General features: G+C 46.7%; 1 protein-coding gene and 1 long non-coding RNA gene across 2 annotated transcripts; one reads left to right on the top strand and one right to left on the bottom strand.

The window, feature by feature from the left end:
- Window positions 1-23,010: 23,010 nt before the first annotated feature.
- Alars (alanine--tRNA ligase, cytoplasmic) lies at window positions 23,011-65,932 on the bottom strand. The gene is made up of 23 exons (XM_077686214.1): window positions 65,776-65,932; window positions 62,298-62,445; window positions 59,420-59,608; window positions 59,140-59,285; window positions 56,890-57,081; window positions 52,267-52,411; window positions 49,633-49,778; window positions 46,702-46,810; window positions 46,457-46,495; window positions 46,251-46,362; window positions 42,948-43,072; window positions 42,005-42,158; window positions 41,716-41,885; window positions 41,230-41,346; window positions 38,935-39,075; window positions 36,128-36,268; window positions 35,752-35,864; window positions 34,335-34,443; window positions 33,418-33,537; window positions 29,438-29,557; window positions 26,987-27,073; window positions 26,755-26,868; window positions 23,011-25,422 (listed from the first exon to the last, which is right to left on the bottom strand). Exons 2-23 carry the CDS (start codon window positions 62,433-62,435, stop codon window positions 25,246-25,248), a joined length of 2,904 nt encoding a protein of 967 aa, XP_077542340.1. The 5' UTR covers window positions 62,436-62,445; window positions 65,776-65,932; the 3' UTR covers window positions 23,011-25,245.
- A 279-nt stretch (window positions 65,933-66,211) lies between these two features.
- LOC144155022 (uncharacterized) lies at window positions 66,212-69,622 on the top strand. The gene is made up of 3 exons (XR_013319495.1): window positions 66,212-66,299; window positions 67,984-68,108; window positions 69,230-69,622. It is a non-coding gene; the product is annotated as an uncharacterized LOC144155022 (long non-coding RNA).
- Window positions 69,623-72,089: the final 2,467 nt, after the last annotated feature.

The following is a 72,089-nucleotide window of genomic DNA, read 5'->3' as shown; positions in this document are numbered from 1 at the left end:
TTCGTAGTGATGGACGTTCTTGGAAAGGAAGGTGTAGCTGTTTGCTGACGGGGAGTATAGCCGAGTCGGTGATGCGGAATGAAGGAAAAACAGCGATAACAGAACGCTGTATTACTTTCACGCTTGCTGTGTAGTACGAGGCTGGAGAGCCGTCTGCCGTGATGGCTCCGTCACTAAAAGGCTTTGTGCGGCTGAGCCTGAGGTCGCGAGTTCGGTCCCGACCGTAGTGACCTTTTTTTCAGCGGAGACGAAAAATGAAAACGCCTGTGTCGAGACTTCGCCGCACGCCAGGTGGTCAAAATTAACCCGGAGCCCTTCACTACGGCGCGCCTCAGAGCCCAGCTGCAGCTCCGGCGCGTTAAAATCGGACAATTTTGAAGCGAAGGAAATACAGGTTCACGTTAGCGGGATTTTTGCGGGTGCTAAAGGACCCCAGGTGGCCTAAATTAGTCTGTTTCCCTCCACTACGCCCTGCTGCGTAGGTCAGCTATGGGCTCACTAATGACACCTTGAAATTAAAGGAAAGCAGAACGTGTCCATAACTAACATAGAGCAGTGTAGGGGTATAAAAAATACGAAGCAGTGCGAGGAATTCAGAAAAGCGTAATGTTAAAATGAGACACCCTATCGGATCTAGAAGTAAAGCAACGAACTGTAGACCATTGGTATTTCAGAGGCCACAATAAAACAACGAAGGAAGCAGTAGAGAAAGATATGGGCTGGGTGTCTTTCGAAGTTGAAGAGCTCAAAGTGAAAAAATATGTCTTGAGAGGCGGTTAAGAACTACTGATCTACGTGAGTGGAGAGCTTAACTGTTTGAAGCGTGGACACGCAGGGCCGAAAAAAAAAACTAGAAGGTTAACGATAAAATATCTAAAGAGCAGTGATGAATCAGACAGCCAAGATAGCCACACAGGAGGGAAAACAGACAGGAACTAAATAATGGAGAGAGAAAAAAAAATCGAAATAGAAAACTTCGTTAGAGATGTACAGGGCAGACAAGAGTGGTATCACAAAAATCTCCGCGATGACTACTTGAGTAGAGCTTTGCTTTTTGAGATAAGAGCAGGTTGCCTGAGGGCGAAGAGCTTTGTGAGAAAGTATCACTGCAATGAAAAGGCATGTGTGGTCTGCAGAAAGGAAACAAACGATTTGACACATTTTGCTGTAATGCTATAGTAAATCCATCTTCCCGAGGCCCTAGGGTCTAGTAATACGAAGACATTCAACTCCAAAACTTTTGAGTTGGCTAAAAGAGGATTGGAAGCTGGTGAAGGAAAAGTAGGGAGGCGAATATAACGTAGAACAGCTACCACATGTTATGAACGAGATTCAAGTTAAACGTACCGCTAATAGCAGTGCTAAATTTATAAGGGCCATATGACAAAGGTAACTTAGCTTCTTCGGTGAGGTGACACATTTCATCACCCCAATACAACGGGAATACAAAAAATCAATAAATTTATTTTATTTATTTAAGTTTATTTATTATACCTCAAATACCCCAGTACGGGGTGTTACATCAGGGGTGAGCTGTGGTACAGATTTCTTTCGATGTGGGTTTTGAACAGAATGGGGCTTGAGTGGTGCACGACGTCGGGTGGAAGATCATTGCAATCCTCTGCAGTTAGAACAAAAAACGAGCGAAGGTGGGCAGTTGTGCGAGCATGCGCAGGATAAACGGTGTTGTGGTGGCTAGTTCGAGAAGAGATTCGATGAGTGGGCATGTTACTGGATGCGTCAGACAATGAATGAAAGAATTTGGGGAAAAGGGTTAGTCTAGCGGCCTTGCGTCGCAATTCCAGGTTCTGAAGTTGGGCTTGGTTTTCAGGTTAGTGACACTTCAGTGATGTGAATATCCAGAGTAAATAAACCTTGCTGCACCATTCTGAATAGATTCCAACATTTTAGATAGATTAGATTGGTGCGGGTCCCAGACGGCGCAAGCGTATTCGAGTTTCGGGCGTACTAATGTTAGGTTAGCTAAACGTTTAACAGGAGGAGGGGCAAGGCGTAAGTTTCGTCTGAGGTAGCCAAGAACTTTATTTGCTTCGTTACAGATATTTATTATGTGGGGTGTCCAATTAAGATCGGGTGTTATGTTTATACCTAAATACCTATAGGAATCCACGGGGGATAAATATAGAGCCGAAAATAAAGTATGTTGGTAATATTTCCTACTATGAAAAGAAACGATGGACGTTTTGTTAATGTTTAGAGTCATTAGCCAATTACTGCTCAATGTTTCAATTGTTAATAGATCATTTTGTAGAATGCAAGAGTCATGAGGGTCATTAATTGTGCGATAAATGACGCAGTCATCTGCGAATAAACGGATACTTGACGATATATTATTAGGCAGGTCGTTTATATAAATTAAGAACCGGGGGGGAGAGGGGGGGGGGGAGGGGGGGGGGGTGACCGAGGACTGTACCCTGGGGCACACCTGAGACTACTTGACAGCGGGATGATGATGCCTGGTTGGCATAAACGAACTGTTCACGGTTGGACAGAAAATTTTGGATCCAGTTTAAAACGGCAGGGTCAAGTTTTAAGCGCGAAAGTTTTAGAAAGAGACGTTTATGGGGTACCTTATCAAAAGCTTCTTCGAAGACTAGAAAGAGAGTGTTTACAGGAATATTTTGATCAAGATATGAGCTGATATAAAATAAAAAGCGCGAGTTGCGTGTCACTTGAGAGGCCTTTCTGAAACCCGTGCTGACTGGGGTGAAAAAAATTTACAGACGAAATAAATTTGATGGTTTGAGAGTAGATAATATGTTCCATAAGTTAACAGCATACGCATATTAGTGATATCAAGCAATAATAGGCGTCTCTTGGACATGTTTGCCCAATTTTAAAAACCATTGTCTATGGGGTGGCTATGAGGAGCACGTGGCTGTTGTTAACGGAAGAACTTCTCGCAGTCTTCGTGACATCGCTTGCAACAGCATAGGCTCCTGAGTTCATGAACGAAGGAAAAGGCAACGCGGTTAGTGGTGCGTTCTTGAAGCGACCTTTACGCGTGAGCGTATCACTTTAAAGGGACGGACAACCGACTTTCGTCGCGTATATGTTCTCTAGCTCATATGAAAGCCAGCGTTTTTTATAGCCCGGTAACCACCAGCAATTCATAGACAAATTGGCGGAAATAATTTTAATTTGGCAGCAGACTTTCTAAAATCGGAAGGGTGGTGGTTCGTAGTGTCGAAACTTGACACTACAATATGTGTCCCGGTCACGTGACCTAGCTACTGTGACTGCTGAAACGTTTTTCACTTTTGAAAACCCTTTAACACAAATATTTGTATAAGTATAAATTGCATATGTATTTTTAAACATTATTTTGAAAAATTTTAAGACACGCCGCCCGCCGCCGCTGAGATTCTCTCTGTGGCTAACTGGTCCCCCATGCCCAGAATCAACGGCAGCGTTCAGTAAACAGACCCAGTGGAGGAGCTTTGACGATCCTACGTTAGTCAGGGGCGTTTGTACTGCCAAAATATTCGATTTCAGTTTCCAAATACGCCAACGGCAGCTTAAAAAAAAAGGACGCACCCGGGGAGAATCGAACTTCCGACCTGCACAACGTGAAGCCAGATTCTACTTATCGTCCATCCCAACAGATGGCGCCTTCGTGCAAAATAGACTGGTGGATTTTAAAAACAGCACATAAAGGAATAAGAAAGCCTGTGATTCACAATTTTTTTTCGCTGGGGACAAGCTTTTAAATATCGCTTTTCATTTCGCATACAGCCAAAAGTATGTTGCCGCGCTACTGTATGTCATGGTTGCCAGCATTATTTTTGGGAGGACACATACGGCTAATAGATCTAAAAATTTCGATTTAAAAAGTTCTAGGGCGTTATCAACAAAACCGCTTCTCGCTAAGGCGCTTTAAGTTATGCCCTTTCATTTGGGATAGAGAATATATAATCGACGAAAATCGGTTGTCTGTCCCTTTAAATATCCGCCTCTCGAGTGTATGAGGCTCGCTTAGGTCAGCGGTTCTCACGATAGAAGCCAAGACAAAAATTCCCCGCATTTCCCCGAGGGGAAGAATGTGAAAGTGCGAATGCACGAGTTGAATTTGCGCGGTTCGGTAATGTTCGCGAAAGAGAGATCACACACACACACACAACTACAAAGAAAGAAAGATGCATTTATTCACAGACACATATTTGTGCTGTCGTTGTACTTGATTGCTAGAGCGGATCTCAGCTTTGAAATTTCGTGTCAGTACTCCTTTAAGCAGGTGCATTAGCCCTTCTTACGCCCGATTCTTGGCCAATCCCCCACGTGGGTATGTGCCATGTCAGCGGCCAGGCAGCGCGCGCCCATCTCCCCCCGTTGCCAAGGAAGACGAGGAGATTCCTGGCCAATCCCCCACGTGGGTATGTGCCATGTCAGCGGCCAGGCTGCGCGCGCCCATCTCCACGTGCGCGGACATCGCCGGTGGACGCAGGTTCAGGGTCGCTTAAGAAGTGCATTGCACTTAAAAGCGTCGCGAAACAACGTCGTTTTATAGGAGTGCCAAGCCTTTCAATCAAGGTTTTAGAGGGATAGAATGCCGCGTGGCCAAGAAAACGCTTTGCTAGGCAACACCCGGGATAGTCGGTGCATGGGTGACGCTGTCGGCGGGTGAGTTCGAAACGCGTCCTCTGCTACCGTGCACAACCAGGCGGCGATTTTCTGGATTTTCCTCTAAGTAGAAATGTTCACCCTGAGCGAGAGAATAAACCCGTTTGGAATTGTAAATCAGCACGGCCGGCATATCGACGTTTCGAGAGCCGGCAAGATGCTGTGCCAAGATGAACGGTGTGCGCTAACTGAAGCGTTACGAAGCGTGGTAGTGTCTGGACAGCCCGCACCATAGAGTTTCTTAGTAAGTATGCTAGAGAGGAAACTGCGCCTTGTAAGCCATGTCGTCGTGGCGGTTCATGGGAAGACCCCCTTTTTGGCTTGGGCTTGGCATGACAATTGGATTCTTGAGCGGTTTTCGGGATTTGCTTTCTTCACTATGCATTAACACGTTTACTAGCTACAAGAAAGCCTAAATCCTCCCTGTTCTCGGAAAAACAGCAGGCAGTGCGTGATCGCACCTGACGTTGCTCATGCCGCAGTCGAAGGACGCATGACTGAGCGGGTAAAAGCCAACTGATCTACAAAACGTAAGACCTTTCAGCTAAAGAAAATGTTATTCAGTCTTTAGTGTGCCTTCAAATACTGGTTTAAAACAGGCATTTTAAAAAATGCAAAGAATTGGAAATACAAATGTGAAGTGTGCTTCGTTCTCAAGGTACTGGAGGCGGCGTGCGGTGAAAAAAAATATATTGGTTACCCGAACCGTTTACCAGCCACCGAAGACGACGAAAAAGACGGCGCAAAGGACAAGCAGCATCATCGTCATCATCCCTCGCAGGGGAACGCGCAGTTGTTGAGCGACAGGCACCACTACGATCTCTGAAGGCGTAGCTTGCATTAAGGCCAGGACATGGCTGAGGCTTCGACTACAAGCTGCCCCTTTGCTTTCGTCAAGACTTCTGACGTTCCTGAGGGGCTCCTGGACATGGCGTCTAGCTGTGCTGGTCCCATTTCGAAAATCGTGGACGACGCTAGTAGCAAAGGCACCACAAGCTGCTACTCGGGTGTGCTGGGTGACGCCAACGGCGATGAAAGCAACTGTGGTGATGCGGACAACTGCGGTTCCGGGTCTGGATTCGCCGGCGCTGAGCAGCCGGTCACCACCGACCCAAGTCACGAACGCGTGAATTGTGCACCAGTGCCGTATGGCCAAGAAGACGCTGATTCTAACGCAGAACCAGAAGACGCGGCGGTCAAGGATCACGAAGACGCCGTAGATAAGGTGCTGCACTACCCAGAATTTGCCTACTATGCCTCCGAATCAGAAGACGATGAGCACGATGACGAAGACGACGAAGCTAACGCCTTCTACATCCAGGTGACGCTACCACTGAGGCCTCCGGGTCAGTAAGTGAAAAGCTACAGATAAACCCCCAATTAAGGGTTGTTCGGCCAGCGCCAACTGTTCGCTTCGAACCAACTTGCTGGAAGACGCCGTGGGTGTAGTCCTCATTCAAGACGGCGGCCAATGCTCTGGGGGTTCGCCAACGTAAACTGGTTTCTGCTGGACCGGCCATGCTGTGTCATTTCTCTGTGACCGCATCAGTTAAGGACGCTTTGTGAGAGTGGATTCTCTGATATTTTTACTATTAAACGTGTGTCGTGCAAAATGATGGTTGTGGTTTTTTTTTTTTTAAGGCGAAAGCCTTATTTGCCTCCCCAAAAGCAAAAAGCGACCGTCGTCGTCGACGGCCAACACGAATGGTACTAAAATGGACGCCGCTGTAAAAAGAAATTGAACACTTAAACATGCTCACGTTGTTTGATCGCGAAAGCTTAGCGATTGTCAAAAGCTTCTTTACTGCGACATCCTGTTTGAGCCGCTTTCGTCTTCTTCTTCATCTTTTTGACGCGCGTCAAAAAGATGAAGAAGAAGACGAAAGCGGCTCAAACATATCCCTAACAGTGCCGGCTATACTATCGTTCGGGGCATCCGAAACGGGGTTCTGACGCCGGGATGTATGTTCTGCCCTCCTGCGCTACATTGAAAATTCAAAACGATTCTCCTTATGATTGCGATTGGTCACCCTCGCTTTGATTTTTCAGGACTTTTTCTTCCTCAAAACTTTTTCCAACCGGTCTAAATTATCTTTCCTAAGCGTCTCGTGATTAGATAAGAATTCCATTCATTTTAACCATCCTATGTTGATTGGCCGATCCCCTGATTGGGTACGTGCCATACCTAAAGGCGCAGCAACAACAACAACAACAGGATGCAGCAGTATAGCCGCACTTCACGCTGCAGGTTCCCCGCAGTCAGAGCTCTCCTCCGCGTGCACCCGCACGTCGCAGGTGCCACCACGTGCACCTGTCATGGCGCACTCACCGGACTAGTTCTTCAACCGTGCAAGGCTAATTCACCCTTCAGTATACCCCACCCCTGATTGCCCCAGCCAATCTACCTCACATAATGTGGGCCTGCCCTCAAGGTAACTTCCCCTAATCCCCTCCGAAGAGCAGTGGGAGGAGGCGCTGCGGAGCCCGGGCCCAGGCGTACAAACCAACCTGGTGACCCAGGCTGCCGACGCCGCCCTTCGGCGCATGCCTGCGGCCACGGGTGTCCTCTGACCCAAGCAGATGCTTAATAACAAGGCTCAGTGGCTACAACTACACAACCATACAAAGAGTGTCTGATGGTTTGCATACTTGCCGGCCGTCAACGATCACGGCAGCTATTTAGGCGTTACTGAAAAAAACATCCCCCTCGCGAGGGGCACGATCAAATGCAGAGCATTTCCGCGGGGGGCGCGCCTGCAAGTCATATGGATTACGTATTGGTTGTTGTTGTAATTGTTGTCTTCCAGCGTAAAAGAGAGTGTTATAGCGCCGAAATCGCGCCACCACACGAACGCGTGATGTTGACGTCACGATCACGCCACAGATGTTAGCGACCGGAGCGCGCGCGAACGACATATCGCGAACCGACCGCGGCGAGAGTGCGCGATGCGAGCGCCCCCACCTGTTCTTGCGCGCGAACCGGCTGTTGCTCATCGCGAACCCAACGCGGCGAGAGAGGGTGTTGCGCACGTCCCCACCTGTTGTGCGCCCGAACCGAACGCGGCGAGAGAGGGTGTTGCGAGCGGAGAGAGGGCGAGGAGGACGCGAGGGAGAGGGCGCACCTGTGGCCGACGGTTGAATGAGTCAAGGACGTTCGTAACCTTCCAGTCTGTGTCGGCTTTGTGGCGCAGTGGGTAGAGCACCATGTGGGATCGAAACGCCCGCAGACTCGTGGGATCGAAACCTGGCGCCGGTAAGTATTACTTTTTAAATGCATGGCATTTTAGTAACTCACAATGTCACGCGGCGTTGGCGTGCCTTGTCGTAGTCCGCATGCGCGCCTTGTCGTAGTCCGCCGGCGCGCCTTGTCGTAGTCCGCAGCCAGGCCACTACACTATGAAAGAAATAACAGTTTCCGGCGCCCGGTTTCGAACCCATGACGCCGCGGGCGGAACGCAAGGTGCCCGGCGCACTACCGACCGAGCCACGAAACCGACTCAGATATCGATGGACCGAACGCGCCTTATATCCTTCACTCATTTATCGTTTGTTTCGAAAGCGCCACAAGTTGTCCCGCGCCTCCAAAAGATGGCGACACGGGTCCCGCGATCGAGAGATACGACTTGCCGGCGCACCCCCTCGGAAATGCTGTGCATTTGATCGTGCCCCTCGCGAGGGGGATGTCTTTTTTATATAGTGTAGGGGGAGCGATGCAGACTACGGACGTCAACGCGGGTGACATCGTGAGTTACTGAAATGCTCTGCATATAATATGCTGCCGCGAAATTTGTAGCCGACGAAAAAAAGAAACAAAACGTACTTCGACGAAGACAAGATACGACCACAGGGATACGACAGATACGCGCGCTTGTATGCGTCCTATTCACTACTGCGCACCCATCCGCCGTTCACTGACATCGCCCGGTTGAGCTGACCGCATACCAACGCAATAGAGGTACTCCGGCTAAGCACCCCCGTCTTTTGCCACACAAAAGGAAGGAACACAAAGCATGCTGTCAGCGGGCCCCAACTTTGCGTCCCTGTGGTTGCATGAAAAGAACGCAGCATGACAGCGACAAGCGGTGGCAACGCCGATACATGAGCCACCGGCGGCTTTCATGAAGTGAGGAGCCCGAACTTAACACCTGATTCTCTATGGAGTCCCTATCTTTAGGACAAACGTGATAGGGGTTTTGACGAATAGGTCTCATTCTCTCAGTGATGATGCGATGCTTCGTAAGCGCTATTTGTCGCACCTTGGTTGTCGATAAACTGGTGTAACAGCTCCAGTAGGCGGTGTTGCTTTGCGGCTGGTAGGCCAGGACACACGTCGAGGACGGAAGCTTGGCTGCGAGTTCTTGCTTCGGCTTGTAAAGCCAAACATTCTGCGCTGTCGGCGACGTCCTCAAAACGTGCTACGTCGGTGCCCTTGGAGATTTGCTTGCGTTCGTTGCCAAAGTTTTAAGCAGAACCTCGTTGCAACCATCACTTAGGTTGACTAGTCCTCGAGTGATGGAAATGCTATGGTTAAATAAGAGGACACTAGTTGGTTCCGCTATTCCTTCACCGCACCCCAAATCGCACTTCATGGAAACCAAAGCACATCATCGTGGAGGTATGATCGTCTCCATCCCTGATTCGTAACGTTAAGCATCGTTCACCTCCAACTCTTTGCGTGATGAAGCCTGTTAAGAATATTACCGAACGCTCTGGGATGGTTATGACGACGTGGTATACTCCCAAGAATTCCATGCCAAGGATAAGGTCTTTGCAACTATGTGGAAGGATGAAAGTGTGGCAACAAAGTCCGAATCCTGGCTGCGGATTCTTGATGTACACATGCAAATTGGCGTCACAAGGTCATAACTAGTGGAACGAATCTGTGGCCCAGTCCATGAATTTCTTACTTTTCTGAGCTTGTCGGCAAGTTGTTGGCTCATAATCGAAAAATCCGTGCCAGCGCCAACCAGAGCAGTCACTTCCCGTCGATTGAAACAGACAGCTCGGCGCTCACCACTTCCTTGGTACATTCTTCCGTTGTTCCCTGATGAAACGCCGGCAACATTAGAGGGTCTAGGGAGCTTCCGTCGTTGGCAACCTTGCCTCCAGAGGCTGCCGCTTCTAGTTTTCCCACCGAGAGCTTGGGGACCTTCCTCTTGAGGCGTCCTGTGAGCTACAGCGATTTAGCGAGGTGTTCATACGAGCAGGGGACGGCGATAGTGGCCGCATCCTTGCAGATTGATCTTGCCTCGTCGCTAAATAGGCGTCGATCTCAGGTGGTCTTTCCTCGGGACGAGGGCAGCGAGCGGCGGGTGCAAAATTAAAGCCGTTTCACTCAATGTGAAAGCTGTCGGAAGTGCAGAGCAGTGATTTGCCATAATGGGCTGCAGCGCCGTTATCCGCTCACTGCTGCCCCCCGATGCATTTCAAATTTACCGCCTTCGCAGTGCTCGGGCGCCCCCTGCCTGAAACTGCGCCAGCGGGAGTGTGTTCTTTTTGTGCTTGCTTTAATTTCGTATGCTGGAGCTGTTTTGCGTCATTTCGGACACGTAATTTTTTTCTTGCGCTGCTGGAGCCTTTCTGCGTCATTTCGAACGCGCCATTTTTTTCTTGCGTGGATGGAGCCTTTCTGCGGCATTTCGAATGCGCCATTCTTTTCTTGCGCGGCCGCAGCCTTTCTGTGGCATTTCGAACGCGCCATTTTTTTCTTGCGCGGCTGGAGCCTTTCTGCATCATTTCGAACGCGCCATTTCTTTCTTGCGAGGCCGCTTTTTTTCGTTTACTGTAGTAAAAACCAACCCAACCAGCGTTCCTAACTAAATGAACGCGGGGGCTGCCGGTTATATGCACAGATTTTGCCTGAAGTGTACTTGCAGTTTTCTTTGCTCTAAATAACGGGGAGATGTATGACAAGCGCCAGCGGTTCACGATGTTTGAACGGTTACGACTATTCAAACCGCGTGGTTTTCGAAGCCTCAGCATGACTCCCTGACCGCAGTACAGAAGGCTCTACTTGGGTCCGTTATCTCGCTGCGCGCCCTGATTCCGGCAGTCGCATTGACCATTAGCGAGCTCAGTCCATCAAGTGCTCTACACTTAAAAGACGTGCTCGAACGCCAGGCGGTGCTCTGCCGAATCAGCGTTCTCCATCGCGCGCCGGTACACGAGCTCTCCTCCTCGTGCTACGCTGAGGAACATTTCGTTGTCCTCTTCGTCTTCATGACTCCAATCTATAGGAGACGCCCTCGTGACAATATGATTTTTTTTTTCTGCTAAGCTGGTTGCTAACCATGGGATATATTTTTCGCGAGAGTGAAAGGTCCTAAGTTCGTCTTCGGGCCGGGATGGGTCTGCGGAAGGTGTAGGGGCATGGACGGCGAACGTCCGGAGAGTGAGCCCTTGGTCGGTCGCGTGAGCCCTTTCGTTCTCGATAAGGCCCTGATGAGCTAGGGACCAGATGAGCGTCACTTACTCTACCGGCACTCCCGCGTTTCGAGGATTTACAGGCAGCGGAGGATATTCTGCCTCTGTTGTAGTTCATAATATCTCATATGGAGTCGCTGACTGTCACCCTCGTCCCCGGTTTAGTCACTGCCAGGGCGATGGCTATAGTTCCTCTACTTCATGCGCGTGTCAGAGCCCTTGATAGTGCAACATGGGTACAGGATTCCGTGCCCTAGGATTGCTACGGCGGTGTGTGCCTTCCTTTTTTGGTGTTCGGCGACGTCGGTGTATAGGACGTCCGATCGGCAACCGTATCTAGTGAGAAGGGCGGTTGCCCTGCGTTTGCGCTTACCTTAGTGATAGACCGGGTGCATGTTCCTGGGTGGAGGCAATATTGTTAGCCTTTCCCTGATTTGTTTAGGAATTTCCAGCGTTTGTCTAGAGATTGCCTTCGGTTTGAAGCTCAACCGCTATAAATTTCGACTCGCTCCTCACTCCATGCGTTCACTGCAGAGTTTGCTTAGCGTTCGCTCCGGCGGCGTGAGCAGCGCCTCTGCGTTGCCAGCTGTGGTGTAGTTGCTGTTGCAAAAGAGGCTGCATGGCAGCTGCTTCGCCAGAATTGAACTAGGAGTTTTTGTGCCCGAGACGTAAAACTTTTTAAGGGATGACCACTGTCAACGCTCGAGAGGAAAAAAACGTTCATACCTTCCTCCTGAATTCTGTATCACCTCTATGTAGTGTGCTAAAAAGCGTCGCTGGTCATCCACGTTCGCGGAGTCGAATTGCAGATCAATATAAAGGAACTGTAAATGGAATGGCTCATGATTTTTTTCGATAACAGCAGCTGGTGATTATACATGCATGCCATCTCTGAGGGGTCCTTTATGGCGGTTTTATTCACACATATGTTTGCTTAACGTTCTTGTATAGCGTGGAGCGCAAGGACAAAAAATGTAGAAAATCCAGCCCTCCTGACCACAAACTCGCTACGTCAAAAACAACACAACCACCATTTCGTAAAGCCCACGTTATATTATAGCAATAACCCTATGCGAGAATACACTGGCGCGAAGATTCTCTCACAACTGTCCAAAGCTTGAGGGATGGAAGGTGACACTGCACAGCCGGTCCAGTAGAAACAAGCTTGCGTTGGGGAATCCTGGTGCATGGTGCACATTGGCCGCCGTCTTGAATGAGGCCTATATTTCCACAGCGCCTTACAGCGAGCTGGTTCAAAGAGATCAGTTCTGCAGGCTGCAGTGCCCGTGATCGTAGGCTGGCTTGCAGTTTGTTTCTCACTGACCAGGGGGCCTGTGTGATGGAATCACCTGCATGCTGGAGACGCTATGTGCGTCGTCGTCGTCGTCGTCGTCTAAGAACTCCCCTCCTTCTGATTCTACGGCTGAATCCGTATATTCTGAGTCATACGACATGTTATCTACGGTGTCTTCATCACCGTCAAGCTCCGCGTCCTCTGATTCTGTATCAGAATCCGCGTCTTCTTGGTCATAGGGCACTGCGCATCTGACGCGTTCGCCACTAGGGTCGGTGGTTACCGGCTGCTCAGCGTCGGTGACTGCAGACGCGGAGCCGCAGTCGTCAGCATCGCTGCTTTCGGCGATCTTCGAACTAAGACCGGCATATCTGGACGCCATATCCAGGGCCCACGCAGGAACGTCTGAAGAATTGAAGAACGCAAGGGAGCAGCTAGTATTCCAAGCCTCAGCGATGCCCCAGCTTTGCTACGCCTTCGGAGGTCGCCTTGGTGCGTCACTCAGGAGCCACGTCTTTCACGAGTGATGATGATGGTGGTGCTCCTTGTCCACTGCGCCGCCCTCTTCTGTGGCTGGTAAGGGGTGCGGGTAGCTAATTTTTTTTTTTTTTTTCACCAAACGCCACCTCTCATACCTTGGAAACGCACCAAGTTTACGAATTTTTTTAAAGAAGGAATTCTGAAATCGCTGTTTTTTAAGCACGCGCCTATGAGGTTCAGAAAATAGGAGGATAGAAAAAATTCCTCGGGGCTCCAAAAGGCTTACGTGCTTTATCGGTGAAAACCTGGCGATATTATTAAAACTTTTATTTGCTGCTACATCGTATTTGCGTCTCTTTATGTTTTGTTTCTTTGTCTTTTGGCGCGAATTACTTCGACCATACTCTTTTCTGTTGCCCTCTGTACGCGTATCTGTTTTTTGCTTTCGTTTCTTCGCCTTACGGCGCGAATAACGTGAGCAAGCAGACGGGCGCCCGCCACACTCTCCCTAAAATCAGGGATCTGCATGCCTGGTGTGCACCTGTTCTATTGACGTGCCGTCACGCTTTTGTGTCACGTGGCACGCACTATATAACAACTTCTACGTTTACAATTCATAGTTCCAATTCAAAATGGGCGATTCCCCTAACAGTACACAACTGGGCGATCAGTTGATACGAATACTTGGTGATCTTGGATTTGCGTGAGATTCAAACCAGGGGACCCCGAAACTACGGGGAGAGCACGCCCCCCCCCCCTCCCCTCCCCCTCCCCCCCCCCCCAAAACCAGTGATAGCTGACGCTAACTGACTAAAGGTGGACGCAGTAAGTGTGTTGTGCCCTTCGTCGTAGAACATCTATTGGAGACATGTAGTTAGGCTTACACGAGCTATTTGAGCGTCCTGCTTTAAGCTATTTGGGACTAGGAAAGTGCGTTCTCACTAAATGTTTTTTTTGCATGCAGAAGCGACCACGGATACGCGCCGAGCCGTAGTAACCCGAGCGAAGAAGTAATAGATGCAAACGAAAAACGTGGTGAGTCCGTAGTGGCCTTGACGACTAGCTTTGGCTGGTGGGTGAAAAGAGCCCAAGGAGCCGTACGTCTCAAGGGGTCCTGTAATAAGGACATTTCCCCAAGGGGAGCTGCTCCATAGAGATGTTTATTCCCTCTCTTCGACTTGGAAGCGTGTGCAGCGGCACTACCACCATCATCATCATCACCACGGCAAATCCCATCACCACCGCCATTATCCGCCCCGCGGTCCTGGAAGGGGAGATGTTTTTTGTGCTTGATATATCCAGTGCTTGATATATACAGTACTTGATACTTGCATACAGTACTTGTACTTGATATATACAGTACTTCTGGTTAGTGCGTTGGCCGGTTGGTTGAAAATCAATGCAGACAGTTCTCTCCCTCCGGGAAGAGGCTGATGAGCAACGCGCGTAGAATAAATCAGGCACCCGTTGCGGCAAGACGTTTGGCGCCGTCTCAAGCGCTCTACCATTGGCGATTCTTGGACGCGATGCGATTATCGTAGCCCATCTGCACACCACCAGGTAGAAAGTGGAGCGCAGGCGATGACGGCGATGGACTCCGCAGTGATTTGATGTCACACACGTGTGTTAGGGAGATGTACTCAGGCCTATACATGAGTAATTTGCGCATGTTAATTACAGGGGTAGCAACTTTTTAGGGAAATTATGAGACAGTATGTTACCGCTAAAAAGGCCCTTTCCCCTGGCATGCAAGCACAGGTATGTGGCCGTTCGTACTAACGGAGAGAAGAAAAAGGTGCAAAAGGAATACGATGGTGATCTTAATGTAAAGTAACAACAACAAAAAAACACGTTCGGCTATTGGACGCTGTTGCTTTTGCTATCACTGCATCATTATGGGTGCCAGGGTGTTCACTAAATTTTCTTATCTAATAGCTGCTCAGTGCATGTGCATGCCATTTCTGATGGGTCTGTTATGGCGATTTTATTCCCGCATTTAGCTTACTTGCCTTAAGACTTTTTTTTTAATATTGCGAGGGGCGCAAGGATAGACCAGAAAACGTATAAAATCCAGCACTCCTTACCTCTTTCCTCAACCTCGAAATTTCTTCGGTTGCTCCCGCTTACGCTCTTTGAAGGCTAAGCTAAACGATGTCAAATGCTTCTTTACTCCTACATCGTGTTTGTCTCTCCTTCTTCGTCTCTTGACTCGAATTACCTCGACAGGCAGACTGGCCGCATTCGCGCAGGAGCTTCCGCACGGTCACAGCTCTCCTCCGCGTGCAGCCGTTCTACTTACGTGCCGCCTGTCATGGCGCACGCATCAGTCTAGTCTTGTTCCTTTCTGGTAGGGTGCCGGATTTGCTATGTGGCTAGAACACTTGGCTACTGCTCTGGCAACCCGGGCTCAAATCCCACATGAACCAACCCAATTTATTTTCGCATTGATGGACGGCCAGTGTTTACGGACGGAATTGACGAACGACGACGGTCACTTCTTGCGTTCAAGGCATTCGCCTTAACACAGCCATTATTTCGTAAAACGCACGTTTAATAATAACAACAATATACGAGAATACAGTGTCGGGAGGCGTGCTTCCGTATCATCTGGGTCATACAGCACATCATACGCCATCAGTGAGGCACAGAATGCTCCGCTTTAAGAACAACCTTGCAGTCAATGCCCCTGACGCGCGTGTGTCGCGGGAGACACATGTCCATCCGAGCAATCCGGTTTCCGACGCGGCGCGTCAAAACACCAGATTGGATGCGCGCGGGAGCGGCCAGTAAAGCGGGTGATCCGGCAGCAAAACCGGTTCTCGAGGCGGAGATGCGTGCGGGAACGCCTGCATTTCCACTCATGTGTTCGACCCTTTCAGTGGGGGACACATGCCCGTCCGAGCAATTTAGTTTCCGACGCGGCGCGTCAAAATATCTACCATATTATAGATGCGCGCGGGTCACCCAGCAGCCAAACCGGTTCTCGGGGCGGAGATGCGTGTGGGTACGCAAACACATGAGCGTTATTGCACGCAAGGTCGAACACAGGAGTGGAAAAGCAAGCACCCGCACACGCGTCTCCGCCCCGAGAACCGGTTTGGCTAGAGTTCCTCTATATAGCTCCCGCAGGGAGCTAATAGTTGCGCTACCCTTTTCCACGCGCCGCCGTGATGACGTCACTCCGGTTATCCACGCCGCGCAGAGAAGCCCCCTCTACGGCTCCGCCGCAGCCGCCGACGCGAGCGGCACCGCGCCCCGCCCAGGAACAGCAAGCAGCGTGAGCGACATCGCAGGAATCCAGCGTAGCCAAAAGTATCTATAAACGTTGGCGTAGCCGCCGCAAGGCGCCGCCGACCGAAACGCCCCCACCGCGCGTCGGCCGCCGTCGGAAGCGCGGCGGCGCGGCTCCTACGCGCGCGACGGGCGGCTTTCCCGCAGCAATCCGGATAACAAGATGGCGGACGGTCGCGCAACCAACGTTGCGCGCAACTCTGGCTGCCCGACGACGCCGTTCCCGCGCGCATCCAACCTGCTAGGCGCGGCTCCTACGCGCGCGACGGGCGGCTTTCCCGCAGCAATCCGGATAACAAGATGGCGGACGATCGCGCAACTCTTTGGCTGCCCGACGACGCCGTTCCCGCGCGCATCCAACCTGCTAGGCGCGGCTCCTACGCGCGCGACGGGCGGCTTTCCCGCAGCAATCCGGATAACAAGATGGCGGACGGTCGCGCAACTCTTTGGCTGCCCGACGACGCCGTTCCCGCGCGCATCCAACCTGCTAATATTTTGACGCGCCGCGTCGGAAACCGCATTGCTCGGACGGACATGTGTCCCTCGCTTTACGACCTCCGAGATCACCCCACAAGGAAAACGCGCGCGGGCTGACCTCGGAGGCCATGCTTGATGCGATTTTTGCTTTGGTAGGGAAAGCACACGACCATGACGAAAACTGGCGCTGCCATCGTCCGCCACGATCGCCACCGCTGACAACACCACCGGTGTTAGCGGTGGCGCCCTTCTCCTCCTCCTTGTCGTCTAAGCAGTGAGAGAAAGTGTTTATTAAACGGAAAATATTTACATGGCGAAGTTTTGCCTCTCGACAGAGGGCACAGGTCTCGCCGGGGGAGGAAGAGCATTGAAAAAAAGGCAGTGAAAGGGCAATGGAATATTAGGAATATGATAACTGGCGATTAAAAGGCTATGTGCAGACTATACATACACACGCAGGTTATATAGAGACTATTTACACAAACACGCCCTCACACACACACACGCACGCACACACATACGCACACAAAAGGAATAAAGGAAACGGGGAGGATGGTGGGTGGGATTTGGCTTTGACAGTTCATGGGCGGGTGTTGAGGCCCGACTACTCGAGGTACGAGATCAGCAACCTGAAGGCCTCTCGGTGCAACATGAGGGGTCCCCGAGGACGCACGATGTCCTGTCCTCTGCAGTGCCTCAGGGTCGGGGTAGTGTCACTATGGTCGGGGCAGTGGGCACAGGTGGGTGTGGCCTTGCGACCCTGCCTGTGGAGGCGTGCTGCTCTGCTGTAGCAGACGGTGCGGAGCCGGAGGAAGAGGGAACACTCTGGGCTATCCCACTGGTAGGAAAAAGCCGCGGGGCCTCACCGGTGGCCACTCGTTTGCAGGGGTGGCGTGCGGCCACCTCTCGCCTAATGGCATCCCTGGCCACATCATAGAGCACCAAGGACGCGGAAACTGGGGCCATTGGGGAGTTGTGGGCTGCTTTGGCTAAATCGTCTGCAGCCTCGTTCCTCAGTATTCCAACGTGGGCAGGAAGCCAGTGCAGTCGTAGGTTGCAGCCTTCTTCCAGCAGGTCGCGCAGCTTGGCAACTAGGGACATCTCGAGGCGGCCACCTCGTCCCCGTGGCACAGATGCCTCCCTCAGGCGAAGTAGCGCCGGCCGGGAGTCGCAGAAGATGGTGGCCGCTGGTGGTGGATCCTCTAGCAGCATTTCCGCGGCCAAGTGCAGGCTTGCCAGCTCGGCCGCTGGGGAGCTGGTGGGGAACGGCAGCCGGCTTTGCCGGTGGGCTCCTCTGGCCGGGGCAGTGCAGGCAGCAGCACCGCGGCCCTCACTTGGAAGACCCGAGCCACCTGTGTACACCAGTAGTTGTCCCGGCGGTTCCATGTCTATGAGGGCAGCAGCTTCCTGGCGAATCCCGACTTCTGACAGACTCGCCCGGGACTTAACTCCTGGCAGCGTGGTTGTGACGTCAAGGGATACGGCTGCCGGTGGCGGTGGGCTCAGAAGGCACGCCCTCTGAGGGACTTCAACATAGTCCACAAATAGAGCGGCCATGCTAACCATGCGGGGTTGTCCTCTCGAGATAAGCCTGGTCAGGAGGTGGTCACCCCCAGGTGCTCGGTGCAGGCGTTCCACATGCCGCAGCGCTGTCTGCATGGCGAGCAGCTGGATGGGCCAGCTTCCGGTTTCAGCTAGGGTGCTGGCCACTGAGGAGTCTTTTGGGAGGCCGACGCAGCGCCAAAGGGCCTTTCGATGAGCCAGCTCCAGGGTCTTCCACTGAGCGTCCCCAAGGTTCCCCATGGGGAGTGCGTAAAGGACCCGCGAGACAGCGCAGGCTTGTAGATCCGGAGCGCTCACTGGTGCGAACACCCTCTACCCTGTGCCAGGAGCTGGTTGATTCCCCTAACGGTGCGGGACATCTGGTCCAGTTGTGCCTCTACTGCAGTCCTCCATAAGAGGGTTTCGTCGATGGTCAGGCCCATCGCCAGGGGAGGGGTCTGCCGTTGAGATGCAGTGGAGCAGTATGTCGGGCTTGAGCTGGGCGCGGATGGATCGCGATGGCCTCCGTTTTGGCCTCGGAGTCGAAGTCCCTTACTCGTCAGGTGGTTCGTCACTGCATCGAGGGTCACCAGTAGGTCCCTACAGGCGGCCCTCGATGCAGTGGCGACCGGAGTTTGAAATGGACACTCAAAATGGTTTCTTGCCACTGGTGCCACCAAAGTTTAACGAGCTGAAAAATTAGTTCCAAGTGGTGCATCACAAAACCGATTCTCTTATTGCACTCCCCAGTGTTCATAATGTTGGAAAATGTAGATTCCAGTGCTATGACTAACACTATTTTGTCTATTGTTCCTCCAAAAATGACTAATTATCTCAGGAACTAATTGGCCAAATGAAAAAAATGCCATATTTGAAATCAGTGGGGGAAAAGCAGCAAGGCTGACAAGTTTCACAGAGTTTGCTTAAAAATTAAGTTTTTTTTTTAGGAGCAGTGTTCCCCCTTAAGCAACTAGTGAGAAATGCTTCCTCACCAGCATTTAAAATTAGTTTGTAAGTGATTGCGACATATTGTTTCAAGAAATGATTTTCTTGCACAAATAGATGCCACAGGAACCAGTCCGCCCGCTGTGTCCTTTCTTAGCATAATTGGGCTATAGCACAGATTTAAGGAAATTATCAAAAATTGTTATTTGATAACAGGCACAGTTAGCGTCGTTAATCCCCCCGCTGTGTACGTCCGTAGCACGTATGCCCACCGTGCAGCTTCTCAAAAATGCATTACTAGGCCGCCAACGAAAAGAAAGCGAGACGATCTCTAAGGAATGGACTGATGTGTCAACTCCGTTTGCCAACGCTCTTTCTGCTGAAGGAACAAGCTCTCTGGATCAAATCCAAGATTGCAACTAGTGGCCTAACCATTCATAAACAAACAGAACAACTGCACATAAAGCCAGGCATACTTCATGTGCCTTCCCTTGTGTATTTTTTTAAGCATGCAGTGTTGTTGTTTAGGGACTAAATATGTGTTTGTTCTATTTCCATTTATTGTTACTTCCCCAGCCTGTTTCTTTTGTATTCAGTCAGCCAGGTGTTCTGTAATATGTTCATAACTCTAAAAAGCTCTTGTGGGTGTACTAAATAACAAATTTCTTCTACAATTTCAAGTTGAATAACATAGTGTATTTAAATACTGTTTACATTCAACATCTGCCAGTTTTTTTAAATATAGAACTGAACAGTCTCCGAACAGAACGAAGGCCGGCATACGACATCAAAAGGCTGAAATTTTTGCAGGTTTCTTTTTGCTTTCTCATTTTAGCTGTACAGTTAAGGAACAATTATATGCAGACCTGTTGCTGGTGTATTTGCATGTCAACTATTTGACTTGCCAGTCGATTGCAGGTTTTCTTCTAAGCGCTCACTTTTAAATAGGCAGGATGGAGTAAGCAGTTGTCGCAATAATAGTGAGTGTTTAATTGATGCCCTGTTTTTTTAGATTTTCTAGGTATTACGTTTCCAACAAGGCTCAGATGGCAAATCTTGAAATTATTCTGGAATGAACACCCTTTTCTTTTTTCAACAAAAAAGCGGTGTTTAGAGATGTTTTTATGTTACCGGTAATAATAAAACCATGCAAAGCATTGATATATTTGCAGGTGTTACATATATGTAACAATAATAATTCATTATAAAAGTAATACAACATCCTAAGAATGCCTCCGCATGGCGTGCAACGGACATGGCATGATGCCGTCAGGATATCTGTGAAATGTGCACAAAATGCTTCAATAAAATTTCAAGGACGTCTCTGGACAGCAAAGTACGAAAGTATTGTGGGTGTTGATTGTAAGGCAAAAGGGACATTGCTTAGGTATCCTGTGGATAAAAAGTAGACATTAATGGACATCCTCTGAACACTGAATGTCGGGGAGGTTACATCGCATGGACATCCACGAGGATGTTATAGTTTGCTAGGCACGTGTGGGGATGTAATAAGAAAGTTTTGAGGACAGGACAAGAAACTTGAGAAAATAGCCATGCATACAGAAAGGGAGTTCATGAGAAGCATCCCTAAAGACCTAACGACTGCACCAAGTCAAGTTTCTGGACAGCAAGGACAAGAGAAAGTCTGTATGAAAAATGGAAATATAATCTGGTTGACACAATGAAAAAGACATTCAATGCCCGGGAGAAGATACGCACTCCAACTTTTACGTCCCTCTGTTAAGTGTCAGCTGCACAAGCCATGTAGATGGGTACGCATACCCAAGGGCTGACCCACGGTCAAGCCAGACATTTACCTAGTTGTGGCAGGTTCTCCTCTCATTGACCTTCCCGGAAATTCCACAGCATTACTGTATGGAGCAAACAACGCACCACCCCGCACACAAAAACCACACTAAGAAACAGGAACATTTTCTTTGGCGCACCCGAACAAACACCTTTCCACCCAACCTGCAACAGCCCACATTCTGACCCCCACCCAATGCCACTCCTGCAAGGCTCCGGCACCCTCAACCACATCATGTTGTGCTGTGATTAGAACCCCCATTTCCTTTCCCTCTCCCAAGCACTGTCCAGCTCAGGCCCTGATGACCAGCTTTGTCTCGCGAAGAGAGCCCAAGAAACCAGATGGTCTCAAAAGGCCCTGAAATCAGGACTCTTTTTCAGGGCTGACTCTGCAAAGACGTTTTTTCCTCCTCCTACCGTACCTACGTACCCCATGCGCATATATACACCACAACCAGTGACAAAAACTAGGAGGCTTATGCTTCATCATTGAGAGAGGAATGCGGCTGCCAAGCAGGAATAGACATGGATGTGCCTTCAGCCCTCGTACAAGCCAACGACTTAGTTCATACCATATGGTCCATTTTTCTCTGCGAATTCAGTGCAACGAATATCTACACTTGCAAAATTCCCATTGCAGTCTACATTGCCTGCGAATGCAGTAGCTTTTGCATTTACGAAGCACGTTGTTTGCAGACCTAATTACTCCTGTCCTGAGCAAACCTTTCAGTACTCCTGAATAAAAAGAAACTTCTTACATTTGGACACGTTATGTCAGCCTTTTCCAGCATAAACTGAGTCTGTGATTCCTTGTCAATTTATACACAGTGTACATCGCAGCAAGCAACCCTGCAAGCATCCACCTGTTTGCACCAATACAGCACCATAGTCGCCTAGACGGGTGTTCAATAACAGAGGCATCTTTTGCACATCGCTTTTTAAACAGTTATCGATAACTCCACGCGACATTGAGCTCGAACACATACGCTGAAATGGATGCGAGACAGTAATGGGACAGTAGTGCTGTGCATACAAGCAACACCATCTGGTTGAGCATAAGTAGAGAGTTAGACCACAACATTCAACTAGCTGTGTTCCTAGTAACCGCCAGTCTGGCCGGTCTCCACCACAGAAGCGGCATTCAGACGCAGAGTTTGGCTCTGATCCCGGGGTCCCAAAAGCCCTGGTGGAACGTTGTGCCGAAGTCACTGCTGGGCTGTGCCTAGTGGTCACCACCGACCCCTGGATTGCATACTGCAAATAAAGTTATTTCTCCTACTCCTCCATCTTCACTTTCTGTTTCTTTTTTTTTTTTTTGCCCTCTCCTTTTTTCTTTTTTGCCAGGGGGATGCGCGTATGACCAGCTGCAGTACTCCCCGCTTTTTTTTTTCTTTTCTTTTGTCTATCGCCGCTATCCCCACAGGTGGGGGTGACAGAGGTGGCGGCTATATTCACGGGTCTTTGTTCCTCGTTTCTCTCACTCTCTCATTCTGTGGTGCAGAAACGCTGACTTGCTTCGCGTTGTTGCCACATTTTCTTTCTTTGTTTTCCTTTTCCTTGGTTGGCGTGTGGTGGTCACTGTGAAAGTTCGTCTTAACAGAAGAGTAGGTGTGAGGCGGTTCATCTTAAGTGGGTTTTTCTTTTCAACAAGTCTGGAAAACCCAACAAGGGTACCCATATTGCTCAGCATATCCGACAATTCGGCTTAACTGAGTTTGTCTTAATGGGAGTCCACTGTATGTTTCCCAACTATTATAACCTCTTTACTGGCCCTACTGTAATACGAGACAACACTTTCCACAAAGACCCCGTGCGGTTGGTCAGTGGCTAAGGCACTGTGTTTCTGTGCCCAAGGATGTGGGTTTTATTTCAGCTGTGGCGGCCGTTTTTCTGATAGAGGCGAAAAGCCAGAACGCCCATGTATTGCCTGCGCCATGTATTTTGTTCCATATTTCCAGGTGTTCAAAATTAATGCCTAGCTCCTATGGCGTGCCACAAGGCACAGGTGTAGCTTCAACATATTAACTCTTTCGCTACCACCGGAAAATTGACACATTTTTAGGGGTCCAAGAAAATATTTTTTTGCTGCAAAAAAAATGGTTAGGCACAGGAACACAAAATGCAGATTATTTAATGGCCCTTTCCAATAACACCAGTTGTTAAAATGTTTTTATATATCATAGTTGTGAAAAAAATATCAAAATCAATATTTTTGACAAGTTGTCGAAAAAAATGATAAAAAAGGAGTTGTGTATACCAAACCACCAGTAGTAGAAAAAAATTAGAATATACATTTTGTAGGGAAACATTTCAAAAACACGCCCTAGAAACAATGTCGACTTGCGCAGAACAGTTTGTCAGATATAAAAAAAAATGTTAGCACACACGGTGCTTGTGTCATGCGGTGAAGCCCAACCTCCAATTCAAAATGTGCAATTTTGGGTGGTTCCCTGGAATAAATCTGGTAGTTTGACATTATCAGAGGCACCAATTTGCCCCCACATAACGTAAAAACATCTTGTCAATGACTGACTTTGCATTTACAGCGAGCACAATATTTGGGACAAGCACGCAATGCGGAAGAAAGCATGCGTGAAGTTGAAAACGGAACGCCGTGGTTGATGCGTGTTGACGTTCACAGTCAGTTATCTCTCAAAACATAAAGCTGAGCTTTATTATCATCTTCTTACTCGGAATTGTAGCCTTGCTCGCAAAAATGAGGTACGATGCGCTAGAATCGTGCCCTGCGATCTTTGGCCGAGTAGCAGTTGCGCGATAAAAAAGATCAGCACAACGAGCCTCCTCTATTGCAGCGCCACCTAACAGTTTTCAAATGAAACAGTACAAAAACTTATCGGAGACTCCGTCCGAATAGACAGTTCAACTAAGCAGCAACATTAGACACCCAGAGATACCCTCGTATGGAAACGAAACTGGAAGGCGAACAGCTGGCAGTGTAAGGCCGGTTTGAAGTGCTGTCCTCGGCGGAACCAATATCTGGCGACTGGGTGTGATCTTTTGACTTGCATCTGAAGTTCTTATCGCAGAAATCGGGTTAGGGTGGGGGGAAATCAGGTACGGCGTGCTTTGTTCGAGGATCAGTCGCGGACGCTCCAGGCTGGCATGGCAGGTAGCCTTGAAGTTGGGTAACTGCGTAGTAGCACTAAATATAAATTTCGCGATGCAGAAACGAAACCGAAACTGTTGTAAACTGTTCGCAAATGGTCCTGGGGAAAGTAGAACTACCACAGAACTTAGAACAACGTGCGCAAAGGCAATAAAACTGCCTAAAATCATAAAGTAGCTTTGCAACCAGGCACCGCTTGACATTTTCAGCCGATTTCTGGGATTATTACTGTCAGAGCGCGAACCTGGCAATTGAAAATCATTTGCTGGTTCACCATTCACACCCTGATAGCAAAAAACAAACGCTGGTGCAGAGTAATTACGAGTGGCATGCATTCTTCGTTGGTAGCCGTGACACGCGATGACCACGCCCCTTTTCCACACCCAGGCGATTCAAAAGCGTGTCAAAAATCACGTTTCCGTTGCAAAAATGAAAACAAAACTGATTTTGAAAGGCCACTTTCTGATCTAACTCCGAACAGCTTTACTTGTTCGAGCAACGCCTGGAACGCTATGAAAAGGCGCTCCCAAAGTATCGATCAAACTGATCGATTTTGAATAGGTGCGGTAGCGAAAAAGTTAAACCCCCAAACTTTTCACAAAGAACTACGACAAAGCAACAAGCCTTTTGGCTGTCATGTTCTTACCAATTTATAACAAAAACAGAAAAAAGAAATTACTAACACATTATTTGCTAAAAAGATAACACCAAGATTTATTGCAAAAGTACACACAATGCAGAAACAAGAAAGGGATGTGTTCCAATAGTCCCAAGTGATTTGAGGATGAAAAGCAAATGAACTGAGAATGATGACATACATACGGCCATCATGAAAAGTTATATCAGACACTTCTGCATAATTTCTGTTGCACACAGGAAGGAACACATCCAGCAGTGTGGATATCCAACATGCTTGAAGTTTTTTTTCGAGGAATTGGCTCACTTTATAAGTGTGGGTTTTCACTATTTGTATCAAAAGATGGGATCCAAAGGAGTGAAAAGGCATGTTCCAGTTTACTATTGGGAACCAACACTTTGTTTATATACTGAAGAAAAAAATGTTTGCAAAGCCTTGTTAAGTAACTGTGGTGTTTCTTTTCAGCCTGCTTTCTGAAAAGGCACAATCCTCCTCCTCATGTACCCACAGGTCGTTTAAATACTAAGGGAAAAAAAAAGAATGCTCCCATCGCCTCTCACGGCTATTGTTCGTTACACCAGTTCAGCATGCGAGCTTGAGCTTGGCAAATTCGTGTGCCACCTGGAGGGCCTTGTCCAGTGAGCCCACATTGGTGCCAATGGCCTGGGCCGACTCCTCTCGGCCGCCACCCTTGCCGCCAATCACTTCGGACACCTCCTTGACCCAAGCGTTGGCACACAGGCCCCTCTCGACAATGCCCTGCGCGTGCAACCACCAGTGAGAAAGCGGGCACACCCGCACACTTATCAGACTAACATTGTCAAAAGCCTGCCAAAGCTCTATCAACTGACAAAATGCAAATGCACCAAAACTGGCACCTCTTGTAACGTGGAAACTTTTCCTGCCATGCGATTCCTTCTGGTACGCGATTCGATGGTGTAGTGTCCATTTCTGTGCAAGCTGTTACTTTCACTTTAATTTCCAAAATGAAAGTGAATAAATAATAAAGTAAATTTTGCTTTGGGAAAGAAAAAAGATGTTTGATAAATGTCATATTTTGGCACGTATAACCTGCCCTTGAATATAACACACATCTCCAAAAAAAGCGAGAGAGACAGAGAGAGAACCACGTGACTTGTCTTGTGCGGTTGACGAGCAAGCCAGTGGTTATCGAACTTTTTTTTCACACCTGCACATGAAAAGTGCCCTACACGGCAAAAAATATTGCAGCCAGAAAACCATATTGCCGTATAGCAAGGCACGTTCGCTGAGCTGATTACTCGTATCTAGCTGCTATATTGTCAGAACTACCCTCTGGCCGTGCCAAAGGTGGCACATTTAATAGAGAGTTTTAGCGCTCCGTATTCTTCATGTTGTACGTGCATACCGTGTTGACCGAGACCCGTCTGGACACTTGTGCATTCGTCGCGGTAGGGTGGATTAGTTCCGCGGGCCGGCCCTCGCCATGCTTGTGCATTCGTTACGGTGGGATGCGCCTCCTTGCCCTTCCCGCGCGCACAGGCACAGTCGAGTCCCGGTCAACACGGTAACTACGGAACAGACGGATCGTACGGAGTGCTAAAACTCTCTATTGTTATCCTCGATGTGGCACAGCGGTATCTGGCCTAGGAACTGCATGTGCGGTTGTGATAAAGGTAGAATGGTGCTTCTTTTTGCTTTTGACAATAATCCTGCTAAAATATAACTGAAGAAAGATTTTTATGACGACTGGTGATGATGCATACATCACAGTGCAGCATGCATTGCGGTGAAGCTGCACTTTAGGGTGAAATTTGCATAGTACCCACCCCTGAGAGCTGTCAATTACTACTGCAGGTTTAATGTGCGAATATACAATAGGCAGCCGAAAAAACAACGAAAAAAAAAAAAAAAAAGAGGAACTGTTCCTACTACTATTCACTGGGCACAAGTATGGAGTAGGAACAGCACACCCACCGCCACTGTACGAAAACACCTTGGTGCAATGCACAGGCGACATATTCTACCATCATAATTAGGTTGTCACTGCTGGCCAACATAAATTGATGCTAACAAGTCAAAACTGTTCTACTTAGTAAACGAAAAACTGACCTTGGGGACAGAACTCAGGCAAATGATCTTTCCTTTCTCACTGTCCCGGCTGAAGAACATGGCAGCAGCATTAGGCGTGATCGTCCTCACCTGCTTCAAAGCAGCATCTAGAGCCTGTGGCAAAGGGCAGCGAACGACATAGGAGGGAGGAAGAAAAGTTGTCGACAAGCCAAAATGGGAAACACTCAACAAAAGATGGTCCGAAAATAGATTAGTAAACACCAGAGCCTACCTTGGCATTGTCTCCAACCTCAAGGGTGTGGACAATATAATCACAATCCTTCTTGTCTTCCAAGAGCTTCTTCACATTTTCAATTGCCTGCACAGTACCAATGTTTGAACAGATTTTGTTTCAGTGTACAATAATGCTAAAAACATAAAGAAAACATAGTTTAATTTCAAAAACACAGTTTGATCCCAAAGTGCAGCAGAAATACCTGTTCATACTTGAAGGCATAGCGCGTGCACAACAAAAAAGCGTCAACGTGTTCGGTCTTGCTATTTTATTTTGCACACTCCTATGCTGTACAAGTACATTTGCAAGGCTGCAAAAGAAGAGTGCTGCTTCAAAAACCGAGCAAACATACATTTAGGAAATGGCATGCAGCATACACAAGTTATTATCTCTACCTCTCTACCCCAAAATTTTGGTTTTGCCTTCTGAGACCAAGAAGCTTGGTCACATAATACCCACCTGGAAACCAAGCCTTTTGTGCACTGCTTCCTCAGCTTTGCAACTCAAAGGAATACTGCATGCCTACACATCTTGCAAGAGCAATGCTGGGTGACTTGTCAATGCCATGCCTTCCATGGAAACATCCAGCCGGCTGTACGCACATCGCTGGAATCCATCACTGAAGGGCCCACACCGACACCGTGCAACTTTGCTTTATTATTCCAAAGGTTGGGCAGCTCACACCTCCCTACGCTCGTGCTCGACAGAAAGTGTTACCTAACAGGTGACTGTTTAAAGGGTGGATTTCGAATTTCCCACTTACAGCACCATAACATGTATGACGAGGGCTCTGTAATGTGCTTAGGGCAGCAGACAAAAACAGGCAGTGAGGACACAAACTGGAATCTTTGATCGAACCTAGCAAAACCTAGGAAGCCATTTTGCCGTGCAATAACCCCACGCCACGTAACAGTGCAGCTATGTGCTTCATTCTGGCTTCGCGTGATGAAAAACCAGACAGCTTCAGCTCCCCTCTGAACACTCACACCTTCTGAGAAAACGGTGGCTACGATTAGTTTGTAATTCTTTCGACTTTGCTGCACTGTTACGAGAGTAACGAGAGGGATGGAGCAGCACCCTCACCACACGTAGCATTCACTTTCGACATGTTGATTTCCCACACATTTTTGCACTGTAGACATTTGCTAATCGCCTTATCAGCACAAAATAAACCTTATTTTTCATTTGGAACACTGAGTTTAAGCTGCAAGAACACAAAACTATTTCAATTCGCAGTTGCCTTTGTCAACTTCAGCCAACCATGCAAATTAATTTGACTAGGAGCATCACAAGTTGGAGTGCGGGGAAGTAGCTGTTGAACTGCCGCCCATTCTGTTTTTATGATTATATAGCTGATTTGACTAATGTTTGCATTAAAATAAGCACAAGTGTTATTCTGAGGAGGCAATCTTTAAAATGGAGTGAAGTTTGTATGTTGCCTCCACAGTTTCTTTCAAGTGACATTTTCATGACACCTTACTCAAGTATTCTGAAACCCAATTTTACAAACCCTGGCTTTATTCCTATAAATGAACCAGTGGAAGTGATGTATTTTTAGTTCATGAAAGAGAAAATACGCAACTTTTTCTTCAGGCAACTATTTGTTCAATTCCTGGAGCTTTACCAGTTTTACCAGAGTCCTTCGATGCTTCTCTGGTCATGAAACTCCCGGCCAAGTTTCGTACGGGGACAAAGGCTACCGCGAGGGGCGCCACTGCAGATCAGAGGGCATCGGGCGGCCGCCGCTGCTCTGTAGCCAAACCGGCAGGCAGGAACGCAGTAGCAGCATGCCCGTTCGCACCAAATTTTTTCGCCACTCACAAAATGACAAGTCCATTTGAGCGGCCCACAACACGCAAACCGCCAGCGCACTGCTGATAAGGCGGCGAGCATCTGTTTTATCTTACTCCGTGGTCCTTTCCGTGCCAAACGCGCTCTGACCACGCCCCCGGCTGCCCTCCGATCAACACCAGCGCCGCAGCGCGGCCTCCCTGGGCAGCGTACGAAGCTCTCCCATAGCGTGACGGCGAAGTTTCATGACCAGAAAGGCATTGAAGGACTCTGGTTTTACAAACACTGCGCTCTTTGCTGACTTAAAACACTTGTATCACACATTCACACAGCAATGTAATGTGGTGCAAAACATTTTTGGCAATTTTGTTCTCAAAACTTGGTGTGGCTAGTATTCTTCATAAAAACTAATAAAATGTGCTGCTACTGTTAATGTGCGACATGAAGCCACCAAAAAAAGAATAGTTCTGCTGGAGGGAGGGAGGGAAGGAGGGGCGGAGAGAGAGATATGCCGGGCAGCGACGCCGGCGGCTCTGGTGACCAGGGAGGTTTGGGTCTGGTCTGAGCTCACCAGCGCCTCCTGCCCCTGCTCACTGGAGGAAATTAGGGAAAAGAGTCTTTAAAGTAGCAAAAATAGGAGGCAAAACATCTGCTCACCATCTGCTGTGCTTGAGCTTTGTTGTTCCTGTCAAGATCATCCAGTTTCTTTTTAAGATTCTTCAGTTCTGTTCTTAGCTCATCCTTTTTCCAGTAAGAGATGGTCGATTGAGAAATCTCCTGCAAAGAGCATAAAGCACCACAGTTGAAATACAATGCTAGACATCCGGTTCCCTGATGGTCTCCATTTTTCAGGACGTCATTTCTGTAACGTTTTACACTCGGTTACTTTTTTGTATGGGTGTGCAAATATTTGAAACTTTCTGATATAGAAGTAAATAATGTGATATTCAATTTGCCTTTGCATCAAATAGCACTATTAGAAAATTTTAAAAAAATTTTCGAAGTATTGCGAAGTTTAAAGATGTAAAGGGAAAGTTGTTTTAATGATCACGGATACATGAAATTTTATTGCATTTAAAACTATAAATTCCTTACTATAACACATGTTCAATGTATTCTTTGCTATTAGACAGAACTGGTTGGGCACTGGATGTACTACTGCATTCCGAGCGCTTACGATCGACCGCCACAGACATGCATCAGCAACGAGCTTTCCCGCACTGGTCCAATGATGTGCGGCTAAACGGCAAAGGGCAGGCGCTTATGGGAAGCACCTCTCATCTCCTTGGCATTGGACCAACTCCAGCTGCCTGCTTGGGCATCCGGAAACCATCCTGATAACCGGGAAGAGCTCAAGCTTGCCCTCAACTTTCTCTATATAAGGAAGCCAAACTGACATGGTCCCTGACATTAAAAGCCCCAGGCAGGTTCTTATGCAGGCGTTCTCCGCTACGGTGGGTGAGCCCCATAGCCGAGGCCTAGCTTCGGCGCATTAAAGCCCCAAAATGAAGCACTCCCTGGAGTGAGAGGCAACATCATACGCGGGACTTCATTAAGTGGGGGGAGGTAAGATAGAGAGAGAGAGAAAGAAACCCCCAAAAAAAAGGAGGACTTAAAAGGAGGTAAAAAGCTATACAAGAACAAAAGAAGAAAAAAAACTAAACAAGAAATCAATTCAAAATTTAAGGGGTACCAATACCAATTTTAGGGTGTTAATATTATTACACAGTTCGCTTTCTTTACTCAACAGAATACCGTATTTACTCATGTAATCCTCTCACTTGCATAATCCTCGAACTCCCAAAATTGCAACGGCAGAAGTCACCAGCTCGCGAAACCCGCATGATGCACGCGCTCGCACCACTCCGTTTGGTGGAGCGTGCGGCGTATCCAGGCGCGTCAGGGGCATGGCAGTTTAGCCCCAATTCCCAAACAGCCCTCACACTGTCTTTGGGCTGGTTTCGCGTGCGCTCTACTAGGCAGCATTTGTGCAGCATCCGGTCGGTCGTCCCCTCATTGAAGAAGCAGCAGTCGAGAGCTCGCTTTCCGCCATTTCAAGAAGTTTCTCGTCGCTTTGTTCTGTGCTGGTTTCAGTGCCGCTTTGCCATGGGGCAGTATGCCAGTTATACAGCTGCTTTCAAGCTGAAAGCTTTCGAATACACTATAGAGTGCGGCAACCCCGCCGCAAGCAGGCCCTTCGGAGTCTACAAGTTCAGCGTGCACTACTGGAGATGGTCGCACGAGGAACTGCAGGCGGCCAACAAGAAGCGCAAGGTTAACCCTTCAGGGTCACGGATGTACATATACGTCCTCTGCAAACACCTTCAAAATGGTCAATAACGTATATGTACGTCATCGCTTGTATGTTTAAAAAGCGCGCCTTTTCCGCCAACTTCTCTTGCTTGGCATGTGCTGCCACACTGCGGAAATACGTCAATTTTCTTGCGCCAATGGCTCTTCTTTTTATTTTTTTATGATTTATTTCAGTGGAGCGCCGGCTATCGCTTGTGCATTCGGTAACGAGGGGGCAGGCTGAGTATCGCCCACCGGGCACCTCTCACTTCTTGCGCCTGCCATAGACCAAGGGCGCCTGCGAATCTGATGAGGCTCTTTTCTCATTTTTATTTTGTATTTTATAGCAGCGGTGCGCCGTCTATCGCTCGCGCATCCGGCCACACGCCTGCGCGCAGCGGCTGGTTTCGGTATCATCCTCCGGGCGCTTCCCGCTTTTTGCGCCCGCGAAACTGATGTCTATCTGATTTCGATTCACTCAAAAGGTGCCGGCTTGTTATTCTCTCGTTTTTATTTAGAATTTTTCTTGTGTTACTCATGAATAAACCACATGTATGTAACAACACAAACAATTTTTTTGTCACTTTACGGTCACCCTAAAAAAATTATGATAATTTTTTCTCGAAATAGATTCATCCGAAGAATTTAAATCAGTAATAACAGCGAAAAAAATTCGACCCTCAAAGGGTTAAAAGAGCTGCGCACTGAGGTGTCTGTCATTTCAGGTGGCTTAACTTCCATGCTCCAGCCTTTGAACTAGTCTCAGAACAAGCCGTTCAAAGGCAACGTTCGAAGGCTGCACGCAGAGTGGATTGTGAGCACGCTCCAACGACGGCCGGCAAGATAAGGAGACCATCGGTAGAAATGCTGTGCAGCTGGATATCAGAATCGTGGGGAATGATTGATGCAGACGTCATCGTCAAGAGCTTCCAGAAGACGGGCTCATCGAATGCCCTAGATGCGACTGAAGACCACTCGGTGTGGGATGAAGATAGGGCCTCTGAAGTCAATGTGGAAACCGGAGGTGACGAGGCAAATGTCAGCGATGTTAGCAGCACTGACTCAAACTGTTCCCATTTAAGTACCCAAGTACCAAACGCGTAAAGGTGGGTGGCAGCTGGCCGCAACGAATAAAGTTTTGTGCTTCGTGCCTATGCCGACCCTGCACTTTTATTACGACGGTTAGTCCTGCTTGGAAATGGCTATTCAAATCTCATTTAGGCTTGTTTTTACCCGTTGAAATTTTTTTTCCACCGCATAACTATCGCATCGCCTAACTTCACACCGATTTTTCCCGAAAAAAAAGTGCGAGGATTACACAAGTAAATACGGTACCCTGGCTAAAATATGAGCGGCCTGCGACGCATACTTTAATATGATCTCATTTATCGGGCCACCAGAACAGCATGCAGAGCATCACACAGCAAATGGGCATCGGTGTGACATCACAGAGTGATGTCACGCCGACGTCTATTTGCTTCGAGTCCAGGGTCAGAAGAAGCCTTAATGTAAGCATTATTATCAAAAATGTTTGGCATAACCATGTCAAGTTTAATACCAGGTTCCAAGGCCAAGGGACAGTGTTTCACAATGAAAATTTTCTGTTTTACAGTCCATCAGGGCTTAAGGGTCTTTGGGTCTTTGGGGTCTTTGGGACCTGGGTCTTTGGGACCAAAAAATTGCCCAAAAAAGCATTTTTTTAGGTATCACTTTTCTCTTGATTTGCACAGTTTTTCCTCCGAAAATTCTGTACGTGGAACAGCACCAGGTACTTATAAAAGCCATAGAGGCCCGATTTCAACAAAGAAAATTCCCCACTTTTTTGCCACGAGTGGTATGGCAGTGATACAAAATTCTCGAGAGGTACATTCCAGCATGTAGTGCAGCTAGGAAGATCATTTCTTTTGAACTGTGAAGCTGAATGTGTAAACCATGCAATATGGGAAGCAGATTTTGCATTTTGTGTTTCAGTAGTTGTTTAATTAGCATTATTTTTAATTGCTTAGCAAGAGTAGTTCAAACTTTGAAGTTTGAATTGATGTAAACGTGTATGTGATTGCCAAACAAAAAAACTGCTTCTCATATTTCCTTCTCCACAACTTCTGGTATATATTCATGTCTTGCTGGTAATCTCTTGTTGAAGTTTTTTTCTCAAGAACAACCAAGGAATTTTTTTTAATTAACTCAGACACTAGTTATCTCACATCAAAACTAATTAGATATTTGAAATCAGCTAAAAAACTGAACAAGACCATTAAGTTTTGTCAAAATTGGTTGGAAAGCAAAAAAAAGTTCCTAAGGCCAGTGTGCCCCCTTAAACATGTCACAGAACTAGATTCCCTGACCTCAGTGAGCTCCACAATCTGCTTGACAAGGTCCTTTCCTTGGGCAGCTTGCGTCACCTTCTCCACCTCTAGTTTGATCTGGTCCACTTCACTCTGGTAGTGCTCAGCTTTTTTCAGTGCCTGTGGACAGGGATGATGGATGAAGTCAGTACCACCATGGCAAGGAAATGCATGCCTCTTCAGGTTCCCTGTAGATTTTTTTCAAGCCAGAGGTCAGCGGTGTAAGTAATAAAAACGTGCAGCCCTTAAACACACTCGGTCACTCTTGCACAGACGGAGACGCTGGACAGCTTATTCTCATCGTACATTAATTACCAATTAACATTAACACAAGACGTTAACAGCTGTGCAGGCTACACAAATTACACATGGCACGCTGGTAAGCAAACTACGCTGTAACATGCCAAGGATTTCTCTGTTGAGGATCCAACAAGGCACTGTCCACCGTGAAGTGTGGTGTTTTAAAAGCATTGCTCTTCTAAAATCTGTGAAATTCACATGTGTATCCCGCTCATGTGCACTGATATATATACCGAAGAAGAGCAGCTTGCTGGGCTAGTTGGTAGATTTTGAAGCTTGGAAAAACCAGCGAAAAAAAGACGCAAACACGAAGTAGAGAAGAGACAGCGCGTGTGTTGTCCAGCGTGTGCTGTCTCCTCTGTACTTTGTGTTTGCATTTTTTTTCGCTGGTTTTTCCAACCTTCGATTTATACACCTCTCTCCCTCACGCACCTGGATGACACCACCCAGGTAGTGTTTGCCTGAAGCATGAAGGGGAGAGGTAGCATTCAATGCAGTGAAGTGGGGCTAACGCAAGCTGAACATGAGAAGCAGACCAAAAAAAAAAAAAAAGGCACAACAGAAGCTTCAGGCACTAGACTGTAGGTTGCACCGCATGCTCAGTGTCCTCTGATCACCTTTGTTGCTTCGGGGCCTGTGAGGGCGACAATCCTCCGAATGCCTTTGGCAATGGCTTCTTCGGTGGAGATGACAAAGTCTCCCACGTGGCCGGCACGTCTCAAATGGCTACAATATACACAAACGTATCAATCAAAAGCGACTCGGCCATTATCTTACATAGCATTCTCTCACGTGGTGGCTTTCAAACTGACACTCGCACAGCCCAAAGGGTCTCCAGCAACATTTTTAGGATTCACAAAACCCTCAACCTTTAGTGAAGTTCTTTACCCTTATCTTAAACTACACTCATTATTCACCTAGACTGGCTGTCTACCAAAAATCTGGTTTGTACAGTATGTAAAATATACTGCCTCTTCCATAGTGATATGGGCTGTTGTTATTGACCAAATCCAATGTACGGCAATGTATTGCCTGCACCTATTATTCCCTAAAGGCGAAAGAATGAAGGCTTTAGTTCTCTCTGTGGTCACATTAACCCTAGTGGCGTAAATTCATATCACACGACCCGAAAGTACTTGCGGCCCAACTCATGCGACAGCTTACATGAAACTATAAATGCCCATGGCAATCAGAACGGCAACCAACAATGTTTTGAGCACCATGGGCTGCGACCTTGGCCTCTTGGCCACCACACTGCACCACCATTCATTTCCTCCTCGCTCCTACGTCCGTTGCTGGCCTGCACTGCCACCTGCTTCACTTCCCCTACTGCCCCCAGTTGGGTTCACATTCAGTGCTTTTGCTCTCAATAAAAAAGTTTATTCTCTCTCTCTCCCTTCCCACACTCCTTCTTCCTCTGCTTATTTTGTAGACTTTCTCGTCAGGGCCTGCTTGTGCTTTTTTTTATTATCTAGTCGCAATCAAACAGCAGTGCATGAAGTTTAAGTTTGTTTTTGCTGTAAAAGTTACTAAGAACTGTGCTGCATGATATTGTGAAAACAAACGCCACTGACAAAATCTTGCTGCTCTGGCAGTTGCATCCTTTTCTGGCCTCTCGCTTTGATCAGCCACCTTGAATTTCCCAATCTTAACGTGCATGTGGCACATCGCTGGGGGGCTACTGCGAACGGCACTGGTTGTGTGCCAATTATGTTTTTTTTTTTTTTATCAGGGGTTCAATTTATGGGTTTGCAAATTACACAAGAATGCAGGCTATACAAATAAAAGCTGAACATCTGGTTTGCTAACCTGTTACATGAGACTGCGTACTAAGACAGGATTTGCCAAATTCTGATCTACACACCCTGATTATATGACGTTTTTACGTGTTCGTAAGAAAGTCATACAATAGGGGTTCCACTGTACATCTATGCTCACCTTCTGTGGACTTTCAAATAAATGAAAGAAACTCTCCATGGAAACTTCTGAATAAACACAGACTATTAAACACAACCCTAAACCAGAATTACTTACGTTCCTCCGCAGAATTCCACGGAAGTTACGGACCCTGCTGGACTGGAGGGATCTGCAAGCATTTCTTCGACAGGAATTCCAATGGAAACGACACGCACGGGGTCAGGGTACGTCTGCAAAAAAGGCAACATGATGCGCGTCCAGAACAGGCAAGGAAAACATCCCCGCTATGCTGGCCCACTAGAATTAATACTCGCCATAGCCAAGAAAAGCAAATGCAATGGCATGTATGCTACCTGCTACAATGAAAACATGGGAGGGAAATGCACTTTTCCGACGGTGGCTCATTAAAAAAAGAAGAGAAAATGAGAAGGAAAGAAGAGCAACTGGTGCTAACAAAAATACAAAACAGGAGCTAAAGATGCGCAAGACGTACCTCATTGAAGACTGCTCTCAGTCCTTGAATAGCTTTTGCAAGAGAAAGGGGAGAATCCTTGGCATACACAGCCCCATTCTTTTCAATCAGTTCCACTGCATGCTGCTCTGCTGCCTTTACTTCTGCTGGGGACATGGGCTTCTGCAAATAGAACATTGGGGCACGCACATAAATTAACTTTTCAGCCAGAAATGTACTCTGGATGCACATACTGCACACACTAAAATAGGCAGCTGGCACAGCATAGTTCAAATTCACATTGACTAGTTCTCGTTTGATAAGAACTCTTGCTACAAGAAAGTCATTTAGAGGCCTCGGAGAACTTAAAGGGACCCAGAAAAGCTTTGTGAAGGTGGCAATCGAATGCATTCAGGTGGTAGAACACATAACGGGGGATTTTTGAGCCAAGTGTGAGCCCCATAGGTTGTACGGATAATTTGTAAACGATTTTTGAAGAACGCCTTTCTCATCCGACGAGCGCGACGCCGCAGCGAGCCGACCGCGGCTGACGTAATGCGGTTGCGGTTGACGCAACGGCGAGCTGCCCCCCTGATTCGCCCAATCGCCGGTGAGGTCGGCCGCCGGCAACGTCACTGCCATTGGCTTCCGGCTGCTCTTCCTCCGTCCTGCGCGATCCCTAGGCAAAAGCGGGTCCGCAGCGATTGACGCGTGCCTAGGCGCAGGAATGTAGCTAGCGAGAACGGAAGTCGAGCGTCACGATGTCACATGGCTATTCCCAGTGTTTCCAGCTGCTTTGAAAGCAGCAGAGAGGGAGGAGAAATCGATTGGCGAGGGGGAAGAGGTGCACTTAATTGCTTCTCGCGCAGCTAATACTGAATGTAGATGAATAATTCCAACGGCATTGCATCACTATATTGGTGCTACGCGACGATACAGGCCTTTTGTAACTTTTACAAAAGGCTTTTCTGGGTCCCTTTAATGCAGGAAGGTGTTCAATTTTTACCCTCTTATGAGCATTTTATAACAAGTGTTCTATCCAGCAATTATTTTTTGTTCAATGTAAATATTCGGAGCAAAAAAACTACCGCATTATTCTGCAATCTTTTATTGTTCCTTGCACATGCCTCAATAACAAATAAATATATAAATAAATAAATAAAGACATGTACATCGCAGTAGTCCTGTTCCCAACACTAAAAAGACTAAAACACTGATGTCCTTAGCCTAAACCAGAGCTTGCACTGTGATTTCACATTAGCACTGTCTGGTAACTCGTGGATTTACTACCAGGGTCATTCAAGCAACCTTACAAACAATGCCTTGCAGATTATTTCCGAACATAAGGGGTTGTCAGGAATTCCAATGCAACCTTTCTCTCTTTGTATGGCATTTGCATAAATTCATAGAACAATGAAATGGCTGGTCCAACGGCAATGTATCTTTAGTTGCTTTTATTTTCTTGAAAAGAATATAATGACAGAGCAATCTCAAAGTTGTACAGCTCCTTGGAGTGATAAGAGGACTACAAACTAAATACCAGTGAGGATCTACGGCCAATGCATAAGCATTTTTCTAAGTTCTGATGGTAGGACTAGGAAAATTTGAAATTTAATGACCCAAGAGACCACCAGGCCTGCATGGCATGCCACAGAGAGAATGATTTGGACCCCATGGGGCGCCTTTACATTCACCTATATCCCGCACACATGGGCATCTTTGTTTTTGCCTCCACCAGTTAAACAGCTACCAAGACATTTTGCTCAGCCCCACAAGGTCTTGGACTCTGAGCTACCCCAACAGGTATCACACCACTACAGTTCAACTTGGTGGACAAGACTTTCCACAAGCAGCAAAAGAAAAAACAGCGGAACTTTTTTTTGACGAAGTCCCCAAGTGCACTGAATGTGAAAATGAACCATCCGACTCAGCAAGCCAGCGAGCAGGCAAGGATATGACCAGCAATGGCCACTTGCTTTTTTTTTTGAGGGGGGGAAGGGGGGGGGGGGTCACTGCTGTGCCCAATTGAGGCAAATTTCACAGGCACATGATGAATTACGCTTCCACTCTGAAATTCCCAACTGTTCACAAAGCTCATTATACCCCGCAGTTTTATTTCAGTCGAATGGTTACGATTTACACTCAAGCAGCAGTGGGTGGGACCAGGGCACAGAGCAAGACTAAGGTAGGAGGGGAAACGAGGCTTCCTAGCGCGGCCAGATAATGTCACAAATGCTCGTCAGAGGCTAAGCTAGCAGCATCTGCCGCGGGTGAAGAAACTGCGCGGCCACCGTGATCGGCATTGCACTGCGCAGCCACAGAATGAATTGCGGCCGCTATCATTTCGTCCATCAGGTGCCGCTACCCTCTCCTTTGCCGTCGCGGCTACAAAGCTTGGCAAACCGCCTTGGTTTTCATTGTGACATTATCTGGTTGCTCGCCCGCGCTTGCAGCAATGGTCCGTTTCGCCTCCTTATATTCTTGCTTTGTGGACCAGGGTTCGAACCCCATTATCAACGAATACGTTTTATTCTCAAACCTCTGCTAAAAGTATATCTATGCAAGCAGAAAAATATGAACATAGGTTAGTTCCTGCAGTGCATACACGTTTGCTTTATGGGCTGTTTTTCGAAACTTTCTCCTTCTCTCTCTCTCCCTTTTCTCTTTTTTGCAATGTACGGTTAAAGTTTTCAGCGTACATAAACACTAGTCATAGTGTGCATTAAACTAGCTCAAATGTTTTAATCAAAGTTAATGTTCTCATGGGCGGTGCCCCATATTCACCAGAGCACTATAAACGCCAATTTCATGGGAGCAACACACATCAAGAAAGTGGACTACGCAATCACCTTGTTGGCAAAGTCAAATCGCAGTCTATCGGGGGCCACAAGAGAACCCCTCTGGTCAGCCTCGGCGGTCAACACCTGGCGCAGTGCAAAATTCAGGATATGCGTTCCCGTGTGGTTGTTCATCAGCAGCTTGCGGCGCTCCTGCAAACAAGTGCATTGCCAGGAATGAACACCACCACTCATTACACCACCGACAAATTATCACAGCACCCAGAATTAGAGTACTGACACGAAATTTTCATGTTAACTTTTTTTTTTTGTTATGGATGCCTGCCAGCCCACTAACCATAGAATGGCACATTAGATGGTTGATAGCAGTGTAAATAGTTATCTACAGCCTCGTTTATTTGTGTCAGTTTCGGTTTCGACAAAACGAACATCGAGGCAGCCGCCATGACAGGAAGGCGCTCGTGACGTCACCGTTCTTGTTGCACCACTGCCGGTCTTGACACGCGTGCGCGCCTCCACCATATCAATGCGTTCGGCAGCAAAACGTCGTCCCAAAACCATGGCGTGCCCCAACCGCAGCCATGTCACGGGAGCCCTCACATCGGCCGTTTGGGGCCTGGAGGGGGCAGATGGCATCATGCTGATGTCGATTGCGAAAGGGTATCCGTTCTGAGCTTTCTCGCGCATGGAAATAATAAAATGGATTTAAAATGTGTTATACCGAACGGTTACTGTTGAAACGTGCTGGGAGATATCTCCATATACAAAGGAAGCCTTTTACACAGTTAACAGAGCTTTGAAATTTCGTGCCAGTACTCCTTTCATGGTTATTCTGTAAAATATTAACACACTCGTACAAGCCCACGATGCAAATATGTGCAAACATATTAGCTCAAAACATTTCAATAACTTTTATAGCCCAAGCTACCTCCTAAGGTACTGTAAATCCCCAATAGCTCATTACTGCCAGCAAATAACAGAAAAGAAGGCATGTCATATGGTCAGAAGCCGCATCGTTTACTGACGTAAACATTCACATTCACTGACATAAATCACACTCGCAATTATGGAGAAAATATAACTAATTTTACACACCAAAACCCACACAAACTTTTACTACTTAGCAAATGCAGCAAAAACTCAACAGTACAAGCCCACTTAAGACAGAAAGGCCACGTTCTCAACTTGTGGTAACAGGTTGATCCATAATTGTACACTGTTCTTGCCGCTCTGCCAGGTTTGGTGTCAGAAGGTGCAACTATAATGTGAAAACAGACTTATCCAGAAAAAGAAACTATCAATTGTAAAACAAACTAAAGGCTCATCTACACAAAGGCTCACCTGCTTAAAAAGAAAAGCATTATTGATTATTATTATTATTATCATTATTTACTCAATACTGCAGGCTTTCAAACGCCCAAGCAGGAGTGGCAAGACAAGTAGAGTTACAAATAGAGTTACAAAGTTACAAGACAAATAGAGTTACTATAATCATACACACCTCTGGTTATAGTCAGCTATGGTAACTTTTTGCTTAAAAAACCTTCAAAGAAAGCAGAAGACTTCAACTGAGTTCACAGTACAGTATAAAGTTAAAAGTTCCTTACGGCGAATGTACATAATTAGAATTATGCTTAACTAATCATCAGAATGCTTGGCCAAAACGAGGAATACAATATAATAGCAAGCCAAAACTATACACGTCGACAGAACCTGTTGCACAGGCCAAATTAAGCTGTAAATGTTGTAGTAAGTGGTACCCATCAAAAGAAAAAAAGAATAAAAAAAAAAGAAGCCTTTGAAACTAGTTTTACAAGACTGACTTAAATGTACTGGTGCATCACACACATCACCAGTAAGACAATTATGGTGTACCACAAACTTTGCCAACTTTGCTACTGAGGAAAAGGCTTTTGCACTAATTGTTATACTGAAATTGGAGAACAGCTTTCTCCGCTGCACTTTCGTGTGCCGAAGCAGTTAAAGTTACAGTCAACTGAAATGAGCCTGAACAAAGTTTTGCCATTTTAAGCAATTAAAGTTTCTCACAATGCAATACGTACACTGGCTTCTTCAAAGAAAACCCAAAATATGCAACCGAAAAGGAAACTGCCGAGCTAAAAATTGAGTGGTCTTTTTTTCTTCTGTAGTCACTTTTTTTTTTCCACTAAAGTATTAAGTGGTAAATAAGCAAAACAGGCAGCAAAAATGAACGCCAGCCAGAAAAGCTTATGAAACGAAAACTGAGTTGGCAATTACTACTTCTTTTAAATTTACCAAAATCAATACAAACGCAACCCAAACTGTATAAAATTAAACATAAAACCAAATATTGTAATTACTCACCTCGTCAATGGAAAGCTTGAGCTTGTCACCCACTTTGAGTGTGCCACTTCCAAGTCTTCCTATATGAACCACATAACCCCCTTGGGCATGCACCTCGGACACTGCAAACTCTACGTCCTAAAAGAGATGAAATTGAATGTATGTAGCAGTTAGGACACCACAGACTAACAAAATGCACGTAAACGTGACTTTGACACTTCACAAACTGGGAAAAAAACAAGGCTATATGCTGTCTTTATTCCAGCTACGCAAACAGCTGGTACTGCCTGGCAGGCAGCTACTAGCAACGTTACCACCACAAAACTAACTATCTGTGTTTAAGTAACCAGGGAGGTCTTAGATACCTAAAATAGAAAAACTACATCCTATTTGCAGTCTCTACCCCCCATGTAGCCGATAGTTTATCAGACACATTGTTGAGGAGCTTACACAAGGCCCAGATATCTACAAGCACTGCAAATGAAAACTGTTGTGCTCCACACGCACCTCGTTTCCCTCACAGGTCATAAAGCCCGTGTCGTATGACTGACCACCAGACTCGGCATAAAAGTTGGTGCGGTCCAAGATGATGCCACACTGCTGGCCGGCCTCCACCGAGTCCACAAACTTCTTGCCTGTTCGCAGTACAAGGACAGTGCCCTGGCACGGAGCAAATTCTGCACAGACAAACGAGGGTTATGCTGAAACTTGGAGCAGTAAGATTTACCCAGCAGTGGCTGGCAATGCGCATCACAGACGAACAAGAACCCTTCAGCAGTAACTTGTCATAACGCACCGTAGGATGCACTCTTGTCATCCGATTTTGCAGAGTAGTCGTACTTGGGGAGGTCATCAGTGGGCGGTACGCCTTTTCCCTGCAGCTCAGATATGGCATGCACATCGAGCTTGAGTCCGTCGTCCACTTTGTCACTGCCACCCTGGGATGCGAGCTGGAAATGGTCGAACAAGTGGGCTTCAGGTGTCTTCAACTACTAAACCACACCTTCTCCAAAAGTGACACGAGCATAGATTATAAAGTATTGGCTTCCCCAGCAGCTTCCACTTCCTCTGGCATTACCATCATAAACAATCATTACATTTATCCCTTATCACATAATCGCCAAAGCTGTAACAGTATTCCTCACTGGTAATTTGCTATCTGCACCATAGCTTAACTGTATTTGCTGTCCCTGTACAGGCTAGCCTCAATAATGATAGCGATGCATAAGCAGACACAATGAACAGCCAACACCCTTTCTGTAACAGCCAACACAGCTATGGAGCATGCTGCCATGGAGGGCCGTGGATTAATTTACCCTACCTGGAGTGCTCTAAAAGTAATGCAGGAGCTTTGTTATTATGGTTTCAGCAACGAAGGGTTGAGCCCAACAATACATACAATACAACAGAACGCCATTGCAGCGGGTTTGATAGAAGGCCACCTGCTCTGGAAATATTCCACACACTGTAAGCTGGAATATGTAATCGAAACCGAAGAGGACATCAGTGGGGCAAACATACTTCAAATCCACGTTAATATTTTCATCGCAGGAAACCCTTTTGAGGGAAAAAGCCAGTTTTTCCCACTTCATGGAGACGTTTATGAGGCTGCGAGGTGCGTGCAGGTTTTGACAATACACAGAGGAAACTAGCCTCAAAGTGTGGCGTCTTCACAACCACAGAGAGACACAGTGCACTCCCACCACTCACTGTTCCAAGTTGCAGCCTAGCCCACCCACCTGAGCTGCCACCTTGGCCTTTTCATAGGACTCCATGTCGACGGCAAGGCCCTTTTCTTCAACCATTAGCTGGGTCAGGTCGATGGGGAATCCATACGTGTCATACAGCCGCCAAGCCACATCGCCTGTGCAAACCACAATTGGTCACATGCCCAGTTTCACAAATACATAATCCCAAAGTATCACGTAACACTAAAAGGCCATCCACATCTTTTCTTTGAGGCTGCATTTTATTAAAGTTAGGCATGCGCTAAAACCAAATTTTGAAGTCAACATTACACTGAATTACATAAAGTTCGATTGCTTGCTTCTTGAATTATAATCATTAGCATTTCACTCTAATGCTGTAGCTTGAGCAATAAAGACTGCCCACTGTGCGGTACTGCCGTACATTCACAAAAGTAACTTGGATAAATAAATGAGCCTTCACCTTCCCATTCTTGTCCTTTCGGGACCAGCAAGTTAAGCTCCCGTTTTTGCTTGCACTGTGTAGACTGGCTCAAATTAGCACACTTTTCATCGTTTTTACGATTGACAAATCGGTAATTATTTTACAAAGCGCGAAAGAAGAAAAACTACCATGCGCGGTTTGCGGCGGCCACACCAACTAAAGCTGTGACGTTAGGAGGAGCGGGCACCGTGATTGGACGATGCCCAAGGTGAGCAACCAAACAAGTTTCGGTTTCGGTTTCGATTCTGTAAAACACAACCGGTGGCGTTGTTGGATGGGCATTCTCAATGACTCAGTAATCATCGTACCGCGCTTCTGCCATGTTGTCAGCTGTAAAAATGCATAAAGATAAGCCTCCTAGGACGGCTTGGAATCGTAGCATTCACTAGCCGAAACCTACGCAGTGCATGAACGCCCTCCGCGTACCCGTAGACGCCCAAATGTCATGCGCTTTTCCCCCATAATTGGAGCTTGCCTCCCTCATGCCTGTATCGTAAAAAGCGTGTTCGCACCAGGCCAAGGGTCTGTTCATTCTGGCCTGTGCCCACTGCCTGCAAGCAATCGGTGCTTATGGCAACAGCACGCCAACGAGAACTCGCTAGCGCGCCATGCATGTGCCAGCCTGCGCGCGTTTTGTGAACTAGTTCGTGTAGCCATGAACGTTGCGGCCCAAAAAAAGGTGAACTCAATATAGAAAGCATCGGCGGAAAACAAAAAAGTTAACTTACAAAAAAAAAAAAGCACGTACCCGCGGGGATTCGAACTTGTGACTTCCAAAACATTTACGGTGACATACCCAGCACCCCAGACTACTGAGCCACGGAGCAGGACGCGAGAGCCTTGCTAATATAGGGTATATATTGTACAACCGGTTTACACTTTTATTTAGTTTTGGCATTTCAAGCAGCTTAGGTGACTATTTGTTGTACTGCGATCGTGCAGTAAAAGGCGCCCGAGTTTCCACAGTAGCTCACGTCTAGCAATTGCATTTCGTAGACGGAAAAGCGTTCGCAGATGCGTAGTCGTGCTGCTGACCGCTGTGCTTGTTCGCCCAGCGCAAAAAAGGGCTTCCCGCGCCCTAGTTTTACGCTGTACGGTAAAAAATATCAGTTGATTTTATTTCCTTAGTACCTACATTGACTTCGCTGACTCTTCTCCCGCCTTCAAGAGGCCTTATATTTTCCTACTGGCGTACCAGTCAGCGAAGCGTCGCATGTGCGCTTGTGCAGCACTTGTGTGAAGCGAACTTGACTTGGAGCTAGATACAGTGTACAAACAAACCAAGTAAAGAAAGGCACATTCTTCCATTCACAAACGTGTCCTGGCTTCGTTTCAACTAAGCGAACGAATTGCGACCAAGCAATTTTTTTTTAACCTCCTTGATTGCGACGACCTGCCGGCGGCCGGCGGACGAAACGCTGGGCCGACTGACTCTGTCGGCCGGGGAGCCGTGCAGTAGCGCAGCCGTGGCGCAGCCAATTGCCAGCTCATCCCCTCCTGACGTCACACGAAAACGCCACAGAAAATGGGCGAGCGTAAAGAGAGGAGGACAGCATTTTCGAATTAGTTTTTCTACTAAATAAAATCGCGTAAACGCGCCTAGAGTGGTCGAAACATGGCCTGGGGACTCCGGACTACAATTTGCGCTAGTAATCCCGCAATGTTTACATATCACTTCAGTGTCCCTTTAAATACCAATGAAGGCTTTCCCATGTATCCGCCGCGGTGGCTCAGTGGCTAAGGCGTTGCACTGCTGAGCACGAGGTCGCGGGTTCGATTCCCGGCTGCGGCGGCCGCTTTTCTGATGGAGGCGAAAAGCAAAAACGCCCGTGTGTTCGAGATTTCGGCGCACGTTAAAGATCCCCAGGTGGTCAAAATTAATCCGGAGCCCTCCACTACGGCGCGCCTCATCGCCTGCGTCGCGTCAGCGCATTAAACCCCACAATCAATAAAATCAGCTTTCCCATGTGCTAATCATGTACACCGTTTATGCCTCAACGAACTACCCCTGTGAGTCAGTGGCTAAGGCATTGTGCTGCTGAGCATAAGGATTCAGGTTCAATCCCAGCTGCACTGGCCATTTTTTAGGTGGGGGAAAAACAAAAACGGCCGTGCGTCGAGATTTCGGCGCAGGTTAAAGATACCCAGCTAGCTGAAATAAACCTGCAGCCCTCTACCTCATAGCCCAGGTGTAACTTTCCTGTGTAAAAATATTTTTAAAAAGCCTCAACATGATACTTGCAGGCTGGTGTGATAAAAGTGCTTCAGAATGTGGCACATTCCGATTTAATTATTTAATTGTGCATATTTTAACTTCTTTTACAAACTTCCCTCCTCGCACTTGCTTTTTTTGACATTTCTACCTCCCTACATCAGCCTTTTACTGCCACATGATCCACGCACAACCTAGATCAAGTTGGGGTGGTTGCGTTTCTTTTTTTTCTATGGTAGTACAAACTCACCATTCGTTTTATCCCTTAGCACAATGCTCGTGCATGCAACACCATCACTTTTCAAGTCACATAATTGAAATACCTTCAATTTTCCCCTCCATAAAAAGCTCAACTGCTTTTTGGTGCCAGACTGGCATCTAAAAATTCTAGAAGCACTCCACGCGTCAACGACTCAGGAAACTGCTAGAGACTTCCTGTTTGAACATGGTAGATATTGCAACAAGTTGACATTTTTTGCATAGAATATAGCTAAGTAGTAGACAGGGAAAGAAAACTGTGAAACTAATACTTACAGGTATGTCATTAAATCAAAGATAAGCCCCACATTACTAGCATGTCCATGCATCAAATTAAGCCAATTTACACAGCAGGGCGATAGGAACCAAGGGAAATGTGCACCTGGCAAGAACTTTTGATCTCCGAGCTTGCCCACAGTTTTCTCCAGAAGGCGCCTCCCACGAGAAAGCGTCTTCAAGAACTGGCTCTCCTCTTCATTGATGATGTCCATCACCTGCAAGACCGATAGCCAGAAAGCTGTGCTAAGCAAGCAATGTCCAAAAGCCCCGTACACAAACCACTAAGACTGCAGAGAGCAAATTACTTACACCTTCGGGGTCCTTCCGTAGTTCTGGAAAGACATCACCCTGTGTTGGGAAAACAAGTGACGCAGGCATAAATATTTAAAGAAAAATAAAAACGCCCTGCACACCCGGACATACAAAAACAAACTTTGCAAACGAAACGAAGGAAGAAAGCAGCCACTGCAGACAATTATAGAGCCAGCAACCTTGTGCCCAGCAGCACAACGTTCATCCTCATATTGTACATTCACAGGTCAAAAATAACTTACAAGAATCTCTACCACAACAGGAACAAGGCTTGCAAATGTTCCAGGAGTGGCATTCATTTTCTCAGTTGCGTAACGCACAGCTCGCCTCAGTATTCTTCGAAGGACATACCTAAGAATAGAAAAACATCCCTCTGTAAGAAACTATCACGAAACCAAAAATTTGGGCATTTCAAGGTATGGGATTTCAAAGACGAGACAGATGGCAGAGGGTGCAGATAATGACCATAATGGCTCAACCTTGTGTTCTGTACTTAAGATTATAGCAGTTACCAAGGAAAAATTCTGCAGTATCTTCCTTTTCTTCCAGTATAAAGGAGTATATTGAACATAAACTGTAGTAAAATGCCCCATGTCACACAGAAATTACATTAGTTAAGTACCAGCATTAGTAATGAAATGAAAGTGCAACTGCCACAACCACACCTTCAAAGTTTTGCTCATAGCTCATACAATTTGAAGACAATGATGCCTGCTCCTTCCTGGCAACAAATCTGCACAGAGTATGCAAACTGCTTTAGACACAGAGAGGCCAACTAATCCTAATAGATTCAGGAATTATACGCCAAAATACACCTCTGCACAGAAAGTGTGCAAATAAAGCATGAGTTATGGAAGGACTACAGAACTGCACAATGCAAGAAATCTGTTTGCTTTAAGGTTCATTCCCTCAGAACAGTACAAGGCACGGGAAAAAATTTCATTATTGCATTATTAATTGAAGGGTTTTGTCAGCCAGCAAAAAATGACTGACGTCGTTCTGATGACTAATACAGCTCTTGCTTGCTACTCATGGTGCAAGGAATGAGAAAAAGCGAAGAGCAGCATGATTGATGCAAAGGCGAGTGACATAGCACAGTGACAGCCAATCAGCTGAGCATGGAGAGGAACAACGCCAGGCCGACGCAGTGGCAGCAGTGCTGTCTCCGCGCTGCTGCCGTCCCGGTTGCTCGGGCATGTTTGGCCACATTGAGTCGCTGCTCGTAGCATTAATGCACAGTGTAAAATGGGGTGGGACACAAGCGCAGGGAAAGAGGATGGAATGAAAAACGACGGCGGTGAAATGCCAGGACTGCTGAACAATGAAAGAAGCAACAGGCAGCCAATGCCGCCACTAAGTGAATGGAGGTGGCCCGAAACAAGAAAAACGTGAAGCACGGTTGGCACGGCGCATGGATGCAGTTTGTGAATGGCGTGCGGGAAATGCCCAATTGCGGGCTTCTGCAACCGGAGAGAAGAGTGTGCACTGGGCCAAACCTCAAGTTCGTGACGCAGAGGAATGCAATAGGAGCCCCTTCTTAGGGACAGCCAGCCAGCAAAGGATACACCGATGGGCACATGCAGGCGAACATTTCTTTTTAATATTCAACTCAAGCTTCAATCAGACTCAGTACTCGAACATTTCAAGTATTCAAAACAATAACAAACAGCAAGAGCTAGACTGCCCTACATCTTTCCCGCAAACAAGAAAAAAAGAAAAACAAAGGGAAAAAAAAGGAAAAGAAATCTGCATACAGTAAAACCTCGTCACAAGAGACACTCAAGGGACCCGAGAAAGTTGTCGCTTGTAACCAAGGTCTCTTGTATGCAATGTTGCCAACATGGCAAACATAGGAAAACCAACCAAACCACTTTCATTCAAATGTCTCTTATAACCAAGTGTCTCTTGTAACAGTGTCTCTTATGACGAGATTCTACTGTATTTGGAGCACATGCCCCAGACAAGTCAAGACTAAGCCCACTTTTGCTTCCCCTTTTGTGATGTTGCCCTTGCACCCCTTTCCCATGCCAGGGCTCAGTCACTGAACATGGGCTAGGCCAAGTCAAGTGCTCATGCCGTGACCAGCACTCAGGCACAATACAGCATCACATCCAATCTCGTTATGCAACCATATTAGAAACAAAACGTCTACTTGAAGCACCCCTCTATCTTTCGTTATGGCTGGATTTTCCCTTTTGTGGTGCTTCGTTATGGCTGGATTTTCCCTTCTGTGGTGCTATCTCATATCCATCGCCAGCCTATTCTCATCGTTCAAAGGTCAGACTCTGCTCAGTCAAAGACGGGAGCATCGACGGTGATAACAGGCGGGAGAGGCACAATGCCTGGATGGATATGAAAAGGCCTTTTACAACCTGCTGCTGGTGTGCTAGCGGTTGTTACGCAGTAGCAGTTAGTGGCATTAGCTTTGCAGATCTTGCTGGCAGTTGCTCCACCTCAGCTTCCTCACAATTTCAAACTGGTAACTAACCGTGGGATGTCTGAACACCAGATGTTGCGAGTATAGTAAGATGCCTTCATTATGCCCCGGGCAGGAGGGGGGAATCATAGGCTTTGGCGACAGGTACACGACATGCATTATTATGTGTGCACTATCTCAATGCACTCGCAAGCAAGCAAATACCATAACGGCTAAGATGAAGAACTCACAACACAGGCCAACTGCGATAGCTCAGCTGGCCTAAACCATTGATAACTTACAGCTTCCGAGCAATGTCACACCACCTGCAACTCCACTCCAATCCAATTCTGGAAATCCAAGAAACTCACACGCTCACCCCCTATCATGCAGTGCACCCTACCATCTGCACCAATCCACAGCAGCGTGACGGACACCAGACCCTTTGTGTTCATCACTCTCGCCACCTGACCCCACTTCCTCCTTAACCACCGGTTCAGGCCTCTGCTAGGACGAGCCAACCACCACCGCCATCGATTGAGCAACTTAAGAATACATCACGTTAAAAAAAAGTAACAATCGGCCCACACTGAATTTGGCTCTTGTGTGAACTCCTACATACCGCGTTGGAAGAAAGAATGTGGGTGAAAAAGCTCCTTTAGCCACTGTAGATCACTGACTGTGCGACACTGCATAAAGGTGTGCTCTTCTACGAAATGGACTAACTACTGTGAAGTCTAAAGTACCACTAACTCACCCACGACCAACATTGTCAGGACGACCGCCATCCGACAAGGCAATGGTTAGGGTGCGGGAATGGTCAGCCAGCACTCGGTAGGCCATGTCAATGCCGTCCACATCCTCCTTGCCAACCTTTCCACTGTAAGGTCGCACGCCCGTGGCCTGCAGGCAGCAACAAGAAGTGGCTACACTTAAATGTGCTCATATCATACCTACTTGAAAGTGCACGAACCAATGTACCAATCAAGCACTCGACATGGTCAGTTAAGGCATACATATGTAATCGGTTTATGGAAACCTCCAATCAGAAGATGCCGGCAATTTCAAGGCTACAAATTAGGTTGAATCCATAGTAATCGACTATTTAGTTTAAATCTTAATTTAAATAACTTGAAGTGAATGATATCCGGATTAACGTGCTTTTCTCTAACCCACAATACCTCTTATGGGCATTGCATTCTTGTGCCTACAGTTTACACAAATCTTCCAAAAACGATTTCAGACAGTCTTAAAAATTTCACTTTAACGATGTACAAATGAATGACAGTTGCATTAAGCATGTTTTTGTAAATAGTGTGAGGCCTCTAAGGCCCATAAATTTAAATAATTGGACCGGAATTTAAAAATATTTAGATGCCTGAAAATGGACTTCAGGATTTCTAGGAATTTTACCACTTATGAGGTTAAATGCACAGCACATGCCTTTTAAAGGGACACTGAAGGCAACTAGCAAGTTTGGTTCAGATGAAAGTTCAACTGCCCCGTAGCCCTCTCAGAGTTTATTTGGTGGCAAAAGATGCAGGAGTGGAACAGGGTACATAGGTTTGGGAGAAGTGTTGGGAGCAGGCACAAGTGCCTTTTGTAGCAGGCTTGGACCAGCCAGAAAGGCTTTCTGGAGCAGGTTTGGAGCAGCCAGAAATGCCATTTTGAACAGATGTAATACCATTTTACAGCATTATGGTGCATCCCTAATCTCCCTACAGGTTACTGTGCCAGTTCCCTGCTAATTACAATTTATCTATCTACTATACCAGGCATTCTACCATGCACTAAAGACAACTCCGAACGAGATACGCAGTTCTTGAGCTATATCTGGAAGTTTCCAACATGCGGAGCTATCTCCCTCCTGCCCCAGCGAGTGCGCCGTGCTATCACCATTGAAAGGTCAAACCTCACGCGCAAAGTCGAAGGGGATCAGATAACAGGCCTGGCTTCATGTCTGGTAAACGACAGTATTTAAGCGAACTCACGGCGGAATTCCAAAAACAAGGTGTGTGCTTGCATTTTTTCTATTGAATAGCAGTTTCAGTGCGTGCGGAGCTCAAGATGGCTTTGTCTACGCCTGTCTCAGGGTTGCGAGAGTCAATGAACTTACGTCATAGACTATGCAACTAGAGTGTGTTAGAAGGCCTGGCTATGTTGGACCATCCTCCACTAAGCAAAGCTAACCCCAAAGTTCACAAGCGAAAATGAGTAATTACCTCACAACAAAAACAAACCAAATTAACCAGCGAGGGCAAAGCATCGAAGACCCTGTTTGTTATATACATGCAGCTATGGAAAGTTGCAGGCAGCAAAGCTAGGATTGTCAAAAATGTGTGATTAAATTGATGTTCACCTCTAATAAAGTACAACCTTTCATTCGAATATCATTCTACCTATTTGTGATGAGACACAAAAACCTTTTGCTTTTGATCATATTCCATTGATTGTGGCGCAGCGGCCGGCACCGGCAACGAAAACCGTGCAAATGTGTCACAAAGGAATGCAACGGGAACGCGCATAGGGTGCATAGTGCCTGCGGCCTTACAGCTAAGCCAAAGCGAACTTCTATAGCCACTCCTAGCCTCGATGAAACTGAAAACACGATGTTTCAGCCAAGTTTTCGGGCATAGGGCTTCATGGAGGTCATATCTCGCAGATCAATTCAGGCGCTGCGGCGCAGGACGGCGCTCATAAATGAGTTTGGCGCAACAGGGGCGGTTCAGCCCAGGATGGCGCAGGTAAACAAGTTTGGCACTCTATGGCACAGGTGTTCCACCCCTGAAGTGCCTTCATTGTGGAGAAATTACCAAATTAGAAAGGCATTTCTCTCTCGCATTTCCTTCGCACCCTTTCATGACGCTTCACATGACGCGAACAGCGACCAGAAGCGAGTGAGACAGTGGTGTGGTCTAGATGGACAATTAAAACCTACCAAGCGTAGCATCATGGCCGCCAGAGCCACTGGTTGTGCCCTCGGCGCAATGAGTAGCGTGCCAAGTGGAGCGCCTTCCCAATGGGCGGATGTGGCAGGGGCAATGCCTGCCGCTGTCTGCTGCTGCCTGTCCAGCGGAGTTCGCTGCAGTTGCGTTGGTTGCGTTGTGCTTTATCGAATTGTTTTTGTCACAAGGGCATTGTGCTTTGGTTTTGTTTGCGCTGTTCTCGTAGCCCGTAGAAGTGAAAGTTGCACGAACCAATCACGCTTAAGGTGTAACATTGGGGCTCAGATTTTTTGTGCCACTTTGTCGGAGCAGCTACTGCTGACAGCAATTGGTTTGTACATGTTCAGCTGTGTTTTTTTAAGCATTGCTTCCGGTGCACAAGCAAAAAATGCATTGCGGAAAACCAACTTTAAAAGAAGCGAGAAAAATCTCCAGGTCATGCTTACCTTCTGGATCGCTTCAAAAATGGGCACGAAGACATCTGTGTCATAGTTCGAAGGTTTGTCTTGAATCACAGACACCAGTCGTTCGAATCCCATCCCAGTGTCTACATGTTGTTTAGGTAGCAACCGCAATGTGCCATCAGTTTCCCTGCAACAGGAAAATAGTACAACCATAACGAAAGAATATTTTAAAAGTAATTAGTGCTTTACACACTAAAGCTGAACCTCCAGAGCAGGATTTCAAGTTATAGCAGTTTTAAAAGCGTTCGTTTTGAGTTTGCCCAATCAGAAATGACTGCATGTCTAAGGAAAATGAACACCATCTTGAAGGAGAATGGACAAAGGAAGTAGCAGAGCGCTAGAGCAGCACCCCAGCGCATCTATTGCACTACGGCTCAAAGCAGACACCTTTGAAACAGACCCATACTCAGAATGCCAACCGTGCATAATGAAAGGCTACAGGTTAATGAAGATCCTTTGGGTAACACAAACATAAGCTAGAATTATACACAGAAGCTTTGTAAAGCTTTTTTGGTGGAACATAGGCCGAAAAGAATACTTGTCAATGCTTGAATGTGTGCTAGTTGGTTGGAGCAATGAAACGTGGCAAATCCAGCGCTAGTCCTGTGTATTCTCTTCCTTGTCGTCCTGTCTCTACCGCGCTGTTTTACCACGTTTCATTGAGCTCAAAAATTCTGGTCTGTTTGTGTGTGGGTTTGCTCGACTGTTCAGTGAAATATTTCAGCCCAGAATTTATGTGCGTAGTGCCCAACCTGTTGAATGCCTCACATGGCCGGCACACTGAGGGAGAAAAGGGGTGATGGTGGAAGGAAGAGGCTCTGAACCCAGGTGGGGTAGCTCAATGTGACATTTGAATGTGCAATGCTGTGCTTGCACTACAGATGCCTCACATAACTCGTGCACAGGGGAAAAAGGGATCACAGGGTGGATCAGGCCCTGTGCTGGTGAGGGGGAGCAGAGAATTGGGCGAAGAATTTAAATGCATATTTCTGTGCCTTTGCAATGCCCTGCGGGGCTGAGGGCCTTCAGCAGCCGATCCACCCAGGGAGAAAATTAGCATGCCAAAGGTTTGGCATTTTGCATGTGGGTTCACTCGCGTGCATGCATGGCTGTGCATGGACCTGCTTGCACGTGCCCTCACTGTTGTTTGCTTGGCTGTCTACGGAAACGACCGTTGCCATACTGAAAAGCCTATACCTACGTATTCAAACTTATCTGCGTGCCTTCCTCCGTGGTGCAGCCAGTGCATTGGAGGGGGGAAAAAAAAAACAGGTGATGTGTGCGTTCCGTCATCTGCACAAGAACTGATCACCACACATCACCAAGTCTTTCCCGGCCACTATCAGAGGTACTGGCAAAAATGGCTGACATTTAAGAGACGAGTACGCCCTCATCTTGTGTCGCACTGAAGGTTCATTTATAGTCCGACGTAACATGCACAGACTTGCCTACATATATGTTACGCTATGTTTGCAAAATCACGATTTCCCAGACTCCGACTGTCCACAATAGCCTGGCTGATGTGATAGGTAGCTGCTAACACGCCCTAAAAAACTGGGCGCCTGAGCGTTGGTCACATCAACCCAGAATGCCTTGTGAAGAGAAGTAGCAGCAGCCCACTGCAAGGGCAGTGAAACAACAAGTTTTAAGCACAGGCCCTGCACCACGGATTGAGTGCATGCTCTAGGAGTAAGCATGGGATCACCTGGCACGTTGGAGCGTAGAAAGGCCGATCCATCAGCAAGCTCAGAGTAACTGGCGCAGTGTAGCCGAACACAACAAACCCTTGCCTGTGCACCATAGGCATTGCACTATGAATGAGCTACAAATGTACTGGCCACCCTTCTGTCTCCTCTGGGTTGCAGCACGGTTCATGGTGTGGCCACTAGATCCATGGCTGATTATCTACAGAACTGCAGAGCCATGCACCATAGGCATTGCACTATGAATGAGCTACAAATGTACTGGCCACCCTTCTGTCTCCTCTGGGTTGCAGCACGGTTCATGGTGTGGCCACTAGATCCATGGCTGATTATCTACAGAACTGCAGAGCCATCACAGAGCCCATGCTACACCAACGAAGCATACACAAGACCACTGGTGGGTGTTGGCTGGACACTGGAAACTGGTGCCCAATCCTGAACTCACTCCTCACGAGTGTTTTCCAGTATTGGTGGCTGAATGGCCCTCCCATCAGCCTGTCACTTTTGGACTCAGTTTGCAGCAAAGCAAGCAAGGATGCAGGGATTTTTCCTGTTGCCTTAGCAGAAGAACAGCTGCAGCAACTGGCAAACAGGAAAACAGACAAAGCTTCTCTCAATAACAAGCAACCGCAGGAGAAACTGCATGCAACAAGCAATGCTGAAGGGTGCTACGCTCACTGCTGCCACTTTTTTCTTTTCCCCCCAATGTTCAGCTTCACCACGCTAGCCTGCTGTGAAACAATCACAATAACTCACAATAACTCACGCTGTGAAACTCACAATAATCAGGCTGAATATAAATGGGTCTCGCTGTATTGTTGTTGCCGAAATAAAGTGAAAAGAAAAAAAGCTACGTTTAAAAATCAGCGAGCAAACAAACAAGTAGGTAGGCAGGCAGGCAGGCAGAAGAACAAGTGTGCAAGCAGAGAGCAAATGGTACGCATGCGGGCACGACAACAGGGATGAACCCAATGGCTGGGCAAGCAAACCAAGTGAAGTAGCAAGTAGCAGTTAATACCAGTACTAACAGGAATGTGCCCGAAAGTCGACATTGTGTGTTTTCATGCTGAAGGTTACGACAAGGAAAACTGCGCAGAAAACGAGGACAAAAGAAGGTGACTAGTGCAACCTAACAACTGATTTTTAGTTGAGTGAAGAAACAAATATAAATGAAAATGTGTTCGACGCACGTGCGAAAAGCTAGGGCACGAAAAGAAGGAAAGAGGGAGCGTGATACGGGGAGCAAGGCACGTGACAGTAGGCATCTGCAGTCACTTTTGCTTTTGACATAAACAAAACCATGCAAGGGCTGGCCCAATCAAAAGGCACTAAAAATCACACTCAAGAGCCTTGTCAAGGAACGCCATCTCGGTGCTCAGTAGGGACACAGACGGCAAACTGACACATGCTTCGCCTTTCTTGAGGATTGCATACGCTTCAAAAATTTTCCTCAGGTGCGCATCCTTGATTGATTGATTGAGGGGTTTAACGCGCCGACGCAATGCAGGCGATGAGGCGCGCCGTAGTGGAGGGCTCCGGATTAATTTTGACCACCTGGGGATCTTTATCGTGCGCCGAAATCTCGTACACACGGGCGTTTTTGCTTTTCGCCTCCATCAGAAAAGCGGCCGCCGCGGCCGGAAGTCGAACCCGCGACCTCGTGCTCAGCAGCGCAACGCCTTAGCCACTGAGCCACCGCGGCGGGTAGGTGCGCATCCTTGTCACACCCGATAACATTGCAGTCTTCAAAGCATGGCCTGCAGTGTTTGCAGTCTCTGCAGGGGGTGGTCAAGTAGCTGCCAGTAAAAGCGTGTAGGCTGTTAGTGTGTTCCCTCAGTCGATCATTAATACATCGGCTCATTTGGCCAATGCACAATCTCTCACAGGACAAGGAGTAACAGATAGCCGTGTTTCTTTATGTCCAGTGCTGCCCACTGGATCAAGAAAGCGAGTGAAAGGGCAGGGGTTCGTGTTGTTTTTTTCAGCACCTACAAGCTACACAACTTGTGTAAGCGTGTAAATTCCAAAGAAATTAAGCATAGGGGGTGCCAGAAAAGACACGAGAAGCCAGGCACACGTTGTTTACAGAATCTCCTTGTCCTGTGGGCATTGGCCAAATGGGCCGATGTACCAATGATCGGCTGAGGGAACACGCTAACAGCCTGCACACTTTTACCGGCAGCAACTTGGCCACCCACTGCAAAGACTGAAGGCCACTCTTCGAAGCCTGCAATGTTATCAGGCGTTACAAGGATACGCACACGAGAAAATTTTTTTGAAGCATACGCGATCCTCAAGAAAGGCAAAGCTTGTGTCAGTCACTGCCTGTGTCCCTACTGAGCACCGAGATGGCATTCCTAGACAAGACTCTTGAGTGTGACTTTGTGTCTTTTGACTGTGCCAGCCCTTGCTTTGTTTTGTTTATGTCAAAAGCAATTGCAGATGCCTCCTGTCACATGCCTTGGTTCCCGTATCGCACTCAGCCTTTCCTTTCCTTGTCCTAGGTTTTCACACATGTGTAGAATGCATTTTCGTTCATCTGTGTTTCTTTACCCAAATAAAAATCAGTTGCTAGTCTGCACCCTGTGTCACTAGTCACCTTCCTTTGTCCTCGTCTTCCACGCAGTTTTCCTTGTTGGAATGTACCAGCTAGACCAAGTTTGTATTCTACTTATGCCGAAAATTATTTCATCAATTTTTTCCCTCCAGGCTAAAAGCACAAATATATTTAGTCATGATAATGACGAAAATGAAGAAGATTACAATTTGTAGTCTCACATGTTTAGTGGGCATGCCATCTGAATTCCAGCATAACCCAAGAAATGTAACATACATAGTAGCCAACAGTAAAGTTTCAACTGCATGTTTACTGCGCCAGCTACATAACACCGTGACTGCTCACCTGTTGTACTGGATGAACACAAGGTTCCAGATTTCAAGGACATCTGGAACATCAGCATTCACAAGGTGAGCGGCATCGCGGCCACCAATGCGGTCATAGTGGATTTCAGAGCACGGCCCACAGGGGCCTGTCTCGCCCATCTCCCAGAAGTTGTCCTTCATGCTCCCAGGCAAAATGCGTTCCTCTGGGATCCTGTAACAGCAAGAAGACACAACAAAATCACTAATCATGAGGCACAGCACCGTAAATTATAAATGTATACATTAAGGACAGGATACGATACAACAGCATAACGACACAGTAAAGGCATGTGCTACGAAAGCAAAGCGCCCAAACACGCGATGACTTACAAGCACGAACAGCAGTGAATTTATATACCAAGCTATGCACCCCTCAACTCGCAGTGCAAGAAATCCGCTAAAGCTCTCTTAACTTAATTACACCGGGCTTTGCATGGAAGCAGCATTTCTATCTTGATCTTACGCAACGTCAAGTTTCAGAACAGTACTTGCCTTCCAACGAATTTTCTGTTGATTCAATAAGAGAACCAATGCAAGTGCCATTTCAATATGTCATTTCTTTTTCTGATTGTTTTTATAAACAATGAACGTGTCATTTAATAAGCCTAAAATATTCTCTACTTTCCCTGTAACATGCCCTGTTACAGTGGCTACAACTTCTTTCAACTTTGCAGACCTCTGTACAGCAACGTTTTAGAACTATGTAAAAAAAAAATGCCTATACTAAAACTACAAGAAAATGTTGGTCAACTATAAACAATTTATGTCTTGTAAGAGTTCTTTTGTTTTGAGGAGGAGATCTGGCCAAGCACTAAACTGCTGCTATGGCATGCTTGCAGCTGCCCACTTCATTATCTGCATTTTTCAGTCACTTCTAACTGAAAATGGTAGGTCCTCAAACCAAAAAAAAAAAATTTACTAAATCGCAACAAAGGCAATGAATGCTAATGCAGCACGTATTATGCACAGCTATAAAAAGTACAACAAAGGTCAATTTAAACGACTTCCTTTACCTCGTATATTTCAAACTGCATGTATCTTCAAGCCACAGTTCACAGTTTGTTAAAAAATTTCTAATAACCATGCACAGGTTTGTGTGGAACTGTATGCACCTCCACAAAGGATTTCCTCCCTTCCCCTGGCTTGGCTAATTTTGGGTTACTCTGTGATGTTACAAAAAAGCTACTGAACTCATCATGAGCTAACACAAGCCGAACAATTGCCCTACCCTGCTGTGCCCACTTCTCAGGCAACTGATACGCATGCAACAGACTACAAACAGCACGAGTACACAATTGCCTCATAAGCAGTGCAAACAGTGTTAAGTGGATACTAAAGGCCGAATATAACAGCTTTGTTTTAGCTGAAAGGTCACAGCTCTCATAGCTCTTCCAGCTTTTGTTTTACCACAAACAGTGCTCTCCATATTTGTTTACATATACTATAATAATTATTGCTGGCATTTCCCTCCCCATTTTCTTTTCATTTTCCTAGATTGCACTTTTCGTCTGGTCCCCTGAAAAGCATATCAATGAGGTTACAATGCCTTGGCGAGTTCAACATAATCTGAAGCTAAACTTGAAAGTTTTATGGGGCATGAAACAGAACAAAAATATTTATACTCTGCCTGGATCCAAACATAGCATGGATTTAAAAAAAAATAGCCTTACAGACAAAAAAAATTATTTTTTGAGCGGTTAATGTGAATGTGAATGCCAATGTTTTATTTCAGACAACCGAAAAAAGTTACAGGGGAGATGTTACCGAGTAAACATAGTAATGAACACATAACAAACATCACGGAAGCGGTTGTCTTCGGGGGATGCCGAAAAGGCAAACTAATTACCTGACAAAGCAAAATCCCCGGCCCCCCTTCTTCCCTCCCCCTCCCATTTTAATTTTTTAGAATGTCTTTTGTCTACTTGTGCATTATTTGGAACCTTGGTGTCATGTACAGAGCAATAAACACAACATTTGTGTTTGAGTACTGACAATGCACAGGCTTGCACTCGTGGGAGGGTCATGTTTCTTAAAAAGAGTAAATTTTCCCAGCATTCTCCTGTGTATTCTGTTCCCTAAATGCATCTTTTGTAGAGGGCTCTGATTTCTGCAAATCATGAACCAACAAGCCATGCCTTCAACAGTGCTTAAAAAGGAAACACCGTTTGGATAACTCAAAACCGAATTAGCATTTCCTCCACCAGCCTGTCTTTATATAATGCAAGATTACCCAAGTTTCCTCCAGATTTCTTTGCACTCCAAGTCTGGCTCCAAACCAGCCTCTTTGTTGCCCCCAAAGTAGGTGACATAGAGGCGATCTGCTTGCAGTTTGAACACTTCCGTCAGCAGCTCCCATGCCCAGGCACAGATTTCCTTCTGCAAGAAAAAAAAAAAACAAGAAAACAGACAGGCTTCAATTAAATGCAGGCCGGGGGAAAAAGCCGGCTGCTTCAACGCTCGTTACAGGGCGAGAGGGCGTGAAAGAGGCTCCCATAACAAGTCTGCTTCACCTTGAAGAAGTCACCGAAGGACCAGTTCCCAAGCATCTCAAAGAAAGTGTGGTGGTAGACGTCCTTGCCCACATCGTCCAAGTCATTGTGTTTGCCACCAGCCCGAATGCACTTTTGTGTGTCCACCACCCGCTTGTAGCGGCCCGCTTCGCTGTTGGGGTCCACAGTTCCCAGGAAGATGGGTTTGAACTGGTGGCATGAGAAGAAAAGTAAACGCGCAAAAATATGAGCAAGGAGTAACAGTGTTACCCCACACGACCCTGCAACCATAGTGAAATCCAAAGGCATGTAAACAGTTCTGTCTCTAAACAATAGGCAACAAAGTTGCCTTCCGAGGTGCAAAAATGCCGATTGCAAAAAATAAGCGAAACATAGGGTATAAATCATGCACCAATACATACAGCAAGTGGGATTGTGAGGCAAACAACCTGTTAAAATGAGTACACATGCTTTCTGAAATACAAAACTTTTCGACTGAAGTTTCTGAGGCTACCACAGTACCTTGCAACAGAGCCCACTCCTTTGTTGCCTTAATTAATCGACAATTTTGGCAGGAAATGTGCATGAGTAAAGTCAACAAAGCATAGAAAAGCCAGAAAGACTTTTTCCCCCTCCACGCATCTAGTGCAACAAGGAAGACGCAGACTGAACTCACAATGAAAATGATTTGCTTCACTGAAATAATTGCACAACAGAGTTTTGCTCTAGCACAGAACTGCAACAAGTACAAACATGTTTCGTGCTCCTCCGCAGCCTAAAGATGGGCCTAATCGCAGGTGCTCACCTAAAGTGGATTCAAGAAATTGTTACCATTCAGTCATTTGGGGTTAAGAATAGCTTCAAGAAAGAGTCAAGTAAGCCTGCCTCCTATTTCCTTTTAAGTACCTTTTTATCAGAGAACACTGAAAATGCGGTGGTGAGCGATTTTGCTGTAATTTGCAAAATAATTATTTTGCAAAGAGCAAATCCCAAAACATCTTAAAGCAGTCCACGCATAACGAATTTAGTGCTTCAGCCTAGGTTTTGCACATTCTTCTGAAGAAGGGTGCAAAAATATTTCATTCTAACATTTTGTTCACATTGAAATTCCACAGAGAACTTGAAATAAATTTTATAACAGTCTACCACTAGGTCCTGCTTAGTCTATTACTAGCTTCAGCAACAGCAGTTGCAGAGCTTCCTCGTAATAAATAAAAATCTGTGCCACTAAATGTAAGCACGTCAAGTACACAAACTTTCCGAGCCATAAGACAACCTACTGTTTATTGCATGTTTTAAAGGAAAACAAGGCAGCCAAGAAAGCACACTAGGCTGATGCCCCATCTCAGTTTCACGTAAGAAAATGATGCAGCATCACCAAGTGAATTTCAATTTGTGGAAAGAACAAAGAAGGTATAGTTGTCAACATCATATTAGAACTGATTCAAATGTGATCACCCATAAAATTTGAGAGCAAAGAGCAAGCAGGCCCTCAATGTAGGCAACATATTTTTGTATTTAAAATACTTAATATGCTATCCCCTTCAAAAGCTCCATTATTCATAGTGGCCCATTTTTACAAGTTGCACCAAGGCCTTAAACGGAAAATGACTTTCCTAAAGCTACTAGCCCAGTGACTAGATTAATCACAACATATTGCTTCACAGATGAAACCTTTTAGAGGTGTTTTCATAGAGCTCTAGTGGCCAAACACAAAATGTGAAGACTTTTTATACTGGGATCTCCTCCCATAGCTCTTCCCTGTTTCTCCTCTGCCTCTCCCGTTGAGTTAAGAACAATGGACAAATTGACAGGCACGAAACCATGAGGCTGAATCTATAAATGCTATCTCAAGTGAAATATTGCTAAATTTGACAAGGAATGCAAAATTTTAAAGGGGTCATGCAGACAAAATACAAGCTTGTTTTATTCGAAAGATTTGGTGTTTTATGGCGCCCCCCGTGCTTGTCCAGCAACAAAAAATGCTTTATTTATTCACTGAGAAATTAATCAATTTAAGTTGAAATTTTGATTCTCCCGCCAAACTGTGTGTTTCGTGACGTCCGAGATGGCGTAGCTAGGACAGGTCTTCTAGCGAACGTTAGTGCACTGATAAGTCTGCAGTCCACTGCCAAACACCTTGTTTACCGTCAGTCATCCTAGATGGCGCCACCATACTGTCCAGGATTGCTATCCGCCTTTGCCTTGTTTCTGAGCGTATTTGCACCTGGCTTGTTCTGTTAAGGTAGGTAGTAATCGTTTCGTGAAACATGGGCTATGCTCAACGAACAGACACGTAAGACAATGACGCTTACACCAATCGGCCAGTGTCATGCGAGACAACACCGAAGTGCCGGACTGCTGTGCAGCTATAACAAGCATAGTGGGCACAGTACCGACAGTAGTACGCACAGTACCAACAGTAGTACGCACTGGTGCATCTAAGTACATGTACTTTTGTAACTTCTATTGGTAACCCCACCAGTCTCACTGCTACAATATGAATATGCCTCACATTTAAGTGAAAATAGCTCATTCTGCAAGCTTATAAGCCCTGCCTAACTTGTGTTTGCTTTTGCCGGCCTTAGCCAATCGCACAGCTTACATCATAGGTTCTAGTTCAGGAAATGAACTAGTGAGTTGCATGGTCATTCCCTTTTTTCCCAGTTATATAGCTTATTTGAGCTAAAAGTGGCGTCAGTATGATTCTAATTAGGCAATCTTTCGAATGAATCAAACTCATGTTTCGTCTGCACAGCCCCTTTAGGGTAAGCCAGAGCGGGGATCAGATTAGTAGCTTAACTATGGAATTTATGGTATGCCGCTGCTTTTCACTGCGTGCCAAAAATAAGTACTGAACTAAAGTATACACACTTTGATTTCCGAGTGAAATACCTACCTGGTTCATTCCAGCATTTGTAAAAAGCAGCGTAGGGTCATCGTGAGGAATCACCGATGATGACTTGACGTACACATGCTCATACTTTTGGACAAAGAAGTCCATAAACTTCTGTCGTATTTCCGCTGCAGACGTCATAGTGAAAACTCTGTGAAAAGAGGGACAAAGTGTCAAATATTGGAGTTGCATCATCATGCAGTCTCAGTGACAGCCTCGAGAGTGCAAAGGCTCATTCCCAAGAACAGCGTAAAGCCCTTTGTCTGTGAAGTGCCACAGTTACAAAATTTCCACAAGGCCCAGGAAGCTTTTTAGCTCCTTAGGACTAAGGAGCTTTTTAGCTCCTTAGGCATTAGGTTTTTCAAATTATGACATGAATTTTATTTATGAGTAAGATAGCCACATGGTTCTTCCTTCTGAAGAAAAAACTCACTTAGCTTTCACAGAGCTATGAAAAGATCTAAAGCTTCCTTGTCATTTAATGATCTAAAATCTAACGCCCCTTGCCAGTGCTCATCCTGTGTTCTTCTCAACTCTTCATCTTTGTTTGTTTTGCACTACCAATGTGTTGCGCAGAACTAGAAGGGGTGGTGGCAAATGTGCCACCTACCTGTGTTTCGAAGAAATGTAGGGCAACTGCACAAATCCTTCCAATTACACCACCTACCTACAGGGACCCCTTAGGGACATGCAAGTCGCTGTCCATTCCACAGGAGCTTGTTGTTCTCACACCGCATTTTCCTGCTCACCTTACTGGTCCTGTCACCAAGGCTCAGCAAATTCTGTTAAAGAGCTACACTGCGTTCCACCCCCCCCCCCCCCCACCTTTTTCCCCCTCCTGTGTATGAGTAATGCTCCATATTTAGAGCAATGTTGTCCCTCGTGGACCCCAAACCAGCAGTACTTGATTAACCTAAATCGAGAGCATCCAGTGTAATGTACCTTTCTCATTTGCTCTAGGCAACGTAGGCACAAGTTCGGCCCAAAATTATTTACAGCGACTTGGGTAGCTCGCTTTACAAGCCAGCTGTTAAGCCTTTCACACATGGTCTGAATGTCAGCCATTAGAAGGTCTCTTGACCTGCCCGTTACGACTTCATAGCCATTCAAATGGGACTGAGAGTTGGCCAAACTGACAACCTCCATGTGAGGAAAGGGCACCACCGTGCTTCGTTGCTCCCAGTTGCCATCAAGGAGCTCCTGCATAACACCAATAAATAGGATGGAACCACGCAGTTCAGGAGAAAGTATGAGGGCCTCCTGGCATTTTCATGGTGCACTGGTTTCAGCTGGTATAGTTCCGAATGATAACATGTTGTGTTCCCACGCCATTACTAGAAGAGCAGGCAACGGTGGCATCAGTCAGCACCAGATAACAGACCACGGCTGCCAGTGCAAAGCATGGGCCCAGTAGGCTCAAGGAAAAATGGATGCTCTGCCCACAACCAGGGTGAGGGTGTTGAAAGCACACAGGAAGGCACTGAAAGTCTTCTGGTCACTTCAGCCAGTAAGAGAATAGGGTGGAATTGGAAACCATGCCTCAGGGCCAAAAACAAAAAGAAGAAATGCACTATTCAACCATAGTATGAGAAACATGCACAGTGCCCGCAAGTGTTCATGCTTGCAATACTCACTTATCCAGGGCATGAATATTTTTGTTCTTCTTTCGTATGTATATTCATCACTGTATTCGTTCATATCTTTGCATGCAGTGGTGGGCTGGCAAATGAGCTGGCTTATTACCATTATGCACCCGCCCCCCTCCCCGCCCCTCACCGACACATGCCCATTAATGTGCAAAATACATCACCGTCATTCTGATAGGCTCTGTCCAAAAGGAGTCAAGGGTTAAAAAAAAAAAAAAAAACGGGTATCCTATCGAAAAGCGGCGTGTGGAGCAGGTCACTGCCGTAATGAACCGACCAAGTGTTTTGATTAATTAGTATTCCATTATAGTGGGATTAATGCATTTAATTACTTCACAATACCATAATTTGCACATTCCCGCCAAAGCACATGTCGGCAATCAATAAGAATTGGGGAGAACTGAATGAATTAACATTAAGAACACTGTTAACCTGAATTTCAGGTAAAATACACTAGTTTTACAGTTACTCCGGGTTCAGAACTATGTGTTACACTTCTCAGGAGCTGTCCTGTGCTACCAGGGTTGCCACCTACATGGTTTCTGACCGGCCCGACCGGTTTTTCAGACCGCAGGCCGATTGCTGGTCCGTACTTAAAACCGGCCATCATCAACTGGTTTTTTGGCCACCGTGCAGCGATCATTTATTTCTTTGTGTTTTATAAGCGTCAATTCAGCAAATATGATGATAAATGTGTCGACAAGCTGTGGACAGACATGTGAGCAGGGAAAATACAGGGGCTAGAGAGCTGGGGGACCAAGGGGCGGCACAGAGCTTTTAATGGACAAAGTGTGTTCGAATACCTTTCAGTGCACCACACTCAGTGCAACAACCAAAATCTCAAGTCGCTTTCAGTACACACGTTACGTTGATTTCTCTCTAGGAAAACGCTACAAAAATTGCATGTCAAAAAAATATGGCATCTTTTTGTCAACACAAATTCAACCTTGTAAATACCCCCCCCCCCCCAAAAGGGTCGGGTCTTTTTTTTTTTTTTTTTTTCGGGGAAAGGTAGCAACCCTACTAGAATCCGAATCCTATGAGACCAGACGTGCGTGGCGAAACTGAATGTAAAAATCGAAACTGTTAGAAACCCGACCAGCTGAATGCGCGAGCAAACGAATTCATTTCATCCTAGTGTAGTGGAAGACAATGCTTTGCCAGCGCCTCACTGGCAGTCAGCACTCTGCGACACATGGCGTATTCGTTAAGCGCGCTGCATGCACACGCTAACAGCGTTCTACACGCAGGTCAGTAAAAATAATAGAACTGAGTGAAGCAGAGAAGCATCACTGCGGAAGTAAATACAATTAGTCATAAAATTTGTCAACGCGGACGGCCACATATGCCAGCTTGGCAGACACGCCGGCACGATGACTTTGATAGCACGCCAAGACCGGTTTCAATGTGAACGGAACTTCAAGGTAACCCAATTTCAATCTGCTTGAGACACGGCGCTCAAGAAAATAATAAGGCGGGAAGGCTGAAAGTCACCAAACTTTGTTCTAACTTATCCATATTTCCTTTTACGCATTTACGAATGCAGTTTTTAATAATCAATCGGCTTTTGTTTACGTGCAGCAATATTGGCGACCGACGACGCGTAAGAGCGCATGTAAGGGGTGCTTGCATGCTCACCTGTTAAATGCAACAATCTAGCAGCAGAACAAACCGCACAGTTATCGAAATGTCATAAACTGTCATTCATTACTATGTTGTATATTAGCTAATGCAATCGTGAGCTGCTTTCTGCAGACGAAAGAAAACTGCATAGTGGCTAACGAATGTTCTTGCTATCAGGCCCGTGAAACTATAAACAACTTTTATGGGCATACCTTTCACGTCTGCGTTGCGGGTTTACGGAGAACACGCTACACGCACAGAACCTACACGTGCGTATGACAGACACCGCACACGGAACTCGACGGCTTGAGTTACGGCCACGGCCGGATCCGTGATGTTGATGATGCAATGAGAGCGAGCGCCGAAGCGAGCGAACGTGGTAACGCGCGTCAACGACGATGATGATGATGATGATGATCAAAGGCCTCCCCTTTGAATCGGGGTGACGGCATGCGCCATCTAGCCTATCTTGGTAATTTAAATTTAGTTAACCCTCAACTCGTATCTCGTATTTCTTTTTAATTCTGCCGTGCCGCTACCCATGGCTGGGATGACACTTTATCGACTTCCCTGCTTTTTTTTCCACCAATACCTACTGCTAACCAGTTAATGTTTCCATCAACTGTGAAGCCCAGTGCTAAGGTGGCTATTCTAGCCACCTTACCAGTGCCTCTGGAAGTAGGACTTTCCCCTCAATTCTAGCCGGCTGAATCTTTTGGCATTCTATTACTTGAAGGTGAACATTTTGACCATTCTGACACACTGCTTCTGTCTCGTTGGGAAGTTACTGAACTGAGATTTAATTATGCTCCAACCAATACATAGACAAAACCCAACTTTTCGAAGCCGCCTCGGCTTCTTCTTCAGGGGTGACTGGGGCCACGCTGCAGCTGTGTATTGTAGTCTTTCACTTTAGCTGGCCTCGCACAAAGCCCTTCGCTGCAGCACGTAATCTGTGTGCGTACACCGAAGGGAGAGTGCCAAGCGAGCGATTAAGGTTCCTTGGGGTTCGCTGGATATGCCACGACTCAAGGAAAAGCCACTTCCTCCAGTTCGTCTCCCTTTCGAGGATGGCCGTTCCGGAGAAGTCAATTTTGTGGTCGGCCACTTCACAGTGTTCAGCGACTGCGCTGCGTTCTCTTAAGTGCAGAACCAACCTGCAGAAGTACGAGCAAAAAGATCAAATCAAATTCTTTCCATCCTGCTGCAGCAGGGCCAGTAAAATCCACCCACCTGCTCTGTTACATTTGCTTAGCGTACCAAAACCCTTCGTTTTCCAACTTTGTTCTCCATAATGCGAATGCGTAATCTTTGTCTGCTGTTAGTGTCAGTGGCTCTAGGTGGTGGTTGCAGGTGGCGGTTGTAGGTGGTGGTGGTGGTTTGATTAGAGGCACGCACAACAAAATGCTACACCACTCCCTCCGAAATAAAATCCCAGCTATACACCAGTGCTCCATGCTCACATATTAGCACTATTTTATTGTTTGCAAATAGCCAGTACAGTTAAAACCCAATTTAATGAAGTCACCGGGAACAGCAAATTATTTCGTTAAATCAAGAACTTTGTAAAATCGGGACTGTTAGTTTATGAGAAGTTGATTCCATAAATTCAATGTCTTAAGGGAGGTGCATCCAAGCAGCTACCATGACATCGTAATTGCGGTGGCTGCGGCACTTGCTTGCCAGTAACTTAGCAATGCACTAAAAGTCGAGGATGAAAATAATAAGTCAGCCGAGGCTTGCCCTGAAGTCGTCACACCCCAGCAGACGCGTGAAACACTGCGTTTTTTGTTGTACCATTTCCCTACTGAGCGAAACGTTCTTGCCTCTTATATCCTTGGGCCACGTTAACGGGGCTTCCTCCAACTTGTCGCGCGGGGTTGTCTTGAGGCTGTTTTTCTTCACTGCCATTCCAACAAAGTGGCATGGATGATGGTGTCTTTTCCCTTCAAGATTAACAAAGTGGCATGGATGATGATGTCTTTTCCCTTCAAGATTGCGGAAATAAAGTGTGCTGAACGGGACGCCAGGTTCTGCAGCCACGAGACTACCGAGTTCATCTCGTAGAGCTCCGTAAAAAGGAAACTAGTTGCCTCGTTTTATTTCTGACGTGGCGCAATAATCGTCGTGACATTCTGATGAAACACATTTGAAATTGGTGCTTTTTTAAATGTCTGTTTTTCAAAATACTTCGTTAAATCGGGAATGGCACTGAATCTATTTCGTTAGCTCGAGTTCATAAAAGCATTGAGCCATATAGGCACCTGCAAGGAATCCAAATTTGTTCGTTAGATCAGGAAATTAAGATCGGGTTTCATTAGATCGAGTTTTGACTGTATACAGCTCAATATCAGCCATGATAAAGCCAACCTTAAAACGGCTTGAGAGGTTCAACCCATGTCTGCCTGCTCGCACTGCAGTTCAGCAGCTGATGCAGCGGGAGCACACAGCACCGTCTCCTGTGCTCAAGAGCGTCAGAAACTTGCCCGACCAAGCGTACAGTGCAGGCCTTCTCCTCCTCTTCCAAACCCACGCTCCAAGGGAGGTCAGTCTCGATTTGCCCCCATGTGCAGCACAGCAGCATTTTTAATCTGCCCTAAAACTATGGTGACAATGGCTGTTAATAAATCGAATGCAATCCACAACTACAATACTTCTATTAAAGCAGTAGCATGCAACTACGAAAACACAAACAGGTTTAACAACTAGCACAAACAACCACACACTAAATTAACACAAACAGGTTTAACAACTACAAACAGGTTTAACAACTAGCTCAAACAACCACACACTAAATTAATGTCTGGAGTGCAGGCCAGTTGGTTCATACTGAACAGCAAAACAGCACAAAAACGGGGACTAACAGTTAAGCGCACACAACTTGAGCTCTGGTCAGCGCTTTCCTCACTCTTAGCCATTAGTCTTCGTTTTTGTGCTGCCTTGCTGCTCAACTTGTTCAATGGCATCCTGATCTCCTGCTGCTAGCTTCAGCCAACTAGGCTTACCCAGCCAAGGCCTTGCCCAGGTTCCTGATCCCTCATTTAAGAGCACTTTTGCTGCATACACACAACCGGTACACCATCTGCCCCGTCTGGTAACGTGCCATGTTTCTACTCCTGTGAGCTGCTTTTCAAGGCCCTTAACTCCCCTCTTGCCCGCAAGGGTGATGTCTGCTTCTTCTGTGTCTGTGATGTCGCCATTTGGCAAGGTGCATGCGATTTCCTGGTTATTAGGAAAGTTAGATACGGCAGCACAGAGGGCGGGGCATCCTTTATATGGGGAGGCGTCCATATACCAGACATGTGGATGGGTCTTGAGTAGGCGAATGAGGTACCTCGTTTGTGCCCGGCGCCAACCGTCCTGAGAGTCCACTTGCATGTTCTTGGGGAGAGGGGGTGCCTGTATCACAGCTTGTAAAAAGGAAGGCACGGGTTGCGCAGAAGGGCATTCCAGCGAGAATGTGCAGCCTAGCCGTAGTAGGATTTTTCTGCCTGTAGGAGTGCGTGCGAGGTGGTGAATATGAGAAGTGCGCTGAGCCACAATGAGTTCATCAGCTGTATTATGGATGCCGAGCTCCAGGAGGAGCCGTTCCGGGAACGCCTAGCACCTGCTTGTAGGTATGGCATAGAATAATATTGAGTCTTTTTTTCTACACATTGCTCGCAGTCCCTCGCCTGGAATCGTCACTGACTCCCAGACCGCCGTGCGAAACATTACCAATGGCAAGTGCAGTCCCCCGGCTGCTCGCATACTACGCACCATCCCCGAAACTCCGCACTTACCTCCCATACGTCTCCTTTGGACCCCTGCCCACTCGGGCCTGGAGGGGAACAAGGTGGCTCATGACCCGGCCTGCGAACTCACCAACCAGGCGTCAGATCATCCTGCCACTCCTCCTCTCTCAGCACCCCTCCTTAGTTTTTAAGATGTCCTAACTCGCTGCAAGGATGCTAGATGCATTTATCCACACCCGCAGGCCTCATTCACTCGATACCAAGCGACCATATTATGGTGGATCCGGACAAACACCCTCTCTTCCTCAGCACTGTACAGCAGAATACACCCCACATTATACAGCCCGTTCTGTCCATCCTGCGGAGACTGGGCCAACATGCAACACGTTATGGCAGTGCCCCACCATGCAGACCAACAATTTTATTCACGACGAATCAGACTGGGAGGCCACACTGCTCAGCCCCAACAAGGACATCCAGAAGGCTCTTGTGGCTCTAGCGATCTGTGCGGGACTTCCAGTGCTTCAGCGAGACCCGCCACAGCGATCACCTCCATAGGGCCTGCCATCGGGTCAAAGCTGGGCTCGACCGCTGACCCTCTGAGCAATATTGGGTCACTAAATAAAGTTTTATCTCTCTCTCTCTCTCTCCCCTCTTGCCCCGAGACTGAATGCTACACTTAGCTAAGACAAAATTGTTAAGCAACGTGGCGTGATCACTAGAGAATTTTAAGAGTCATAGCTGGTGTTCTGTGCAGTTACAGTATACACTGTGCAGTGCCTCTGCTAACGTAACGTACCCTCTGTGGTTATGTTAACTAAAGGGGTAGCAAAGAAGGAAAGGCTCTAATTTTATTGAAAGCGTGTAAATTTTGCTAGACCTCTCATTTTAGCTGCATTGACCACACTTTCCTTGTTGGAGGCAACTAAACTACAAGGTCAATCACACTCCATCAAACTTCTCTTAGAAAGGAAAGCCCATTCTGCAATCAATCCAGTTCATTTTGTTAAGGTGAGAGCAGAGAAACTACACCTATAGTATTATCACATATGCTACATGCAGTCATATGTAGAGTCAATGGCCATACACCAAAACGTAGGGAGTGGTTCCAAGCAAGCTGGCTTGCATGTACACCATTTCACACGGTAGATGCATTTCTATGTATAGGACCATAGACGTAAATGAAAAGAAAACTGTTTGTGTTTTTTTTCTGCTTAGCTCACGACTGGAATTCATTGGTGATCTCCCTGATAAGGCCTTGAAAAGGCAAAATAAAGATCACAATGCCGCGAGGTTCTAAATATTTTTTCACAGTGGCACTGCAAGAGTATGTGAAAAGTAGCCTAACACCAACAAGGTAGATTGGTGTCTGCATTTTCCCTTGTGTCCGTCTGCATGCCAAGTTCCCACATATACAAGCTGCTATCCAAATCAAGATACCAGATGAAATTTGTCCTGATGGCTGTGATGTCATAAGCAAGTTGGTGTGCATGCCATCGTTATAATTATATTTTTCATTTTACCCATTTAAAGTCGCTTCAAGCCCGATTCTTAATGCTACTTTACACTCCCAAGACTAAAGCCCCTCTTACCTAGGGAGAAGACCTGTAGTTACTGTGAGGAAGAAAAACATGTTTCAGGCAAAACTTTTGGAACAATCACCGTTCGCTCAAAGGCCAAAAGAACGGTTGCCATGCTCTCAAGTGTGCATAGACAACAGGCGTAAAGTTAGAAATTAAAAAATTGTAGATGCTGTAATGACATGCTGCCCAAACACTCACATTGAATCCCCTTCCCTGATGAAGTAAAAGAATCATTTTTCTGAATGCTTTTTTTTTGTGTGTGCAACAAGTTCCAAATTCTTTTTATTCCTTACAGCTTAAATTTTAAAAGAATAATGGGCCTCATATCCATATTGCATAAAGCAAACACTACAAACAGAACAAGGAACCTGAGTAATGCTCAAACCTGTCGGAGGAATTATGGGGGTTAAAGGAGCCATGAAGAGAAAACAAAAGTTTGTTTTATTCGAAAGATTAGGTGTTTCATAGTACCCCAAGCGCTTTCCCGGAAGCAAATGATGCTTTATTCACTGAGAAATAAGGCAATTTAAGCCAAAATTTTAAATCTCCCGCTAAAATTGCACATTTGGTGACGTGAGCAATGGTGTCACACGGGCCGGTCCATGAAACAGATACTTAGTATGTCGACTCCATATAGCACCCACACGCGGGAGTCGACCGAGACGGCGGCCATTTTAAAAATGCTAGTAAAACCTAGTGTACCCGCAGCCCTAGTCATGGAATCGCCTGATCCGGAGAACAAAACTCTCGCCGAGGAGCTCGGGCTTGCATTTAACAACCTCACACCACTTGAACGCTCAACGCTTCTAAGTGCACGAGCGGCAAGAGTTGTGGGATACGCGGTGGACGGGAAAGCGACCATTCCGCGATAGCCACAACAGACGAACGCCCTGCCGTCGGCACCGCTGCCTCGTCAGCGCCGTCGCCACGGACGAATACAGACTGGTACGTATGTGCCGTATTTTTATTACGGTTAATAACTTCAGTAGCAGTATCGCTTATGCCAGTTGGCCGGTGTCGTGTATGGAAAGCCGTTCGCGCGAGCTCTCTGCTTCGACCAGAAAGATACGAGCGTCAATGCGCGGTGTTTACGGCATTTTTCCTCCAAGGTCAGAGCGCCTCGAACCCGAAAATTCGTCTGCGCGACGGCGAGATGTCGAGCTCGGCCAGGCAGTTGTTTCGTACGCATTGGCGCACACGCTTGCGTGT

This window comes from Haemaphysalis longicornis, unplaced genomic scaffold, assembly GCF_048455015.1.
Source record: "Haemaphysalis longicornis isolate Haplotype H1 unplaced genomic scaffold, Haemaphysalis longicornis Haplotype H1 scaffold_1, whole genome shotgun sequence".
Classification (NCBI taxonomy): Eukaryota; Metazoa; Arthropoda; class Arachnida; order Ixodida; family Ixodidae; genus Haemaphysalis; species Haemaphysalis longicornis.
The sequence above is the reverse complement of the archived record's forward strand: the minus strand, read 5'-3'. Positions and strand labels throughout refer to the sequence as shown.

Coding starts and splice junctions, on each gene's coding strand:
- Alars (XM_077686214.1), bottom strand. CDS start 62,435: ATGACGTCTGCAGCGGAAATACGACAGAAGTTTATGGACTTCTTTGTC. Junction 46,811..49,632: donor CCTGACAATGTTGGTCGTGG/GTGAGTTAGTGG, acceptor TTCTATTCTTAG/GTATGTCCTTCGAAGAATAC. Junction 43,073..46,250: donor AGATCAAAAGTTCTTGCCAG/GTGCACATTTCC, acceptor TGGTTTGCACAG/GCGATGTGGCTTGGCGGCTG.